The 72,089-nt window shown below is 36.2% G+C and overlaps 1 protein-coding gene, 1 long non-coding RNA gene and 1 other non-coding gene across 4 annotated transcripts; all 3 read left to right on the top strand.

Moving 5' to 3' along the window:
• The first annotated feature begins 25,342 nt into the window (after positions 1–25,342).
• On the top strand, positions 25,343–28,232 carry LOC112771272 (uncharacterized). Of its 2 annotated transcripts, none has more exons than XR_003186950.3 (4): positions 25,343–26,015; positions 26,102–26,268; positions 27,332–27,449; positions 28,036–28,232. It is a non-coding gene; the product is annotated as an uncharacterized lncRNA (long non-coding RNA). The 2 variants fall into 2 exon arrangements; XR_003186949.3 differs by having other exon boundaries at positions 25,368–26,015; positions 27,346–27,449.
• A 13,269-nt stretch (positions 28,233–41,501) lies between these two features.
• LOC112773341 (small nucleolar RNA R71) lies at positions 41,502–41,609 on the top strand. Its single transcript, XR_003187897.1, has one exon. It is a non-coding gene; the product is annotated as a small nucleolar RNA R71 (small nucleolar RNA).
• A 16,124-nt stretch (positions 41,610–57,733) lies between these two features.
• LOC112770007 (zinc finger BED domain-containing protein RICESLEEPER 2-like) lies at positions 57,734–68,826 on the top strand. Its single transcript, XM_025814442.1, has 4 exons — positions 57,734–57,922; positions 64,944–65,100; positions 65,308–65,354; positions 67,261–68,826. The coding sequence occupies exons 1-4, from the start codon at positions 57,734–57,736 to the stop codon at positions 68,824–68,826; spliced, it is 1,959 nt and encodes a 652-aa protein (XP_025670227.1).
• Positions 68,827–72,089: the final 3,263 nt, after the last annotated feature.

The following is a 72,089-nucleotide window of genomic DNA, read 5'->3' as shown; positions in this document are numbered from 1 at the left end:
CTCTCCGTCACATTCGTATCCAGACCTACACAAGAAGCAATGCCATAGGACCATCCATGTCCTTGCAATCATATCTCGATGTCTGACATAATGATCGATACATGTGCGCAAGGAAAGCAGAACCCCAACTAAACTTAAGAATTTGAGAAAAGTCACGAAGCAACGGCAAATACTTCCAGTGCACAAAGATTCCAGACTTGTAACTAAATAACATCGTATCAAATAGACACATTATGTGACATTTCACATAAATTTCCTTACTTACTTGATCAGTCAAATATTAGTGCCACTTTGGTAACGACCCAACTCCCAGTATGCCATGGTCATACACGAAGCCAAGTGTTACCAACTTGTTCTTCCTAATTATCACACTCAACCGTCTAGATAAATGGAACTTCCTTTCGTGTAAGTTAAGTCAAAGGTATGGCTATCTGTGAAAACCCTTTGATGAACCTCCGGTAATATCCAGCAAGTCCGAGAAAACTCCGAACTTCTGTAACGATCGTAGGTGGTTCCCATTGCACTACTGCTTAGAAGGATTCACTGCAATTCCTCCATGTGATATAACATGTCCCAAAAATGCAACCTTTTCTGTCCAAAACTCGCACTTTGATAGTTTAGCATATAACTTTCGAGTCTTTAGTATCTGCAATACAGTCCTTAGGTATTCTTCATGCTCCTTTTCTGTCTTTGAGTAGATAAGGATGTCGTCTATGAAAACCACTACGAACTGATCAAGGTACGGACGGAAAATACGATTCATGTAATCCATGAAAATTGCAGGAGCATTAGTTAGTATAAACGACATAACCGTATACTCATAGTGACCATATCGAGTTCTAAATGCAGTCTTCGGTATATTTGACTCTTTCACTCGAATCTGGTGATAGCCCGATCGCAAATCAATCTTCGAGAACACAGTTGCACCTTTCAACTGATCCATTAAATCATCTATCTGTGGAAGTGGATACTTGTTCTTGATAGTGACTTTATTTAGCTGTTGGTAATCTACGCAAAGTCTCATTCCACCGTCTTTCTTCTTTACCAGTAATACTGGAGCTCCCCAAGGTGATGCACTGGGATGAATAAATTTCTTTCCAAGTAGCTCATCCAACTGCTTCTTCAACTCTGCAAGTTCCAGTGGTGACACCCAGTACGGTGCTATAGAAATTGGTCCGGTTCTAGGTACTAGTTCAATGATGAATTTTATCTCTCGCTGAGGAGGAAACTCAGGTATGTCATCTGGGAAAACATCAGGAAATTCCTTCACCACTTGGATTCGTTTTAAGCTTAGTTCACTATCATTCGAGCTAGCCGCTAACAGAACGTACCCCTCACAATCACTCCCGTCTAAGGTAAATCTTACAGAATTCATATATAAAGTATGGTACAGAAATGGTTTAATATCTAAACTATCAAATGGAATAACAGCAGTTCTTTCAAAGCAATCAAAGAAAACATGATACTTAGATAACCAATCTAATCCTAGAATAACTTCTAAACCATATAGAGGCAAACAGATTAGATCATGTATAAAAGTTCTGTTCCTAATAGTGAATGGTACTTGCAGGCACACTAAACTGGTCAAAGCATTTCGGGATGCAGGTGTATGGGCAATTAGATCAAAGTTCAACTTAGAGAAATCTAGTCCTAACTTACGAGAAACAGTTAAAGAAATAAAGGAATGCGATGCAATCGAATCATACAGTACAGTTAGAAACCGATTCTTGACATAACACTGACTTTGGATCAGGGCGTCTGATTGCATAGCATCATTAGCAGTCATAGCAAACACTCGACCTTGTTGCTGGGTTTGCACTGGATTCCGAGCGGATATCTTCGGGCATTCCTTAGCAAAATGGCCAGTTCCTCCACAATTATAGCAATTGAATGTTCCAAACAAGCACGGCTTATTACCATGATCCTTCCCACATCGCTTACATATAGTGTTCACCTGCGCCTATTGAGGTCGTTTACCATTATCCTACCTTGGTCTACCTCTGTTTCCACCCGTAGAGCGGGCAGGAACGTTACCATCCTGTGGATTTCTTCACTGTGGCACACCAGGTGTCTTGAAATTTATCCTTCGTGGTTGCCAATTATAACTATTGTAGTTCCTTGGTGGAAATCCTTGACGACTTGCTTTAGATGCAGTTACCTTCTTAGCACATTCTTCCACTAACTTACACTTATTAACCAGCTCAGCAAAATTTTGTATTTCTAATGGAACTACCGAACTCATTAGATCCTCACGAAGGCCCCCTTCGAACTTCAAGCACTTTTATTCTTCAAAGTCAGCAGGATTCCCTTGACAGATCTTGGAGAAACGGGACAAGTCATCAAACTTACGGGCATATTCTGCAACAGTTGTGTTACCCTGTTTCAGTTGCATAAGTTCCATTTCCTTAGCGTCACGAGCTGCCCTCGGAAAATACTTCTTATAAAATTCATCCTTAAAAGTATCCCAAGGAATATCGCCTTCATCCTGTTGCAATAATCGCTGTATTCCCTGCCACCAATACGCAGCTTCTCCTTCCAGCATATAAGTAACGAACTCCACGTGTTGACCTTCCGGAACATGTTGCGCTCGCAGTGATCGTTCGATACCTCGAAACCAGTTATCATCGTCGGTCGCAACGAGTGTGCCATTAAACTTAGGCGGTTTAACCTTCAGAAAGGTCGCAAGGGTCATAGTTCTTTCAAGATGCCCCAAGTTATTCTCATCATTCCCACTATCTTCTCCATATTCATTCTCATTCCCGTTTCTCACTCCAAGACGTTTAACAGCCCTAGCCGCTACTACCGCAGCCTCACACACTGCTTCAGCCACATTGTTCATGGTAGCCATAAACGTTTCCTGTTCCCTCTCGTGGTTAACATTAGGAATTCCTTCCCGTACGCCTCGTCTCTCTGAACCCATCATGGTCCTATTCACACCAAACAATCATTATTAAGGTGATCAGTCTTAACACTTCAAGTCAAGTGTGAACATTCCCAAAATGAAAACACAGAGAGAATCATGCAACACATATCACATAGATATCCTATAAGCATGAGACACATAGCAGAGTATACAGTGAAGCACAGTCAGTCCACTCCCTAGGCTCTATTGGGAATGAACTGCTCTGATACCAAATTGGAACGACCCAACTCCCAGTATGCCATGGTCATACAAGAAGCCAAGTGTTACCAACTTGTTCTTCCTAATTATTAACTATTACTTAATATAAGAGCCTGTTCCTTGTTAGAACGTTGCTAATTTTACGAGTAACTTTTTTTTAACTTATGTCATTGCGGGTGAAGAGGTAAAATAAACAAGCATAAATTGTAAATAGGAAAATAATCCATAATTATAGAATTTTTATAAAAACCTTAATTTATTTCAAATCCAATTAATTAAAACTGACTTTAATTATCTTTAATAAAATAATTTCTAAAATTAAAAGTGTAAATAAAGATATAATTTGAAATGAGTTCATAATAAGACTTTTCAAAAGTCATGGGTCTTACATTCTATCTACCTTATAAAAAATTTTCTCTTCGAAAATTAAAGTAATACACAAGATAATTCATAGTCTTAGCTCTCTACTTTTTAAATACTTTTTCGAAAAGTAAGAAATCTTAGCGTACATATATATAAATGTTCAATTACTGGATAACCATAAGATTTAAATATAAGGGTAAAGTATGGTGTAAAGCAGAAGATACAAGATAGGCTCGATGCAAAAAGGTTATATGATTTCAAGTCCTTACAAAAACTTGAAAGAACAAAAGAGGGTGCAAGTTAAGATAGGCGTTCACAAAGAAAAGCTATAGTTAATGTAGAAAAAGGCTACAAAGTAGGCTAGTATTAAAACAACGGATATAACGTTCGCTCACAAATCTCGTAGTCACGTCAGAAGTTTAACTTCTCAACTCTATCAATCACTTCACAACCCCATAACCGGTCACAAACCTCTTTTGTGAGAAACGAAACTCCCACAACTTCTTATAACGTTGGACACTTACCGCTTCACCTTCCATATATCCACAAACCACGTCTTAAAGAACTAACGCATCGCATTACTATACCTAAAGGTCACACGTGACATTAAAAAAATTCTCGAATTTATTTAGAAGGATACAAGACTTTGAAAAAGAAGGACAGACGACAAAGATAATCTCCACAAGAGTTTTGAAAGAGCTGATGAAACTACAAGTAAATAAGGATGTACAATCGATGAAGAGTGCTGGGAAGAAAATCAGTTTAACAACCTTAAGAATGACTCTCGAATCAGAGATAACCGATAGGGACAATAAAAGAAAAGCAAGGCAGTAGTTTGAAACAAAATCAAGCTGAGTCAAAAAGTATAAAATCACAGAAGAAGATTAACTAAAACCAGTGATGATGCTCACAAGGTTTAATACATTTACTGGGAAGGTACAATGATTAAAAACAGAAATTTATTTTTGAAAAACATGGCTTGTGCATACACATAGGGGTTGTGCATACGCACGCACCAGTAGAGTTTTCTCAGCTTGTGCGTACACATGATGTTGTGCGTATGCACAACTTGAAACATCCGCATTGTTCTATGTGTGGGCACACAAACCAAAATTTCAAATTTTCTGCAACATCACAGAATTCAGATTTTTGACCCCAACTTCCATGTTCGTAACTTTGTCTACAAAATTCAAATTTTCACAAAATCTATACCGTTTTAAAGCTTTTTAAGTTGTCTTTAATTTGAGACTAATTTCATTCAATTTCAAAACCCGAGACTCGAGTTATGATATGTCAAAGTTGGTCAACAATTTGTTTTTACCAAAAATCTTTAAACTTTAAATTTATCACATTTCTCATCCAAAACCATTTCAATCAAATTTTAACCATACCAAAACAACCCAAAAATTCATAAAAGAAACTTTTAGGAAAATTTTTGAAATACACACATTTTTAGAGATATAAAGAAGTGCATGATAAATTCAAAACAACTTTATCAAAATTTAAAGAATGGTTTCAGTTACAATCAAGCAAGAGAAAATTTAATTTGAAATTTCTTCAAAGAGAATTTGGTGCACGAAGTTTTGATTCACACTTTTCACAACTCCGCACAACTAACCAGCAAGTGCACTGGGTCGTCCAAGTAATACCTTACTTGAGTAAGGGTCGATCCCACAGAGACTGTCGGCTTGAAGCAAGCTATGGTCATCTTGTAAATCTCAGTCAGGCGAATTCAAATGGTTATGATGTTCTGATAATTAAATGATAAATAAAACATAAAATAAAATAAAGTTACTTATGTAATTCATTGGTGAGAATTTCAGATAAGCATTTGGAGATGCTTTGTTGCTTTTGAACCTTTGCTTTCCTATTGCCTTCTTCCAACCATGTGTGCTCCCTTCCATGGCAAGCTGTATGATCCTCTCGGATGAAAAATACCAGGTACGATCTCTGCACGGCTAATCAACTGTCGGATTGCTCGTCTCAGATGAAAAATACCATGTACAGCTACCGCACGGCTAATCATCTGTCGGTTCCTGCTAGCGTCGGAATAGGACCCTTGTCCTTTTTCACACTGTCACTGCGCCCAACATTCACAGGTTTGAAGCTCGTCACAGTCATTCCTTCCCAGATCCTACTCGGAATACCACAGACAAGGTTTAGACTTTCTGGATCCCAGGAATGCTGCTAATTGGTTCTAACCTATACCACGAAAATACTAATCTCACGGACTCGGTCTGCGTATTAGATACCCGAGAGAATATACTCCGACTGTCGTCCAATGACTACGTTGAACATCATGTAGACCGCTTGTGGTTGTCAGGCACGCGGATCTTGGCTAAGCGAGTAACGAAGATAGTGGGTGATTGTCACAGGTTATCCCTTCATTTTGACTTAACTGAATTAAGTACGAGTGTATATCTTGAAGAAGAAGTAAGCGTGAATTGAAAGAAAAATAAAAGTACTTGCATTAATTCATGAAGAACGGCAGAGCTCCACACCTTAATCTATGGGGTGTAGAAACTCCACCGTAGAAAATACATAAGTGAAAATAGTCTAGACATGGCCGTAAGGCCAGCCTCCAAAGGAAGTTCCAAGATGTAAAAAGTTACATAAGATCAAAATATGGTCAAAAGACCTAAAATAAATCTCTAAAAGTAGTTTTTATACTAAACTAGTAACCTAGGGTTACAGAAAATGAGTAACTAAGTACAAATAGTGCAGAAATCTACTTCCGGAGCCCACTTGGTGTGTGCTTGGGCTGAGCATTGAAGCTTTAACGTGCATAGGCTGTTTTTGGAGTTAAACGCTAGCTTGGGTGCCAGTTTGGGCGTTTAACTCCAATTCTGGTGCCAGTTTGGGCGTTTTACGCCAGGAAGTTTTAGGCTGGCTTTGGACGCTAGTTTGGGCTATCAAATCTCGAGAAAAGAATAGACTATTACATATTGATGGAAAGCCCAAGATGTCTACTTTCTAACGCAATTAAGAGCGCGCCAATTGGATATCTGTAGCTCCAGAAAATCCACTTTGAGTGCAGGAGGGTCAGAATCTAACATCATCTGCAGTCCTTTTTCAGCCCCTGAACTCAGATTTTTCCTCAGGTCCCTCAATTTCAGCTAGAAAATACCTGAAATCACAAAAAAACACAAAAACTCATAGTAAAGTCTAAAAATGTTATTTTTGAATAAAAACTAATAAAAATATAATAAAAAGTGACTAAAACATACTAAAAACTATGTAAAAATAATGTCAAAAAGGGTATAAATTATCCGCTCATCATAACACCAAACTTAAATTGTTGCTTGACCCCAAGCAACTAATAAAAAATAGGATAAAAAAAGAGAAAATACAATAAATCTCAAATATCAATGAAGCTCATTTCCAATTAGATGAGCGGGGCTAGTGGCTTTTTGCTTTTGAACAGTTTTGGCATCTCACTTTATCCTTTGAAGTTCAGAATGATTGGCATATATAGGAACTCAGAATTCAGATAGTGTTATTGATTCTCCTAGTTCAGTATGTTGATTCTTGAACACAGCTACTTTATGAGTCTTGGCCGTGACCCTAAGCATTTTGTTTTCCAGCATTACCACCGGATACATAAATGCCACAGACACATAACTGGGTGAACCTTTTTAGATTGTGACTCAGCTTTGCTAAAGTCCCCAGTTAGAGGTGTCCAGAGCTCTTAAGCACACTCTTTTTACTTTGGACCATGACTTTAACCGCTCAGTCTCAAGCTTTTCACTTGACACCTTCACGCCACAAGCACATGGTTAGGAACAGCTTGGTTTAGCCGCTTAGGCCAGGATTTTATTCCTTTGGGCCCTCCTATCCATTAATGCTCAAAGCCTTGAATCCTTTTTACAATTACCTTTTGGTTTAAAGGGCTATTGGATTTTTCTGCTTGCTTTTTTTTTTCTTTATTATTCTTTCGCCATTTTTTCTTTTTTTTTTTGCAAGCTTTGTTCTTCATTGCTTTTTCTTGCTTCAAGAATCAATTTTATGATCTTTCAGATTATCAACAACATTTCTCCTTTTTTATTATTCTTTCAAGAGCCAACAATTTTAACATTCATAAACAATAATATAAAAAATATGCACTGTTCAAGCATTCATTTAGAAAACAAAAAGTATTGCCACCACATCAAAATAATTAGATTATTTTCAAGATATAATTCAAAATTCATGTACTTCTTTTTCTTTTTCAGAAAACATTTTTCATTTAAGAAAGGTGAAGGATTCATAGGACATTCATAGCTTTAAGACATAGACACTAAACACTAATGATCATGTAATAAAGACACAAACATGGATAAAACATGAAGCATAAAAATCGAAAAACAGAAAAATAAGAGCAAGAAAATTAAAGAACGGGTCCACCTTAGTGATGGCGGCTAGTTCTTCCTCTTATCCTATGGAGTGCTTGACCTCCTCTATGTCTCTTTCTTGCCTTTGTTGCTCCTTTCTCATGGCCTTTTGGTCCTCTCTGATTTCATGGAAGATGATGGAGTGCTCTTGGTGCTCCATTCTTAGTTGCTCCATGTTAGAACTCAAATCTCCTAAAGAGGTGTTGAGTTGCTCCCAATAGTTATGTGGAGGAAAGTGCATCCCTTGAGGTATCTCAGGGATTTTATGATGAGGAATTTCCTCATGCTCATGTTGAGGTCCCTGAGTGGGCTCTCTTATTTGCTCCATCCTCTTCTTAGTGATGGGCTTTTGAGATGAATTTCTCCATCTCCCATGACTCGGAGGTGGAAGCAATTTCCTTCTCTTTCCTCTTTCTAGAGGTTTCTTCGGCCTTAAGTTCCATTAATGGTTATGAAAAAATAAAAAGCAGAGCTTTTTCCATCCAAACTTAAAATGTTTGCTCATCTTCGAGCAAAAGAAGAAATAAAGGAGGAGAAGAAGAAGAAATGGAGGAGATGGAGGGGTGTGTTGGGTTCGGCCAAGGGGGGATAAGTGTGTATGATGTGTAAAAATGAGGGTGGTAAGGAGGAGTATTTATAGGGAAGAGAGAGAGGGAATTCGGTTATGAAGGGGTGGGTTTGGGAGGGAAATAGTTTGAATTTGAATGGTGAGGTAGGTGGGGTTTTATGATGGATGGATGTGAGTGGTGAAGAGAGTATGGAGAAGAGGGTAGGATTTGATAGGTGAATGGTATTTAGGAAAGAGGTATTGATGGGATTGATCAAGGGTATTTGGGGAAGAGTGTTATGGGTAGGTGTGAAGAGGAGAGAAGAAGAGGTGGGGTAGGTGGGGATCCTGTGGGGTCCACAGATCCTGAGGTGTCAAGGAAAGTAGACATCCAGGACTTTCCAGCAATATATAATAGTCCATACTTTGTTTGAGGATAGACGATGTAAACTGGCGTTCAACGCCAGTTCCATGTTGCATCCTGGCATTAAACACCAGAAAAAGGTTACAAGTTGGAGTTAAACGCCAGAAACAGGTTACAACCTGGCATTTAACTCTAGAAACAGCCTAGGCACGTGTAAAGCTCAAGTCTCAGCCCCAGCACACACCAAGTGGGCCCCAGAAGTGGATTTCTGCACTATCTATCTTAGTTTACTCATTTTCTGTAAACCTATGTTACTAGTTTAGTATTTAAACAACTTTTAGAGATTTATTTTGTACCTCATGATATTTTTAGATCTGAACTTTGTACTCTTTGACGGCATGAGTCTCTAAACTCCATTGTTGGGGGTGAGGAGCTCTGCTGTGTCTCGATGAATTAATGCAATTATTTCTGTTTTCTATTCAAACACGCTTGTTTCTATCTAAGATGTTCATTCGCACTTCAATATGATGGATGTGATGATCCGTGACATTCATCACCGTTCTCAACCTATGAACACGTGACTAACAACCACCTCCATTTTACCTTCGATTGAATGAGTATCTCTTGGATTCCTTTATCAGAATCTTTGTGGTATAAGCTAGAATCCATTTGCAGCATTCTTGAGAATCCGGAAAGTCTAAACCTTGTCTGTGGTATTCCGAGTAGGATTCAGGGATTGAATGACTGTGACAAGCTTCAAACTCACAAGGGTTGAGCGTAGTGACAGACGCAAAAAGGATCAATGGATCCTATTCCAGCATGAGTAAGAACCGACAGATGATTAGCCGTTCGGTGACAGCGCACCTGGACCATTTTCACTGAGAGGACGGATGGTAGCCATTGACAACGGTGATCCACCAACACACAGCTTGCCATAGGAGGAACCTTGCGTGCGTGAAGAAGAAGACAGGGGGAAAGCCGGGATTCAGAAGACAAAGCATCTCTAAAACTCCAACATATTCTCCATTATTGCATAACAAGTATTTAATTCTTGCTCTTTTGTTTTTTTCGCAATCCAAACTAATAGTTATAATTGATTTCCTGACTAAGAAATACAAAATAACCATAGCTTCCTTCAAGCCAACAATCTCCGTGGGATCGACCCTTACTCACGTAAGGTATTACTTGGACGACCCAGTGCACTTGCTGGTTAGTGGTACGAGTTGTGAAAAGTGTGAATTACGATTCGTGCACCAAGTTTTTGGCGCCGTTGCCGGGGATTGTTCGAGTTTGGACAACTGACGGTTTATTTTGTTGCTTAGATTAGGAAAAATTTTTCATTTTAGTTTAGAGTCTTCTATTATTGTTTTTGGTTGAAATTTCTTTTTTAATCCTTATTTTCCCTTTTTAAATTTTTCGAAAATTTTATAAACTGATAATTGAGTTTTTCTGTTTGAGTTTAGTTTCATATTTTAAGTTTGGTGTCAATTGCATGTTTTTATTTTCTTTTAAATTTTCGAATTTGTGTTCATTGTTCTTTCTTAATCTTCAAGTTGTTCTTGTTTGTTTTCCTTGTTTGATCTTTGGTTTTTCTTGTTTTGTGTCTTTTCTTGTTTTTCTTGTGCTTTTTCAAATTTTTAGTTTTCAAAAAAAAATATTTTATACATTAAATACTTTTATTAAAACACTTTAAATTTATAATTCAATTGGCTAGAGCGTTGTGTTTATGTTCTTGGTAATTGGGAATTTTTCTTTTAAAACTTTTTCCAAAAAAATAATTTTTCTTTGATTAAATCTCATGTCAAACTTTTAAGTTTGGTGTTCTCTTGTTATTTTTTTTATTTTCGAAAACTTATTTTTAGTTTTCTAAAAGTTTTAAGTTTGGTGTTCTTTTTATATTCTTTGGAGTCTTCAAAGTGTTCTTGAGGCTTCTTTGTGTTTTGATCTTAAAATTTTTAAGTTTGGTGTTCTTTGGTGTTTTTCCTCCAAATTTTCGAAAATAATGAGCATTAGATATAAAAATTTTAAGTCTTGTGTCATTTTATTGTTTTTCTCTTTTCTCATTAATTTCAAAAATATCTTTTCTCTTTATTCTAAATTTAATTTTCGAAAATTACTCTTAAAAATTCAGATTTTTATTTTAAAATCAAATCCTTTCAAAATTCAAAATCTTTTTCAAAAATCATATCCAGAGTTTTTCAAATCTTTTCAATTAAGCAATTATTTTCATTTTCAAATTTATTTTTCCCTTGGTTTTCGAAATTTACATTTTAATTTCTAATTATTTTATTTTATTTTATCTTATTATTTTTATTTATCTTAATAATTTGGTTTGTTCTACTTCAATAAAATAAAAACAAAAATATATCTTCTTTGCAATTCACATCAATTTCATTTTATCCATCATGGATCTAAGTGGAAATGAACAGTCCAGAAGGACTCTGGGATCATATGCTAATCCCACTACTGCTGCATATGAGAGTAGTATCTGTATACCCCCATCAAAGCAGGCAGTTTTGAGCTAAATCCTCAGCTCATTGTCATGGTGCAGCAAAACTGCCAGTATTCCGGTCTTCCACAGGAAGAACCTACTGAGTTTCTGGCACAATTCTTACAAATTGCTGACACAGTACGTGACAAGGAGGTAGATTAGGATGTATACAGACTGTTACTGTTTTCGTTTGCTGTAAAAGATCAAGCTAAAAGGTGGTTAAATAACCAACCCACAGCAAGCATAAGGACATGGAAACAGTTATCAGACAAATTCTTGAATCAATATTTTCCTCCAAAAAGGATGACACAACTAAGGCTGGACATCCAAGGCTTTAAACAAGAGGATGACGAATCCCTTTATAATGCCTGGGAGAGGTACAGAGGGATGCTAAGGAAATGCACCTCTGAAATGTTTTCAGAGTGGGTACAATTAGACATCTTCTACTATGGGCTTACAGAAGGAGCTCTGATGTCCTTAGACCACTCAGCTAGTGGATCTATACATATGAAGAAAACTATTGAAGAGGCTCAAGAGCTTATTGATATAGTTGCCAGAAATCAGCATCTGTACATAAGCAGTGAGTCCTCCATAAACGAAGAAGCCAAAGCAGTGTCTACTGAACTTGGTCCTCTAGAACAAGTTGCTGAACTCAATCAACAATTGTGTTTTCTAACAAAACAGCTAGCAGAATTCAAGGAGATGCTACAAGACACTAAAAATGCTAATAAAAATATGGAGGCACAATTGAATCAGACAAAACAGCAGTTATCAAAGCAAATAACAGAAGAGTGCCAGGCAGTTCAATTAAGAAGTGGAAAAACATTAAATACCTCACTTCAGAGCAGCAGAAAGCCAAGAAAAGAACAACTGACAGAGGATGAGCAAAAAATTATCCAAAATCCCTCTGAGGATAGTAAGGGCCCAGAGAGGAACAACTCTGGCGTTCAAACGGCAGAAAAGGATGCAAGGTTGGCATTAAACGCCCAACCCACGCGCAGTTCTGGCGTTCAAACGCCAAGAACAGGCAAGGAGCTGGCGTCAAACGCCCAATGGAAGCTCAGTTTTGGCGTTCAAATGCCAGAAACAGGTAAGAAGCTGGCATCCAATGCCAATCAAGCTTCTAACCCTGGCATTCAAATGCCAGTGAGGGATCAGACACACACAAGTGCTGATAACAACCCTTCTAAAATGGCTTCTGCAACCACTTCTGTAGGAAATAAACCTGCAGTAACCAAGGTTGAGGAATACAAAGCCAATATACCTTATCCTTAAAAACTCTGCCAAGAGGAGCAGGATAAGCAATTTGCTCGCTTTGCAGACTACCTCAGGACTCTTGAAATAAAGATTCTGTTTGCAGAGGCACTTGAGCAAATACCCTCTTATGCCAAGTTCATGAAAGAGATATTGAGTCATAAGAAGGATTGGAGAGAAACTGAAAAAGTTCTCCTCACTGAAGAATGCAGTGCAGTCATTCTGAAAAGCTTCCCAGAAAAGCTTAAAGATCCCGGGAGCTTTATGATACCATGCATATTAGAGGGTGATTGTACCAAGACAGCTTTATGTGACCTTGGGGCAAGTATCAACCTAATACCTGCATCCACTATCAGAAAGCTTGGTTTAACTGAAGAAGTCAAACCAACCAGGATATGTCTCCAACTTGCTGATGGCTCCATTAAATACCCATCAGGCGTGATTGAAGACATGATTGTCAGAGTTGGGCCATTCGCCTTTCCCACTGACTTTGTAGTGCTGGAAATGGAGGAGCACAAGAGTGCTACTCTCATTCTAGGAAGACCTTTCCTAGCAACTGGACAAACTCTCATTGATGTCCAAAGGGGGAAGTAACCTTGAGGGTCAATGATGATGAGTTCAAGTTAAATGCTGTCAAGGCCATGCAGCACCCAGACACACCAAAAGACTGCATGAAAGTTGATCTTATTGACTCTTTGGTAGAGGAAATCAACATGGCTGAGAGTCTAGAATCAGAGCTGGAAGACATCTTTAAAGTTGTTCAGCCTGATCTGGAGGATTCAGAGGAATTGAAAGAGCCTCTGGAAATTTCTCAGGAAGAGGAAAAACCTCCGATACCCGAGCTCAAACCATTACCACCATCCCTGAAATATGTATTTTTGGGAGAAGGTGACACTTTTCCAGTGATCATAAGCTCTGCTTTAAATCCACATGAAGAGGAAGTACTACTTCAAGTGCTAAGGACACACAAGACAGCTCTTGGGTGGTCCATAAGTGACCTTAAGGGCATAAGCCCAACTAGATGCATGCACAAGATCCTATTGGAGGATGATGCTAAGCCAGTGGTTCAACCACAGAGGCGGTTAAATCTAGCCATGAAGGAAGTGGTGCAGAAAAAGGTCACCAACACTACAAGAAAAAAGGCCTATGGCCACGCTTTTTTCTTGCCACGCTTCAAAAGCGTGGCCAAAAGTGGTCAATGGCCACGCTTTTATGAGGGTGGCAATAGATTAGAGATTTGGCCACTTTTTTTATTGCCATGCTTCAAAAGCATGGCGAAAAGTATCAACGGCCACGCTTTTGTATGGGTGGCAATTGGTTAGAGAAACGGCCACGCTTTTTTTTGCCACGCTTCAAAAGCGTGGCCATAGAGAGAAACAAGGACGTTTTGAAAGCGTGGCGACAGGGTTTCATTACGGCCACGCTTACAAAGCGTGGCCATATCCTAGTATGCTTTTGGCACGCTTTAAAAGCGTGGCCAAAAGGTTCTTTTCTGCCACGCTTCAAAAGCGTGGCTTTAGAGCAAAACAGTGACATTTTAAAAGCGTGGCGAGAGGGGCTCCAACCCATTGACCCTAACCCGGCCCCTGACCCGGCTCCCAACCCGGCCCCAACCCGGTCCCCAACCCAAAGATACTAACCCTAATCACTCGAAACCCTAAGCCTGGAAGAGCGCCTCCCATTAGTCTTAGCCCTGAACTCTTCACCCTTCGCACTTCGCCCTGAACCCTTCGCCCTTCGCCCTTCGCCCTTCACCTTTCGCCCTTCGCCCTTAGCCTTCGTCACTCGAAACCGCTTATCGAATCCGCTCATCGCACTACTAATCTTCGTCACTCGCCCTTAGCCCTTCACCCTTCTTCATCTTGTTAATTTTCATCTTCGTCTTCCGCTCATCGAATCCGCTCATCGCACTGTCTCCTACCTCGGTGACCTTATGGCCTCCTTCAGTTCAAAGATGTCCGTACTCTCCCTCTCTCTTTCATAAACCCTTCCTCACTTCAATTCTCTCTTTGATCGCCGTTTCGTTTACTAGCTTTTGATAATTAGGTTTTTCATTACTTTCCTTCGTTTTTTATTGTTATTTCAAAGATGATTTGTGTGTGCTTGTTGATCTGAGGAAGCTGTAGTTCCTGTTTGAGAATGACTTCTGCTTCACTCTCATCGTGCTTAATTCGCTTATCTCTCACTTGATTCCTTTTAACTTATTCTGTCATTTTCGTGAGACTCGGTAGATTACTGGATTTCAGTATCCTGCTAGGCTTCTTTAATTATAGCTAATTAAGTGGCGAACATAGTCTTTGTGAATAAATTTTTTTACTTCAGAATTCGTTAGCAACTGGAATGTAGGTATCGATCATAGTTTTTACATAAAGGTTGAACAGTTTGTGTGTGTGTGTGTGTGTGTGATCAAGTTAAAAGGATTTTGCAGAATAGTTAGGGTAAAATTTGCTATCGTAGATAGCAGTGAATCAAGTAATCGTGTTTTTAAGTTTCTCTAAATTGAAGCATAATTTGTTCTTTTGAATCTTTTCTTTCAGCTCAATGCAGAGAAGAGCCCTTTTCAGCGGACTTATGCGACTCAGGTGTGTTTGTTTGCTGCTTTCTTAAGCCACTGCTTCTTGAAAACGCTTTGTTTGTGGTGAATGTTGATGAAAAAAGAAAAAATAATAAAGGAGAAATTGTTAATCCCAATAGTTGTTTAAAAAGATGTTATTAATTATGGCCTATTGAACTGGCATTCTCTTCATTGCCATTTGGCTTCTCTACAAAACTCTTTGGACATGAATTAGCAATCACCTAACCTAAGCCAACCATTCATTAAGTACTGCTGTGACTTTATGTTGAAAGTTTGATCGTATTGTTTTGATTATCAAGCAAAGGATCGAAGTATTGATTATATGTTTTGGGATTTGTCGAGATAACTATTTGTGCTTAATTATTTGTCACCGAGGTATGATCCACGTTTTCTCATAGGTTTCTTATGCATAATTACTTGAGAAGCTGTCACGTTGATCTGAATGTGTTCGAATTGGCTTACTTTTGGTTTGAAACATCTTATATATTGAAATAGCCTTCTATCAAAAGTTTTGAAAGTATTAAAAACTGTTATTTCTCTCTAGTCTCTAGATAATTTATTGTGCCAAACATGCTAATATATTCTTCTTTTCCTGTGCAATATTCAGGCTGCAACTAAAGTTCTTGCTCGACAGTTGGTAAGGCTTACGCAGCAGATCGCTAACCTTCAAGGTAGTCGAGCTCAGATGAGAGGCATAGCAACTCACACACAGGTAAAGAACAAGAATTCAGAATAAGAAAAAGTTGTATGGACAAGTAAATTTAACTAGTTCTTGAACAAGTAAGGACAATTATGCTATTATAATTGTTTTATTTTGGCAAATGAACTTAAATACTTAATACTGAGGCAAGTTGAATGTTTAAATATGATTTTTCCATCCAATAGTTTGTAACTAGGTTATGTTAGAGCTGGAGGAAGTTTAAAAGAATGACTATACTTTTAGTATTCAACAGCACAAGATTAAACAAATACATGGGACAATAATAGAATATCAAACATTGGCTGAGGGAACATGAATGATGTATGACGTTTTCATTGATGCTATAAATCAGATTTATTTATTGAACAATAAGTTGTTTGTTTGATATCAAATTTAAAGGAGATTTTGAGAATCCTTGTGCAGATTAGTGGATATATGTAGCAAAATTAAATCTGATTGTTAGAATGCTTTTTATGTTACAAAAATTAAGTTTGATGTCAAATCTGATTGTTAGAAAAATTAGTGGGCTGAAGTTTACTGCATCATCCATTTTTCATTTGTAGTTGTTCATTTGTGTTTTTTATTTTGCAGGGCACAAGTCAAAACAATTTACCTTGCAATGATACATGAAATTTTTATATCTTGGCATGAAGTACAAGAAGACTTTGATTAGGAATTCTAATTCATGTATTAGGAAATTTCATGAGAAGTTATGACTTTCACTTTTGGTATTTTGAAGAAGACTTTGATTAGGAATTCTAATTCATATATTAGGAATTCATGAGTAGTTATGATTTTCACTTTTGGTATTTTGTTAGTGTATGTTGTTATGTGATCACACACTTATTTTGGTGACAATTTTATGAAAGTTGGATTACTTGATTATTGGTCATTGACTAAATTATAAAATTATCTATGAATTCATGTAAGGTTTTATTTATGAAGATTAAAAAGGAAACTAGGTTACTGACCATCTTTTTTGCCACGCTTTAAAAACGTGGCCATATGGCCATATCTCTGTCTATTGCCGCGCTTAGAAAGCGCGGCTGTATCTAAGCTTTTTCGCCACGCTTTTCAAGCGTGGCCATACCTCTTCTACTACCACGCTTTCGCCACGCTTTACACGCATGGCCGTACCTCCCCTTTTGCCACGCTTTAAAAGCGTGGCCTTATCTCCTGTTTTTGCCACGCTTTACAAGCGTGGGCATATCTGCTCTTGTTGCCACGCTTTCAAAGCGTGGCCATATCTGGTCTACTGCCACGCTTGAAAAGCGTGGCCAGATCTGCCCTATTGCCACGCTTTTACAGTGTGACCATATCTCTACCTATCGCCACGCTTTAAAAGCGTGGCCGTATTTCTCACCTACAGCCACGCTTTTACAAGTGGCAGTTTGTAAAAAAGCGTGGCAATAGGCTGCAAAAAGCGTGGCGGTAGCACAAAAAGCGTGGCGAAAAGCTATCGCCACCCTTTTTTCAGCTTTTCGCCACGCTTTAAAAGCGTGGCAAAAGACGTGTTTTCTTGTAGTGCAAGTTACTGGAGGCTGGGATTATTTATCCTATTTCTGATAGCCCCTGGGTGAGCCTGTCCAAGTTGTCCCCAAAAAGGGAGGCATGACAGTGGTTCATAATGAAAAAGATGAACTGGTTCCTACAAGAACAATTACAGGGTGGCGCATGTGTATTGACTATAGAAGGCTCAATACAGCCACCAGAAAGGATCATTTTCCTTTACCATTCATAGACCAGATGCTAGAAAGACTAGCAGGTCATGATTATTACTGCTTTTTGGATGGCTATTCAGGCTACAACTAAATTGCAGTAGATCCCCAGGATCAAGAGAAAACAGCATTCACATGTCCATCTAGAGTATTTTCCTACAGAAGGATGCCATTTGGGCTGTGTAATGCACCTGCAACCTTTCAGAGATACATGCTCTCTATTTTCTCTGATATGGTGGAAAATTTTCTGGAAGTTTTCATGGATGACTTCTCAGTATATGGAGACTCATTCAGCTCCTGTCTTGATCACCTGACACTGGTTCTGAAAAGATGCCAAGAGACTAACCTGGTTTTAAACTGGGAAAAATGTCATTTTATGGTGACTGAAGGGATTGTCCTTGGGCACAAGATTTCGAACAAGGGAATAGAGGTGGATCAAGCTAAGGTAGAGGTAATTGAAAAATTACCACCACCTGCTAATGTTAAGGTAATCAGAAGCTTTCTGGGGCATGCAGGATTCTATAGGAGATTTATAAAGGATTTTTCAAAATTGCAAAACCTCTGAGCAACCTTCAAGCTGTTGACACGCCATTTGTGTTTGACATAGAGTGCCTGCAGGCGTTTGAAACCCTGAAAGCTAAGCTGGTCACAGCACCAGTTATTTTTGCACCAGACTGGACATTACCATTCGAATTAATGTGTGATGCCAGTGACATGCCATTGGTGCAGTATTGGGGCAGAGGCATGACAAGCTTCTGCATGTCATTTATTATGTTAGCCATGTTTTAAATGATGCCTTGAAAAATTACACAACTACAGAAAAAGAATTGCTTGTAGTGGTTTATGCCATTGACAAGTTTAGATCATACTTAGTAGGATCAAAAGTGATTGTGTACACTGACCATGCTGCTCTTAAATATCTACTCACAAAGCAGGATTCAAAACCCAGGCTCATAAGATGGTTGTTGCTTCTGCAAGAGTTTGATATAGAAATAAGAGACAGAAAAGGGACAGAGAACCAAGTGGCTGATCATCTGTCCCGGATAGAGCCAGTAGAAGGGGCGTCCTTCCCTCTATTGAGATCTCTGAAACCTTTCCTGATGAGCATTTGTTCGCCATTTAGGAAATGCCATGGTTTACAGACATTGCAAACTATAAAGCTGCAAGGTTCATACCCAAGGAGTACAGCAGGCAACAAAAGAAAAAATTAATCACTGATGCAAAGTACTACTTGTGGGATGAACCCTATCTCTTTAAGAGATGTGCAGACGGAATAATCCGAAGGTGTGTACCTAGAGAAAAAGCACAGAAGATCTTATGGCATTGCCATGGGTCACAATATGGAGGCCATTTTGGAGGTGAGCGAACAGCCACCAAGGTCCTTCAATGTGGCTTCTACTGGCCTACCCTCTATAGAGATTCCCGAGAGTTTGTACGTAACTGTGACAGTTGCCAGAGAGCTGGTAATCTGCCTCATGGTTACGCCATGCCTCAACAAGGAATCTTGGAGATTGAGTTGTTTGATGTATGGGGTATTGACTTCATGGGGCCTTTCCCACCATCATACTCAAACACTTATATTCTGGTTGCAGTCGACTATGTATCCAAATGGGTAGAGGCCATTGCCACACCCACTAATGATACTAAGACAGTGCTGAAGTTCCTCCAGAAACATATCTTCAGCAGGTTTGGTGTCCCTAGAGCACTGATTAGTGATGGGGCACTCACTTCTGCAACAAACAGCTTTACTCTGCTATGGTCCGGTATGGAATTAGCCAAAAGGTGGCAACTCAATATCATCCACAGACAAATGGGCAAGCTGAAGTCTCTAATAGAGAACTAAAAAGAATCCTGGAACGGACTATAAGTACCCGTAGAAAGGATTGGGCGAGAAGCTTGGATGATGCTCTGTGGGCTTACAGAACAGCATTCAAAACTCCTATAGGGACCTCTCCATACCAACTTGTGTATGGTAAGGCCTGTCATCTTTCCGTGGAACTGGAGCATAAGGCCTACTGGGCAACCAGATTCCTAAACTTCGATGCCAATTTAGCCGGAGAAAAAAGATTACTCCAGCTGAATGAGCTAGAGGAATTCAGACCCACTGCTTTTGAAAATGCCAAGCTTTACAAAGAAAAAGCAAAAAGGTGGCATGACTGATGAGCGGATAATTTATACGCTTTTTGACATTATTTTTGGTATGTTTTTAGTAGGATCTAGTTAATTTTAGGGATGTTTTCATTAGTTTTTATGTTAAATTCACATTTCTGGACTTTACTATGAGTTTGTGTGTTTTTCTGTGATTTCAGGTATTTTCTGGCTGAAATTGAGGGACTTGAGCAAAAATCAGATTCAGAGGTTGAAGAAGGACTGCTGATGCTGTTGAATTCTGACCACCCTGCACTCAAAGTAAATTTTCCGGAGCTACAGAACTTGAAATGGCGCGCTTCCAATTGCGTTGGAAAGTAAACATCCAGGGCTTTCCAGCAATATATAATAGTCCATACTTTGCTCGAGGATAGATGACATAAACTGGCGTTCAACGCCAGCTCTCTGCCCAATTCTGGAGTTCAGTGCCAGAAATGGATTAAGAACCAAAGTTGAACGCCAGAAATGGATCAAAACCTGGCGTTCAACTCCACAAATGGCCTCTGCACGTGGAAAGTTAAAGCTCAGCCCAAGCACACACCAAGTGGTCCCCGGAAGTGGATTTATGCATCAATTACTTACTTCTGTAAACCCTAGTAGCTAGTTTATTATAAATAGGACCTTTTACTATTGTATTAGACATCCTGGATTGTATTTTGATCCTGTGATCACGTTTTGGGGGCTGCCCTCTCGGCCATGCCTGGACCTTTCACTTATGTATTTTCAACGGTAGAGTTTCTACACTCCATAGATTAAGGTGTGGAGCTCTGCTGTTCCTCAAAGATTAATGCAAAGTACTACTGTTTTCTATTCAATTCAACTTATTCCACTTCTAAGATATTCATTCGCACTTCAACCTGAATGTGATGAACGTGACAATCATAATCATTCCCTATGAACGCGTGCCTGACAACCACTCCCGTTCTACCTTCGATTGAATGAGTATCTCTTAGATTACTAATATAGGGGACCGAGTTCGAGATATTGGGATCTTCGTGGTATAAGCTAGATTGATGGCGGCATTCATGAGAATCCGGAAAGTCTAAACCTTGTTTGTGGTATTCCGAGTAGGATTCAATGATTGAATGACTGTGACGAACTTCAAACTCGCGATTGCTGGGCGTAGTGACAGACGCAAAAGGATAGTAAATCCTATTCCAGCATGATCGAGAACCGACATATGAATAGCCGTGCCGTGACAGGGTGCGTTGACCACTTTCACTGAGAGGATAGGATGTAACCATTGACAAGGGTGATGCCTCAAGATGATTAACCGTGCCGTGACAGGGCATTTGGATCATTTTCCCGAGAGAAGATCGAAAGTAGCCATTGACAATGGTGATGCATTACATAAAGCCAGCCATGGAAAGGAGTAAGACTGATTGGATGAAGATAGCAGGAAAGCAAAGGTTCAGAGGAACGAAAGCATCTCTATTCGCTTATCTGAAATTCTCACCAATGATTTACATAAGTATTTCTATCCCTATTTTATTAATTATTTTCGAAAATCCCATTACTATTTTATATCCACCTGACTGAGATTTACAAGGTGACCATAGCTTGCTTCATACCAACAATCTCCGTGGGTTTCGACCCTTACTCACGTAAGGTATTACTTGGACGACCCAGTGCACTTGCTGGTTAGTTGTGCGAAGTTGTGAACCATGGTATTGGCATCATATTTTTGGCGCCATTACCAGGGAAAGAAAGAGCAATGAATTTTACATAATTAAAGTGTAATCACAATTTCTGCGCACCAAGTTTTTGGCGCCGTTGCCGGGGATTGTTCGAGTTTGGACAACTAACGGTTCATCCTGTTGCTCAGATTAGGTAGTTTTCTTCTAATTTTGTTTTCAAAAAGTTTTCAAAAATCTTTCAAAACAATTTTTCCTTTGTTTTCGAAAAAAAAATTTTAAAATAAAAATGTTTTCAAAAATTTTATAATTTTATTCAAAATTTTTAAGAATGAATTCTAGTGTTTCATGAAGCATGTGAAGCCTGGCTGGCTGTAAAGCCATGTCCAAATTCATTTGGACTAAGGCTTCCAATTTGTTATCAAGAGCAAGCTAGTTGGTGCTAATCCACCTACTACTGTTCATGATCTACCTGTTACATGCTAAAGCTTGGCTGGCTATTAAGCCATGCCTGACCCTTTGATTGGAGCTTTAGACTAAAGAGCAAGATTCCTGGAATTCATATTAAAAATTTTGGAATCCTTATTTTTCTTTTTCAAAAAGATTTTCGAAAAAAAAATTAAAGAAAATACAAAAAAAATCATAAAATCATAAAAATCAAAAATATTTTTGTGTTTCTTGTTTGAGTCTTGAGTCATGTTATAAGTTTGGTGTCAATTGCATGTGCATCTTGCATTTTTTCGAAAATTTTCATGCATTTATAGTGTTCTTCATGATCTTCAAGTTGTTCTTGGTAAGTCTTCTTGTTTGATCTTTGCATTTGCATGTTTTGTGTCTTTTCTTGTTTTTCATATGCATTCTTGAATTCTTAGTGCCTAAGCATTAAAGATTTCTAAGTTTGGTGTCATGCATGTTTTCTTTGCATTAAAAATTTTTTCAAAATTGTGTTCTTGATGTTCATCATGATCTTCATAGTGTTCTTGGTGTTCATCTTGACATTCATAGCATTCTTGCATGCATTCATTGTTTTGATCCATAACTTTCATGCATTGCATCATTTTTCTTGTTTTACTCTCTCATCATTAAAAATTCAAAAATCAAAAAATTATCTTCCCCTTTTTCTCTCATCAAATTCAAAAATTTGGATTGACTTTTTCAAAAATTTTTAAAATCAAGTTGTTTCTTATGAGTCAAATCAAATCTTCAATTTGAAAATCTTATCTTTTTCAAAATCTTTTTCAAATATCAAATCTTTTTCAAATTTCTTAGTTATTTTCGAAAATTCCAAAAATATTTTTCAAAAATCTTTTTCTTATTTTTATATCAAATTTTCGAAAATAACATAATCAATTAATGTTTTGATTCAAAAATTTCAAGTTTGTTACTTACTTGTTAAGAAAGATTCAAACTTTAAGTTCTAGAATCATATCTTGTGATTTCTTATGAATCAAGTCATTAATTGTGATTTTAAAAATCAAATCTTTTTCAAAATTAATTTCAATCATATCTTTTCATATCTTCTTATCATATCTTTTTCAAAAATTTGATTTCAAAATATCTTTTCTAACTTCCTAACTTCTTATCTTTTCAAAATTTGTTTCAACTAACTAACTAACTTTTTGTTTGTTTCTTATCTTTTTCAAAACTACCTAACTAACTCTCTCTCTCTCTAATTTTCTAAAATATCTTCCCCCTTTTTCAAAATTTCCTTTTAATTAACTAATTATTTTAATTTTTTATTTTAATTTTCGAAAACTACTAACCTTTTTCAAAAACTATTTTCGAAAATCACTAACCCTTTTTCAAAAATTATTTTTGAAAATTCACTTCCCTCTCTCATCTTATTCTATTTTATTTATTCATCTACTAACATCTCCTCATCTCACATCTCTGCTCTCCTCACCCTTGTGTTTCTTTCCTTACATTACATTCTTTGTCACCTTCCTTCCTTCCACTAACAATAAGGAACCTCATTACTGTGATATAGAGGATTCCTCTTCTTTTCTTTTTCTCTTCTCTTTCTTATGAGCAGGGACAAAGAAAAAGGCATTCTTGTTGAAGCTGATCCAGAACCTGAAAGGACTCTGAAGAGAAAACTAAGAGAAGCTAAATTACAACAATCCAGAGACAACCTTATTGAAAATTTCGAACAAGTAAAGGAGATGGCAGCCGAACCCAACAACAATAATGCAAGGAGAATGCTTGGTGACTTTACTGCACCTAATTCCAATTTACATGGAAGAAGCATCTCCATTCCTGCCATTGGAGCAAACAACTTTGAGCTGAAACCTCAGCTAGTTTCTCTGATGCAGCAGAACTGCAAGTTTCATGGACTTCCATCTGAAGATCCTTTTCAGTTCTTAACTGAATTCTTGCAAATCTGTGATACTGTTAAGACTAATAGAGTTGATCCTGAAGTCTATAGGCTCATGCTTTTCCCTTTTGCTGTAAGAGACAGAGCTAGAATATGGTTGGACTCTCAACCCAAAGACAGCCTGAACTCTTGGGATAAGCTGGTCACGGCTTTCTTAGCCAAGTTCTTTCCTCCTCAAAAGCTAAGCAAGCTTAGAGCGGATGTTCAAACCTTCAGACAGAAAGAAGGTGAATCCCTTTATGAAGCTTGGGAAAGATACAAGCAGCTGACCAAAAAGTGTCCTTCTGACATGCACTACAACATTTTGGGTCTATGGCCACGGTTTTTTTGGTCACGGTAAAAAACCGTGACCATAGACCCTCTATGGTCACGGTTTTTCAGCGTGACCAAAAAAAAAAAAGCTATGGTCACGATTTTTTTGGAAAGGGTGACCATAGAGTATCTATGGTCACGGTTTTTTTAAAAAAGGGTGGCCTAAAAGGGTCTATGGTCACGGTTTTGAGGGGTGACCTAAAGGGGTCTATGGTCACGGTTTTTTACAGTGACTATAAAGGGTCTATGGTCACGGTTTTTTAAAAAAGAGTAACCTAAAAGGATCTATGGTCACGGTTTTGGAGTGTGACCTAAATGGGTCTATGGTCACGGTTTTGGGGGGTGGCCTAAAAGGGTCTATGGTCACGGTTTTGGGGGTGACCTAAAAGGGTCTATGGTCACGGTTTTTTACAGTGACCAAAAAAGGTCTATGGTCACGGTTTTTAAAAAAAGGGTGACCTAAAAGGGTCTATGGTCACGGTTTTGGGGGTGACCTAAAGGGGTCTATGGTCACGGTTTTGGGGGTGGCCTCAAAGGGTCTATGGTCACGGTTTTGGGGGTGACCTAAAGGTGTCTATGGTCACGGTTTTTTACAGTGACCTAAAAGGGTCTATGGTCACGGTTTTTCGGAAGGGTGACCTAAAAAGGTCTATGGTCACGGTTTTGGGGGGTGACCTAAAGGGGTCTATGGTCACGGTTTTGGGGGGTGACCTAAAAGAGTCTATGGTCACGGTTTTAGGAGGTGACCTAAAGGGGTCTATGATCACGATTTTTTTATATATTTTTATAATTTTAAATATTTTATATATTTGAAATTTAAAAATTTTAATAATTAAAATTTAATAAAAATTTTATGTGATTTACTTTAAAATATTAAAATTTTAAATCTAATTTTATAAATAAAAATTAAGTTAAATATTATTAATTTTAAATTAAAAATTATTTAAACTTAATAATTATTAAGTTTTGTACTTTTTTAAAAAAAAAAAGAAAAAACAAACAAACGTCAAAAACCCTAAAACTAAATTATTTATAATTTATTTTATTTATTCCATAATATATTTTCGAACATTTTGTATATTAATTGAGTATTTTTTATTAGTGATTTAAAATTTTAATAATTAAAAAATAATAAATATTTTATCTGCTTTAATTTAAATAATTAAATTTTAAAATTTTATTTTATGATTTAAAAAAAATTAATTTAGTTATTTTTAATTATTAAATTAAAATATTTATTTAAAAATAAATTTATAAATTAATAATTAATATAATATTTTTATAAATATTAATGTTTGACTAAAATTAATTTTTAATTTACCCTACTCCTCCTAAATTTTATTAAAATTACCTCAATACTCAATACTCAATAATGTCAATCCTAACCCTAATTTTAAAACACACATAAAACTTTAATCTCCACTGCCACTTACCATCGCCACATCGCTTCCCCTTTCTTCTAACATACCAACACACAGCAACAGAAATTAGAAGCAAGAAAAAAAAGGGAGAGATCGATCCTAGAGTGAGGCTGCGATGGGGAAGAGAGAAGAGAGGAGGGGGAACTGCTGCCGCACCGCCACCGCGTCTTGATGCCGCCGTCGTCTTCTCGGTGGAGCCGTGCGCGAGAGAGGAAGGTCGAAAGAGAGATAGTGATTCGAGAGAGAAGAGGAAGCAGCGCTGTCACCTAGCCGCCTTGCCTCCTTACTGCAGCCGAGTCACCCATTCCCGTCGCTGTTCCGGCGCCGTGGAGCCATCGCCGCCATCATCGCGAGCTGCACATCATCGCCGTTAGATCCACGTCGCGTCGCCGTGGCCGGAGCTTCTGCCACCACCGAGGAAGCTCGCGAAGGGAGAGAAGGAACCGCGAGCTAGAGGAGCCGTTGTCGTTGCCGTTGTTGCCCTGCCGCTGCCACCGTGACCGCGGGTGGAGTCCGCCGTCGAGCTGTGTGCCGCTGATGGTGGTGAACCAAACGTTGCCCTTGATGCTGGAGAAGAACACCGGAGTTGCTGTTCTGGTTCCGATTCCTCCATTTTTGAAACTGTAACCCTCTCATCCTTGTTCTGCTTCAAACTTGTTCCTCTGCCATGTTCTTGTTCTAATCATAGTCACATATATTCTTATTTTAGTTCCGCCACTTTGCTTCTAAATTTCTGTTACAACTAGTATTGGTGTCGATGCTGTTTTGGGACTGTTGTAGCTGTTGCTGGTTCTGTGTGAGCTTACTGCTGCTGCGAGATAGGTAAAAAAGGAATTTGTGGCAGTTATAGATTTCTTCGAGTTCCAGTTAATTAAGGTAGGGGATTTATTTTAAAATTAACTGTTTAAATTCATGAATGCCAATGAAGTTTAGTGAGTAACTGCAAATAATTTGTGAATGTTTTGTGTGATTAATCGATAAAAATCAACTTGGTTTTGTTGTTATGAGTGATTAATTGGCGAAATTAAGCTCTGTTTGAGGTTGTAAAAAAATGTGATTGGTGTGGTATTGAGACTGATTTTGACTTGAGGTTGTGATTTGTGAATAATGATTTAATTGTTTGAAAGTGATTAATTGCTCGAATTCTTGGTTATGCTGACTTCTTGATTTAGTTGTGGAATTGAGATTTATTTGGATATTGTTGAAAACTTGTTTGAGAATCATTGGTTACTGGATATGTTAATTTAATTTGACTGGATAATATTGTGTTGAGTGTTGAATTGATCTAGGCTTGTGCTGGGTCTGAAATTATTGTAATGATGGTTTGATTGTAACTGTTTTCTGAATAGAGAATGAGTGCTTGTTGTAAATTTTGGTTATATTATCAATAAATTTGGTCACTAAATTGAATGGGTTGAGAACCTTGCTATTCTGATTGTTGTTGAGAAGAAGTTTAGTGAATTGTGGAGATTGAGGTTGATGAACCAAAAAATTTGGTCAATTGTGAAAAAGAAGTTTAGTGAATTGTGAAGACTTTAATAGTAAGCTGTTATACTTAGGGTGAGGTTTTCTTTTTTGTTTTCCTCTCATTCTTTGTTCTCCCTTTTGGATTAAAAAATACTCCGGAAACATGTTTGTATTGAGACTTTTATGCTGAATATCTGTTTGCGCTCTGCTAAGATTTGGTTTATGATGCAGTTGATTATGCAATTTTAAGATTTCAGTAGTGTCTAGTCTTTCGGTTTATAGGACTTTCAGATTTGAAATTGTAAGCGGTGGTTTCTTTCTCCCTAATTATTGTGTTGATTTTCCAACTATATGATGCATGATCATTTCTTTATAAGTATGGCACCAAGACTGTCTTATGACAACTCATAAGGGACAATGGTTGTCATTTCCATGTCCCTCTTTAATTCGCTTGTCTTACTATTTGATTTAGATATCTCATTGCAGGTTGTTAGTCCAGAGCTTACCTTCTATAATACATCAAAAGATGTAGGTGAATTATTAAACCTGTCAAACAAACTCCTACTTGCACAGTTGGATGCATTTTGCAGGTGAACTCCTCTTCTGTTAATTGCATACATATTTTATTACTAACATTCCTTCTACTTTGACCATTTTGGAACATCGGGTGTGTTTATGAAAGCTGAAAGATTAAACTTATTTCACTAATTTTTTGGTATAAGTTTTCTTTTATATAGTAATTTATGTGATAATTAATTGTTGTTTGGACAATATAGCTGAAAAATTTAAAACAATCCCTTTGGCTGTGTGTGGTTCCAGATGTGGTCAATAAATTTAACAAAGATTGGTTATATTATCAATAAATTTAAAGTCTTCACTAAATTTGATGAACAAAGATTGGTTATATTATCAATAAATTTGGTCACTAAATTAAAGTCTTCATGCAGACTTTCTTTTTCATTTTTCTGTTGGGATAATTTAATTACTTTCATACAATTGGGTTCTAAGTTCTTGTATCTTGATGGAGATAAACTATGTAGGGAATGCTTTTTTCTTTTATCTTTTTCTTTTCGTTTCTTTTAGGATTAGTATTTGTTAATTGATTATTTTGTTTTCCTACTCTCGAATGTTCTTTACCTTCTCTTGAAATTTGTTTTGGCTTTGTTTTGTGTACAGGATAATTTTTTCGTACTGGTAAAGACAACAGGAGTTGACTAGTTTCTGCGGCACCGTTTATAACAACTTCGAATATTCTTTACTTTTTAATAAGAGACTTTATCCGATATTACATGTAATGGATAAATTGCACCTTATTTTGATTAGTGTTGTAATGGATATTTATTTTTTAATAAAATTTTTATGATTTAGATTTATTGAATTTCTCATTCTTAGATTTATTTTGTGATTATCATCATTTTGGGATGTGATTATGTTTTTAAAAAAATTAGATTTCATAAAACAAAATAGGCTATGGTCACCATTTAAAAATAGGGTGACCATAGATAAGCTATGGTCACGGCGAAAAACCGTGACCATAGATAAGGCTATGGTCACGGTTTTAAAGAGGGGTGACCATAGATAAGCTATGGCTATGGTGAAAACCGTGACCATAGATAAGGCTATGGTCACGGTTTTAAAGTGGGGTGACTATAGAGGCTATGGTCACGGCGAAAAACCGTGACCATAGATAAGGCTATGGTCACGGTTTAAGAAGGGGTGACCATAGGGGCAATGGTCACGGTGAAAACCGTGACCATAGCTAAGGCTATGGTCACGGTTTTAGAGGGGGTGACCATAGAGGCTATGGTCACGGCCAAAACCGTGACCATAGATAAGGCTATGGTCACGGTTTTAGAGAGGGGTGACCATAGAGGCTATGGTCACGGTCAAAATCGTGACCATAGATAAGGCTATGGTTACGGTTTTAAGGAGGGGTGACTATAGAAGCTATGGTCACGGTCAAAACTGTGACCATAGATAAGGCTATGGTCACGGTTTTTACGCGTGACCATAGATTAACCTATGGTCACGGTGAAAAAATGTGGCCTAAAGTATTAGATTTTGAAAATTGAAACCGTGACCATAGAAACCGTGACCATAGATAAAAAAACCGTGACCATAGACCTATGGCCACGAGAGAATAGGCCACGGTAAAAAACCGTGACCATAGGTCTAAAACTGTGACCATAGATCTATGGTCACCCTTTTTACTAGCTATGGTCACGGTTTTTTACCGTGACCATAGGCCTTTTTTTTTGTAGTGATGCTTTCAGAATGGACCATCCTGGATATATTCTATGATGGTTTATCTGAGCTATCAAAGATGTCATTGGATACTTCTGCAGGTGGATCCATTCACCTAAAGAAAACGCCTGCAGAAGCTCAAGAACTCATTGACATGGTTGCTAATAACCAGTTCATGTACACTTCTGAGAGGAATCCTGTGAGTAATGGGACGCCTATGAAGAAGGGAGTTCTTGAAGTTGATACTCTGAATGCCATATTGGCTCAGAATAAAATATTGACTCAGCAAGTCAATATGATTTCTCAGAGTCTGAATGGAATGTAAGCTGCATCCAACAGTACTCAAGAGGCATCTTCTAAGGAAGAAGCTTATGATCCTGAGAACCCTGCAATAGTAGAGTTAAAATACATGGGTGAACCATATGGAAACACTTATAATCCATCATGGAGAAATCATCCAAATCTCTCATAGAAGGATCAAAGGCCTCAACAAGGCTTTAATAATGGTGGAAGAAATAGGTTTAACAATAGTAAACCTTTTCCATCATCCGCTCAGCAACAGATAGAGAACTCTGAACAAAACACCTCTAATTTAGCAAACTTAGTCTCTGATCTATCCAAGGCCACTGTAAGTTTCATGAATAAAAGAAGGTCTTCCATTAGAAATTTAGAAGCACAAGTGGGCCAGCTGAGTAAAAGGATCACTGAAATCCCTCCTAGTACTCTCCCAAGCAATACAGAAGAGAATCCAAAAGGAGAGTGCAAGGCCATTGATATAAGCACCATGGCCGAACCTGTAAGGGAAGGAGAGGACGTGAATCCCAAGAAGGAAAACCTCCTGGGACGTCCAGTGATCAATAAGGAGCTTCCCTCTGAGGAACCAAAGTACTCTGAGGCTCATCTAGAGACCATAGAGATTCCATTGAACCTCCTTATGCCATTCATGAGCTCTGATGAGTATTCCTCTTCTGAAGAGAATGAGGATGTTACTGAAGAGCAAGCTGCCAAGTTCCTTGGTGCAATCATGAAGCTAAATGCCAAATTATTTGGTATTGAAACTTGGGAAGATGAACCTCCCTTGTTCACCAATGAACTAAGTGATCTGGATCAATTGACATTGCCTCAGAAGAGACAGGATCCTGGAAAGTTCATAATACCTTGTACCATAGGCACCATGATCTTTAAGGCTCTGTGTGACCTTGGTTCAGGGATAAACCTCATGCCCCTCTTTGTAATAGAAAAATTGGGAATCTATGGGGTGTAAGCTGCTAAAATCTCATTAGAGATGTCAGATAATTCAAGAAAACAGGCTTATGGACAAGTAGAGGACGTGTTACTAAAGGTTGAAGGCCTTTACATCCCTGCTGATTTCATAGTCCTGGATACTGGAAAGGAAGAGGATGAATCCATCATCCTAGGAAGACCTTTCCTGGCCACAGCAAGAGCTGTGATTGATGTGGACAGAGGAGAATTGATCCTTCAATTAAATAAGGACAACCTTGTGTTTACAACTCAAGGATCTCTCTCTGTATCCATGGAGAGGAAGCAAAAAAAGCTTCTCTCAAAGCAGAGTCAACCAAAACCTCCATATCCAAACTCTAAGTTTGGTGTTGGGAGGTCTCAACAAGGCTCTGCACATCTGTGAGGCTCCATGAGAGCCCACTGTCAAGCTATTGACATTAAAAAAGCGCTTGTTGGGAGGCAACCCAATTTTTATTTATCTAACTATATTTTTCTTAGTTATATGTCTTTATAGGTTCATGATCATGTGGAGTCACAAAAAAAATACAAAAATTAAAAACGGAATCAAAAACAGCAGAAGAAAAATCACACCCTGGAGGAAGCATCTGCCTGGCGTTCAACGCCAGAACAGAGCATGGTTCTGGCGCTGAACACCCAAAATGGGTAGTATCTGGGCGCTGAACGCCCAAAATGGGTATCATCTGGGCGCTGAACGCCAGAATTGCATCCTGGAGAAGAGCTGGCGCTGAATGCCCAGAACAAGCATGGTTCTGGCGTTCAACACTAAAAATGGGCAACAAATGGGCATTGAACACCCAAAATGAGCACCAACCTGGCGCTGAACGCCCAGAGTTGTGTGCAAGGGCATTTTGCATGCCTAAATTGGTGCAGGGATGTAAATGCCTTGACACCTCAAGATCTGTGGACCTCACAAGATCATCTCAGGATCTGTGGACCCCATAGGATCCCCACCTTCCTTCCTCATAATCCTAGTTTTTTCCACCTCTTCTTCTTCATCTATTCCTTCTTCTTTTGCTCGAGGGTGAGCAACATTCTAAGTTCGGTGTGGTAAAACAATTATGTAAAGGATCTATAGCTCAGTGGTAGAACATGTGGCTGCAAATCAAGAGATCCCTGAGACACCTCAGGGGATGCACTTCCCTCCACATAAATATTGGGAGCAAATCAACACCTCCCTAGGAGAATTAAGTTCCAACATGGGACAACTAAGGGTGGAACATCAAGAGCACTCCATCATCCTTCATGAAATAAGAGAAGATCAAAAAAGCAATGAGGGAGGAGCAACAAAGACAAGGAAGAGACATAGAAGAGCTCAAGGACATCATTGGTTCCTCAAGAAGGAAACGCCACCATCACTAAGGTGGATTCATTCCTTGTTCTTATTTCTTCTGTTTTTCGTTTTCTATGTTATGTGCTTATCTATGTTTGTGTCTTCATTACATGATCATTAGTAGTTAGTAACTATGTCTTAAAGTTATGAATGTCCTATGAATCCATCACCTCTCTTAAATGAAAAATGTTTTAATTCAAAAGAACAAGAAGTACATGAGTTTCGAATTTATCCTTGAACTTAGTTTAATTATATTGATGTGGTGACAATGCTTCTTGTTTTCTGAATGAATTCTTGAACAGTGCATATGTCTTTTGAAGTTGTTGTTTAAGAATGTTAAATATGTTGGCTCTTGAAAGAATGATGACTAGGAGACATGTTATTTGATAATCTGAAAAATCATAAAAATGATTCTTAAAGCAAGAAAAAGCAGCAAAGAACAAAGCTTGCAGAAAAAAAAAATAGGCGAAAAAAAATATAGAAAGAAAAAGAAAAAGCAAGCAGAAAAAGCCAAAGCTCTTAAAACCAAGAGGCAAGAGCAAAAAGCCAATAACCCTTAAAACCAAAAGGCAAGGGCAAATAAAAAGGATCCCAAGGCTTTGAGCATCAGTGGATAGGAGGGCCCAAAAGGAATAAAATCCTGGTCTAAGCGGCTAAACCAAGCTGTCCCTAACTATGTGCTTGTGGCGTGTAGGTGTCCAGTGAAAACTTGAGACTGAGCGGTTAAATTCAAGGTCCAAAGCAAAAAAAGAGTGTGCTTAAGAACCCTGGACACCTCTAATTGGGGACTTTAGCAAAGCTGAGTCACAATCTGAAAAGGTTTACCCAATTATGTGTCTGTGGCATTTATGTATCCGGTGGTAATACTGGAAAACAAAGTGCTTAGGGCCACGGCCAAGACTTATAAAATAGCTGTGTTCAAGAATCATCATACTGAACTAGGAGAATCAATAACACTATCTGAACTCTGAGTTCCTATAGATGCCAATCATTCTGAACCTCAATGGATAAAGTGAGATGCCAAAACTATTCAAGAGGCAAAAAGCTATAAATCCCGCTCATTTGATTGGAGCTATGTTTCATTGATAGTTTGGAATTTATAGTATATTCTCTTCTTTTTATCCTATTTGGTTTTCAGTTGCTTGGAGACAAGCAACAATTTAAGTTTGGTGTTGTGATGAGCGGATAATTTATACGCGTTTTGACATTGTTTTTAGTATGTTTTTAGTAGGATCTAGTTACTTTTAGGAATGTTTTCATTAGTTTTTATGTTAAATTCACATTTCTGGACTTTACTATGAGTTTGTGTGTTTTTCTATGATTTTAGGTATTTTCTGGCTGAAATTGAGGGACCTGAGCAAAAATCAGATTCAGAGGTTGAAGAAGGACTGCTGATGCTGTTGGATTCTGACCTCCCTGCACTCAAAGTGGATTTTCCGGAGCTACAGAACTCGAAATGGCGTGCTTCCAATTGCGTTGGAAAGTAGACCTCCAGGGCTTTCCAAAAATATATAATAGTCCATACTTTGCTCGAGGATAGACGACGTCAACTGGCGTTCAACGCCAGCTCTCTGCCCAATTCTGGAGTTCAGCGCCAGAAATGGATCAAGAACCAGAGTTGAACGCCAGAAATGGATCAAAACCTGGCGTTCAACTCCACAAATGGCCTCTGCACGTAGAAAGTTAAAGCTCAGCCCAAGCACACACCAAGTGGGCCCCGAAAGTGGATTTATGCATCAATTACTTACTTCTGTAAACCCTAGTAGCTAGTTTATTATAAATAGGACCTTTTACTATTGTATTAGACATCCTGGATTGTATTTTGATCCTGTGATCACGTTTTGGGGGCTGCCCTCTCGGCCATGCCTGGACCTTTCACTTATGTATTTTCAACGGTAGAGTTTCTACACTCCATAGATTAAGGTGTGGAGCTCTGCTGTTCCTTAAAGATTAATGCAAAGTACTACTGTTTTCTATTCAATTCAACTTATTCCACTTCTAAGATATTCATTCGCACTTCAACCTGAATGTGATGAATGTGACAATCATCATCATTCCCTATGAACGCGTGCCTGACAACCACTCGCGTTCTACCTTCGATTGAATGAGTATCTCTTAGATTACTAATACAGGGGACCGAGTTCGAGATATTGGGATCTTCGTGGTATAAGCTAGATTGATGGCGGCATTCATGAGAATCCGGAAAGTCTAAACCTTGTCTGTGGTATTCCGAGTAGGATTCAATGATTGAATGACTGTGACGAGCTTCAAACTCGCGATTGCTGGGCGTAGTGACAGACGCAAAAGGATAGTAAATCCTATTCCAGCATGATCGAGAACCGACATATGAATAGCCGTGCCGTGACAGGGTGCGTTGACCACTTTCACTGAGAGGATAGGATGTAACCATTGACAAGGGTGATGCCTCAAGACGATTAGCCGTGCCGTGACAGGGCATTTGGATCATTTTCCCGAGAGAAGATCGAAAGTAGCCATTGACAATGGTGATGCATTACATAAAGCCAGCCATGGAAAGGAGTAAGACTGATTGGATGAAGATAGCAGGAAAGCAAAGGTTCAGAGGAACGAAAGCATCTCTATTCGCTTATCTGAAATTCTCACCAATGATTTACATAAGTATTTTTATCCCTATTTTATTAATTATTTTCGAAAACCCCATTACTATTTTATATCCACCTGACTGAGATTTACAAGGTGACCATAGCTTGCTTCATACCAACAATCTCCGTGGGATTCGACCCTTACTCACATAAGGTATTACTTGGACGACCCAGTGCACTTGCTGGTTAGTTGTGCGAAGTTGTGAACCATGGTATTGGCATCATGTTTTTGGCGCCATTACCAGGGAAAGAAAGAGCAATGAATTTTACATAATTAAAGTGTAATCACAATTTCTGCGCACCAATGACAGAAAGCTATCATCTAGAGTCTTTGAACCAGGATAGAAGGTTCTGCTGTTTAACTCTAGACTCAGGCTATTCCCTGGGAAACTGAAATCCCGGTGGAGGGACCATATGTGATTACAAGTGTGTCACCATATGGCTATGTGGAGCTTCAAGACTTCGATTCTAATAAGAAGTTCATTGTTAATGGACAGAGAATCAAGCATTATCTTGAAGGCAATGTTGAGCAAGAGTGCTCAAGGCTGAGGCTAGATTAAAAGCTCAGCAAGGTCCAGCTAAAGACAATAAAGAGGCGCTTGCTGGGAGGCAACCAAGTCATTAGCAAAACTTTTTCTTATTTATTTTTTTTATTATTATTATACAAGTTTAATATAAATAATCTTCAAGGTAAAGAATCAATTGCATAATTTCACAGGGTTGCAGAAGGATTCAGAATACAAAACAGCAAAAAGAAGCTCACTAGTGCGAAAAAAAAAGCCAGTAAGAGCTGTTTTGGGCGTTCAATGCCCAAAAGGAGCATCTATTGGGTGTTTAACGCCAGTAGAGATAGCCATCTGGGCGTTAAACACCAGAAAGAAGCAGCTTCTGGGCGTTTAACGCCAGATTTACAGCATCCTGGGCGTTTAGAAAAACGCCCAGTGACAAAGGAGTTTCTGGCGTTTAACGCCAGCTAGAAGCAACAGCTGGACGTTAAACGCCCAGACCAAGCACCAACTGGGCGTTAAACGCCCAAAACATGTAACAGTTGGGCATTTGACGCCAGGATTGTGGGGAGTAGGTAATTTCATTTTCACTTCAAATTTTTTCCATTTTTCCTGTTTCAATGCATGATTTCTTGCATAAACATATTACAAATCCTAATTTTTTCAAATCCTTTTTCAAAAATATCAAATGTATCTTAACTCTAAACATAAACCTTTTTTTTAAATCCCCTTCAACTTCTTTTCAAATCTTTTTCAAAACAAACCTATCTCTTTTCCTTCTCAAATTTTTTCAACTCATCAATATCTTTTTCAAAACATAGCTATCTGTTTAAAATATCTTTCACATTATTCATATCTTTTAAATTTTAAAGTGCATCATGTTCCTATCATACTCATCTTTTACAAATCATATCTTTTATCATATCTTCTTCAAAATTTTCGAAAACCCACCCCCTTCCCTTTAAATCCTAGTTCGGCCTCCCCCCTACCACCTTCACAATTCGATCTTGGCTCTCCTAATATCCCTTCTCTTTACTTTCTTTTGCTTGAGGACAAGCAAACCTCTAAGTTTGGTGTGTCTATCCGTGATCACTAAGCCAATACCCACTAAGATCATGGCTCCTAAGGGAAAACAAACCAACTTAAGAGGCAAGAAAGAGAATATTCCAAAACCACTTTGGAATCAAGGAAGTTCTTAACCAAAGAACGTTCAGACCATTACTACAAAATAATGGGTCTAAGGTCAGTGATCCCGGAAGTTAAATTCGATCTGAAAGAAGACGAATATCCGGAGATCCAAGAGCAAATTCGAAACAGAAGCTGGGAAGTCCTAGCTAATCCTGAAACAAAGGTGGGAAGAAACATGGTTCAGGAATTCTACGCAAATCTGTGGCAGACAGACAGGCAGAAAATAGTGGGAACCGCATTCTATGACTATAGAACTCTGGTCAGAGGGAAGATTGTTCACACCCACCCTGACAAAATAAGGGAGATCTTCAAGTTGCCTCAACTGAAAGATGACCCAGACTCCTTTAATAGGAGAATGATGAGACCAAACCTGAGCTTGGACAAAATCCTAGAGGACATATGCCTCCCTGGAGCCAAATGGACAACCAACACAAAGGGTGCCCCAAACCAACTCAAAAGAGGAATCTCAAACCAGTCGCCAGAGGCTGGCTGGACTTCATTGGGCGCTCTATACTGCCCACTAGCAACCACTCTGAGGTCACCATCAGAAGAGCAGTGATGATTCATTGCATTATGCTGGAAAAAGAAGTGGAAGTTCATCAGCTAATTTCTAGTGAGCTTTATAAAATTGCAAACAAGAACTCCAAAGATGCCAGATTGGCTTATCCAAGCTTGGTGTCTCTGTTATGTAAAGATGCTGGGGTAAAAATGGGACTAGATGAGTATATCCCAGTTGAGCAACCAATCACCAAAAAGTCTATGGAAGGACAACAAGTGCAGGACGACCCCATCAAGAGGAGAGCACAGGAGTTCCTCCCGGAAATCCCTCAAATTGAATACTGGGAGTGCCTAGAAGCATCTGTCACCAAGTTGCAAGAAGTTGTAGATCAACTGAAGGAAGAACAACAAAATCAAAATAGCATGATCTGCAAACTGCTTAGAGAACAAGAAGAGCAAGGGCGTGAACTGAAGGAACTGAAGCGCCAGAAGCTATCTCTTGAAGGGCCAAGCACTCCACAGACTAAAGAGGCATCCACCTCCCAAATTCAAGGTTGTTGAGTTCTAATCTTAACCTTAACTCTGTGATAATTATTCTTATTAGAAATTTACCTTAGAAGTCATATATGAGTAGTAGTAATTAGTATATCTATTTTGATTTTATCTCTAATTAAGCTATAATTTATTTTTCTCATCATCATCAAACATGAATAAAATAGCAGATTTTTAGAATAAGGAGGCAATAATTTTTTTTCGAGTTTTTAATAAGGAAAATTCTAATTATTTATATGTGGTGGCAATGCCTTTTGCCTTCTGAATGAATGCCTGAACAGTGCATGTTTTTGATATTGAATTTTATGAATGTTAAAATTGTTGGCTCCTAAAAGAATGATGAACAAGAGAAATGTTATTGATAATCTAAAAAATCATAAAATTGATTCTTGAAGCAAGAAAAAGCAGTGAATACAAAAGCTTGCGAAAAAAAAAGAGAAGCAAGCAGAAAAAAAGCCAATAGCCCTTAAAACCAAAAGGCAAGGGTAATAAAAAGGGATCCAAAGCTTTGGGCATCAGTGGATAGGAGGGCCTAAAGGAATAAAATCCTAGCCTAAGCGGCTGAACCAAGCTGTCCCTAACCATGTGCTTGTGGCATGCAGGTCCAAGTGAAAAGCTTGAGACTGAGTAGTTAAAGTCGTGATCCAAAGCAAAAGAGTGTGCTTAAGAACTCTGGACACCTCTAATTGGGGACTCTAGCAAATCTAAGTCACAATCTGAAAAGGTTCACCCAGTTATGTGTCTGTGGCATTGATGTATCTGGTGGTAATACTGGAAAACAAAGTGCTTAGGGCCACGGCCAAGACTCATAAAGTAGCTGTGTTCAAGAATCAACATACTAAACTAGGAGAATCAATAATACTATCTGAATTCTGAGTTCCTATGGATGCCAGTCATTCTGAATTTCAAGGGATAAAGTGAGATGCCAAAACTGTTCGGAAGCAAAAAGCTACTAGTCCCGCTCATCTAATTAGAATCTGAGCTTCACTTAAAACTCTGAGATATTATTGCTTCTTGATTTCTTTTTATCCTATTTTATTTGTCTAGTTGCTTGGGGACAAGCAACAGTTTAAGTTTGGTGTTGTGATGAGCGGATATTTTATACGCTTTTTGGGGCTAATTTCATGTAGTTTCTAGTATGTTTTAGTTAGTTTTTAGTATATTTTTATTAGTTTCTAGGAAAAATTCATATTTCTAGACTTTACTATGAGTTTATGTGTTTTTCTGTAATTTCAGGTATTTTCTGGCTGAAATTGAGGGAGCTGAGCAAAAATCTGATTCAGGCTGAAAAAGGACTGCTGATGCTGTTGGATTCTGACCTCCTTGCACTCGAAATGGATTTTTTGGAGCTACAAGAGTCCAATTGGTGCGATCTCAATTGGGTTGGAAAGTAGACATCCAGGGCTTTCCATCAATATATAATAATCTATACTTTGTTCGAGGATAGATGACGTAAACTGGTGTTCAACGCCAGTTCCATGTTGCATTCTGGCGTTAAACGCCAGAAACAGGTTACAAGTTGGAGTTAAACACCAGAAACAGATTACAACCTGGCGTTTAACTCTAGAAACAGCCTAGGCACGTGTAAAGCTCAAGTCTCAGCCCTAGCACACACCAAGTGGGCCCCAGAAGTGGATTTCTGCACTATCTATCTTAGTTTACTCATTTTTTGTAAACCAAGGTTACTAGTTTATTATTTAAACAACTTTTAGATATTTATTTTGTACCTCATGATATTTTTAGATCTAAACTTTGTACTCTTTGACGGCATGAGTCTCTAAACTCCATTTTTGGGGGGTGAGGAGCTCTGCTGTGTCTCGATGAATTAATGCAATTATTTCTGTTTTGTATTCAAACACGCTTGTTTCTATCTAAGATGTTCATTCGCACTTCAATATGATGGATGTGATGATCCATGACATTTATCATCATTCTCAACCTATGAACGCGTGACTGACAACCACCTCCGTTCTACCTTCGATTGAATGAGTATCTCTTGGATTCCTTAATTAGAATCGTCGTGGTATAAGCTAGAATCCATTGGCAGCATTCTTGAGAATCCGGAAAGTCTAAACCTTGTCTGTGGTATTCCGAGTAGGATTCAGGGATTGAATGACTGTGACGAGCTTCAAACTCACAAGGGTTGGGCGTAGTGACAGACGCAAAAAGGATCAATGGATCCTATTCCAGCATGAGTGAGAACCGACAGATGATTAGCCGTGCGGTGATAGCGCACCTGGACCATTTTCACTGAGAGGATGGATGGTAGCCATTGACAACGGTGATCCACCAACACACAGCTTGCCATAGGAGGAACCTTGCGTGCGTGAAGAAGAAGACAGGGGGAAAGCAGAGATTCAGAGGAAAAAGCATCTCCAAAACTCCAATATATTCTCCATTACTGCATAACAAGTATTTAATTCATGCTCTTTTGTTTTTTTCGCAATCCAAACTAATAATTATAATTGATTTCCTGACTAAGAAATACAGAATAACCATAGCTTGCTTCAAGCCGACAATCTCCGTGGGATCGACCGTTACTCACGTAAGGTATTACTTGGACGACCCAGTGCACTTGCTGGTTAGTGGTACGAGTTATGAAAAGTGTGAATTACGATTCGTGCACCAATGCTGTTTTTGATTCCGATTTGATTCTGTAGTTATTTTTATGACTTCACATGATCATCAACCTAAAGAAAATATAAAATAACAATGGAAAGCAAATATATAAATATAATTAATTAACATTGAGTTGCCTCCCAATAAGTGCTTCTTTAATGTCAATAGCTTGATAGTGAGCTCTTAGAGAGCTTCACAGAGACTCAGAGCTTAATGGTGGCCTCCCAACACCAAACTTAGAAGTTGAGTGTGGGGGCTCTGTTTGACTCTGTATTGAAAGAAGCTTTCCATGCTTCCTCTCCATGGTTACAGAAGAAGATCCTTGAGCCTTAAACACAAGGTAGTCCTCATTCAATTGAAGGACTAACTCTCCTCTGTCCACATCAGTCACAGCTTTTGCTGTGGCTAGGAAGGGTCCTCCAAGGATGATAGATTCATCCTCATCATTCCCAGTGTCTAGGATTATGAAATCATCAGGGATGTAAAGGCCTTCAACCTTCACTAAGACATCCTCTACAAGTCCATAAGCCTGTTTTCTTGATTTGTGTGCCAATTCTAGTGAGAATCTAGCAGCTTGTACCTCAAAGATTCCTAGTTTCTCCATTACAGAGAGTGGCATGAGGTTTATTTCTGACCCCAGGTCACACAGAGCCTTCTCAAAGGTCATGGTGCCTATGGTACAAGGTATTAAAAACTTTTCGGGATCCGGTTTCTTCTGAGGTAATTTCAGTTGCCCCAAAGCATTCAGTTCATTGATGAGCAATGGAGGTTCATCCTCCCAAGTCTTATTACCAAATAACTTGGCATTCAGCTTCATGATTTCTCCTAGATATTGAGCAACTTGCTCTTCAATAATATCTTCATCCTCTTCAGAGTAAGAATACTCATCAGAGCTCATGAATAGCAACAGTAAGTTCAGTGGAATCTCCATGGTCTCTGTATGAGACTCATATTCCTTTGGTTCCTCATTAGGGAACTCCTTAGTGGCCAGTGGACGTCCATTGAGGTATTCCTCACTGGAAATCACTACCTTTTCCTCCTCTACAGGTTCGGCCATGTTGGACGTATTGGTGGCCTTGCACTCTCTTTTTGGATTCTCTTCTGTATTGCTTGGGAGAGAACTTGGGGGGAGTTCAGTAACTCTTTTACTCAGCTGACCCACTTGTGCCTCCAAATTTCTAATGGAGGACCTTGTTTCAGTCATGAAACTGTGAGTGGTCTTAGATCAGAGATTATGGTTGCTAAGTCAGAGAGGCTCTGCTTAGAATTCTCTGTCTATTGCTAAGAAGATGATGGAAAAAGTTTGCTATTGCCAAACCTATTTCTCCCACCATTATTATTATTGAAGCCTTGTTGAGGCTTCTGTTGATCCTTCCATGAGAGATTAGGATGATTCCTCCATGAAGAATTGTAAGTGTTTCCATAGGATTCTCCCATGTAATTTACTTCTTCCATTCCAGGATTCTCAAGGTCATAAGCTTCTTCTTCAGAGGAGTCTTCTTTAGTACTGTCGGATGCAGCTTGCATTCCAGTCAGACTCTGAGAAATCATATTGACTTGCTGAGTCAATATTTTATTCTGAGCCAATATGGTATTCAGAGTGTCAATCTCAAGAACTCCTTTCTTCTAAGTCATCCCATTATTCACAAGATTTCTTTTAGAAGTGTACATGAATTGGTTATTTGCAACCATTTCAATGAGTTCCTGGGCTTCTTTAGGCGTCTTCTTCAGATGAAGAGATCCACCAGCAGAGTGGTCCAATGACATCTTAGACAATTCAGACAGACCATCATAGAATATACATAAGATGCTCCATTCTGAAAGCATGTCAGAAGGACACCTTCTGATCAATTGCTTGTATCTTTCCCAAGCTTCATAGAGGGATTCACCTTCCTTCTGTCTGAAGGTTTAGACTTCCACTCTAAGCTTGCTCAACTTTTGAGGTGGAAAGAACTTGGCTAAGAAAGCATTGACCAGCTTTTCCCAAGAGTTCAGGCTTTCTTTAGGTTGTGAGTCTAACCATATCCTAGCTCTGTCTCTTACAGCAAATGGGAAAAGCATAAGTTTGTAGACCTCAGAATTATTGGTCTTAACAGTATCACAGATTTGCAAGAATTCAGCTAAGAACTGATGAGGATCTTCTGATGGAAGTCCATGAAACTTGCAATTATATGCCATTAGAGAAACTAATTGAGGATTAAGCTCAAAATTGTTTGCTCCAATTGCAGGAATTAAGATGCTTCTTCCATAGAAGTCAGAAGATGGTGCAGTAAAGTCACCAAGCATCTTCCTTGCATCTCCACCATTGTTGTTGTTTTCGGCTGCCATGTCTTCTTCTTTTTTAAAAATTTCTGCAAGGTCTTCTCCAGAGAGTTGTGCTTTAGCTTCGCTTAGCTCCCTCTTCAGGGTCCTTTCAGGTTCAGGATCAGCTTCAACAAGAATGTCTTTATCCTTGTTCCTGCTCATATGAAAAAGAAGATAACAGAAAAGAAGAGGAATCCTCTATGTCACAGTATAGAGATTTCTTTATGTGAGTAGAAGAATAGAAGAATGAGGTTAGAGAGGAGAGAGAGGAATAAGAAGAATTCGAACACAGAGAGATGGAGAGGGTTCGAATTTTAAGAAGAGAAGTGTTAGTAAATAAATAAAATAAATAGAAAGAGATAAGAGGGAGAAGAAATTCGAATTTTAATTATAAGAAAAGAAAAATATTTTTGTTTTTATTTTAATTAATAGTTAGAATTCGAAATTATTAAAAGAAATAAAATAAATTAGAATTTAAAACAATTAGTTAATAAAAAAGATTTTTGAAAAAGATGTTAATTATTTTCGAAAATTAGAGAGAGAAATAGTTAGGTAGTTTTGAAAAAGATAAGAAATAATAAACAATCAAACAAAAAAATCAAGTGGTTAATTGAAAAAGATTTAAAAATCAATTTTGAAAAGATAAGAAGTTAGAAAAAGATTTGAAATTAAATTTTGAAAAGATATGATTGAAATTTATTTTGAAAAAGATTTGAAAAGGAAATTAAAAAGATTTTATTTTTGAATTTAAACTTGATGACTTGACTAACAAGAAACTAAAAGATATGATTCTTAGAATTTAAAGATTGAACCTTTCTTACTAGACAAGTAACAACTTGAAATTTTTGAATCAAAACATTAAATGTTAGCAATAAATTCGAAAATATGAAATAAAAATAAGAAAAAGATTTTGAAAATCAATTTTAAAGTTTTCGAAAATATTAAGAAGGGAAATGAAAAAGATTTGAAAAGATAGAATTTTTAAATTGAAATTTTGACTTGACTAATAAGAAATAACTAAATTTTAAAACTTTTTGACTAAATCAACCCAAAATTTCGAAATTTATGAGAAGAATAAAGGAAAGATATTTTTTTTATTTTTGAATTTTTAATGAGGAGAGAGAAAAACATCTAAATGACACATGACATAAAAATTATGAATCAAAACAAGAGAAATATGCAATAACACTTTGAATGTCAAGATGAACACCAAGAACACTTTGAAGATCATGATGAACATCAAGAACATGTTTTTGAAAATTTTGAGAAAAGAAAAACATGCAAGACACCAAACTTAAAAATTTTTAAACTTTAGACACTAAGAATTCAAAAATACATATGAAAAAACAAGAAAAGACACAAAATACGAAAATATAAAGATCAAACAAAGAAAATCCTCAAGAACAACTTGAAGATCATGAAGAACACATGCATGAATTTTCAAAAATTTAAAGAAAAACAAAAAAGATGCAGTTGACATAAAGCTTAAAATCTGACACTAGACTCAAAAAATAAACACAAAATTTTTGGTTTTTATGGTTTTATTGATTTTTTTTTGTATTTTTTGAAAATTATGTTGGAAAAAGAAAATAAAGATATTCAAAATTTTTAATAAGAATTCCAGGATTCCGGTAATGTTAGTCTAAAGGTTTGGTCCAAAAGATTAGACATGGCCAATGGCCAGCCAAGCTTCAGCATACAAATATAGACATGTCCTTTCTACAATGGAAAGTAGAAACCTCGGTCCAAAAGATCAGACATGCCTTAACAGCCAGCCAGGTTCCAACATATTCCATGAATCTCTAGAATTCATTCTTAAAAACTCTGAAGAACACATTTTTAAAATAAATTTTAAAAACTTGGTGCACGGAGTTTTGATTCACACTTTTCACAACCCCGCACAACTAACCAGCAAGTGCACTGGATCATCCAAGTAATACCTTACGTGAGTAAGGGTCGATCCCATGGAGACTGTCGGCTTGAAGCAAGCTATGGTCATCTTGTAAATCTCAGTCAGGTGGATTCAAATGGTTATGATATTCTGATAAATAAAAGATAAATAAAACATAAAATAAAATAAAGTTACTTATGTAATTCATTGGTGAGAATTTCAGATAAGCGTTTGGAGATGCTTTGTTGCTTCTGAACCTCTGCTTTCCTATTGCCTTCTTCCAACCATGCGTGCTCCCTTCCATGGAAAGCTGTATGATCCTCTCGGATGAAAAATACCAGGTAAGATCTCTGCACGGCTAATCAACTGTCGGATTTCTCATCTCGGATGAAAAATATCATGTACAGCTACCGCACAGCTAATCATCTGTCGGTTTCCGCTAGCGTCGGAATAGGACCCTTGTCCTTTTGCACACTGTCACTGCGCCCAACATTCGCAGGTTTGAAGCTCGTCACAGTCATCCCTTCCCAGATCCTACTCGGAATACCACAGACAAGGTTTAGACTTTCCAAATCCTAGGAATGCTACCAATTGGTTCTAACCTATATCACGAAGATACTAATCTCACGGACTCAGTCCGTGTATTAGATACCCAAGAGAATATACTTCGGCTGTCGTCTAATGACTACGTTGAACATCATGTAGACCGCTTGTGGTTGTCAGGCACGCGGATCTTGGCTAAGCGAGTAACGAAGATAGTGGGTGATTGTCACAGGTCACCCCTTCATTTTGACTTAACTGAATTAAGTACGAGAGTATATCTTGGAGAAGAAGTAGGCATGAATTGAAAGAAAAACAATAGTACTTGCATTAATTCATGAAGAACAGCAGAGCTCCACACCTTAATCTATGGGGTGTAGAAACTCCACCGTAGAAAATACATAAGTGAAAATAGTCTAGGCATGGCCATGAGGCCAGCCTCCAAAGGAGGTTCCAAGATGTAAAAAGTTACATATGATCAAAAGATGGTCAAAAGACCTAACATAAATCTCTAAAAGTAGTTTTTATACTAAACTAGTAACCTAGGGTTACAGAAAATGAGTAACTGAGTGCAGATAGTGCAGAAATCCACTTTCGGGGCCCACTTGGTGTGTGCTTGCGCTGAGCATTGAAGCTTTAATGTGCATAGGCTGTTTTTGGAGTTAAACGCCAGCTTGGGTGCCAGTTTGGGCGTTTAACTCCAATTCTGGTGCCAGTTTGGGCGTTTTACGCCAGGAAGTTTTATGCTGGCTTTGGTCACCACTTTGGGCCATCAAATCTCGAGCAAAGCATAGACTATTATATATTTCTGGAAAGCCCAAGATGTCTACTTTCCAACGCAATTAAGAGCACACCAATTAAATATCTGTAGCTTCAGAAAATCTACTTCGAGTGCAGGAGGGTCATAATCCAACAGCATTTGCAGTCCTTTTTCAGCCTTTGAATCAGATTTTTGCTCAGGTCCCTCAATTTCAGCCAGAAAATACCTGAAATCACAGAAAAATACACAAACTCATAGTAAAGTCTAGAAATGTGATTTTTGAATAAAAACTAATAAAAATATAATAAAAAGTGACTAAAACATACTAAAAACTATGTAAAAATAATGCCAAAAAGGGTATAAATTATCCGCTCATCCGAATTCAAAACTTCTTCAAAAAGGTTCAAAACAAAACTCCAAGAGTATACTTGAAATCACCACCTCACAAGAATCATTCAAGAAGATTAAGATACGCTAAAAAGGAATTCAACTCATCAATAGCAAACTCGCAAGGAGGACTCTTCGACTAAAGAACTCTAGTAAAAACAATAAGAGGATAAACGATGCATTAAATTGGAACAAAATCAAGCTAACTCAGATAAGAATGAGATTCACAAGAGAAGGTAAACTAAGATTAATGATAATGATCACAAGATGTAAAAGAATAATTAAAAACAAAATTAAGTATAACATCCATAGAAATGAAAAGTTTAAGAAGGAATTGGTCCGTTCTTAAAAAAAAAGATATGAGTCCAATATTTTCAAAAGAACAATAATTGCATAAGTAATGTGTTATGCTAAACCAAATCCAAATTAAAATAATTTAGGTGAAGTTTGTCAAACGAAGTTCAACTGGAATAAAGGCGAAAATCCTTTCTTTCAAAATTTTTTTAGAAATACCTAAGTACATAATCAAGTAAAGATATGCATAGAAACTGTAGTAAAGTTGTTAGAAAATAAAGTTGTATTTAAAGTAAGTATATCCCTGTAAAGCAGTAAAAGAACAGGCGATGTATTAGAAATAAATAGTTTTTTTTAAAACTGTATAAGGAATTTTCAAAGTTTTATATAGAGAAGTGTATATCGACTCAAAAGCGATTTTATAAAAATTTGAAAAATGGTTTTAAATACAATCAAATAAGGGAAAAACAATCACAATTTCTTTAAAAAAATGGACTCGGAATAAGAACTTAAAAATATACTGCATCAAAATAAGTTCAAAGTTATGTCAAAGAATACCTGAATCAAGAAGAAGAGTTTAAACAGAGAAAGATAGACACACAAAGAATTTCAAACAGGCATATGCAATTAGGATCAAACAAAAATGCATATGAACAGAGGAATAGAGTTAGAAAAATCAAACTACTATCTAAAAGAAAAGGCAACAAGAACTTCATGATAGGCTAGAAAAGAACAAGTCACATGACTCCAACAGAATTCAAGACACATAACTGAGTAACCTCGAAAAATAGTTTCTAACAATTCCCAAAACCCACGACTCGCGTTATCTATAACTTGTATATCGTTTATGACTACCCATTAGTACTTCCATATACATAATCCACTAGTTTTAAGCCGGCCAAACTTAATACCAGGAAGTATGCAATGCAAGGCTAACAACATTAATCAATAGACCGTCATGTGCATAAAGCTCTAATTCTCATTATTCAAACAAGAATACTATATGATAGACGCTCAGAGTATGCAATTAAAGCATAGTCAGTCCATTCCTCAGGCTCTACAGGAAAGACTGCTCTGATACCACAAATGTAACATCCTCACTATTAGAATTTCATGCTTTCGGCTGTGCTACTCTGATAGCTTGGATATTACGACGACCCTAAACATATTTAATACTAAAATAGGAGCCTGTTTAAAACTTAAAACTGCGTAACCTTTCAAAAACACTTTTCATTGAATATATATATATATATATATATATATATATATATATATATATATATATATATATATATATATATATATATATATATCATACAGTCCAAATACAATACTTTAAAATTATATATATACATCACGATAACTTATAAACATACATATCACAAATTCCTATCCCTCTTACAAAATTGGTAAAGATAAAGGCAAGGGAAAATAATAATAACTAAGATAATACAAAAATATCGAATAAACTGAAAATGAAATAAACTCTTCTAAAACTTAGCCACCCAAATCCTGAAAAGGAAAAACCTGTAGGGGAGTGAGAACATCGTCCTCGCTGGTTCTTACTATAGGGTTACAGAAATTGCTATAATAAGATACAAATAAGACTTTTGAACTACATTGATCATTTCTCGTCTTATGTGCCTTTTCAACAACCAAAGGTTCACATTAAAAAATCCAAAAATCCTTTTTAAAAGAGAACTTAGTTAATTCCTCAAAGTCCAAAACCTTTTTCCTTTCTTGAAAAAATCTTAAAAGTTTTCCTAGACAGTATGAATGACCAACCTATTCCAAGCATAAGTTCTTTAATTCTATGCTGAACCAGTTTGATTTTTCATATAGGACTAGACCTCAAACATACCAATCACAGCCTCAGGCCCATCCAAAAATAAACACAGCCCCCGACCAAAACAACTCAATCATCAACCAATTCATCACAAACCAACCAATCATACACAATCACAATTAATATAGTTCAAGCACAATCAAGAGCAATTACAACAAGTATAACAGTTAGCAGTTAACATAAGTATTCACATAGACAAACTAATTCCAATATGCACACCCAAATAATATCACATAAATGCAAATGATGAATGTATGTCCTACTGACTGTGATATCACATTGTCGGTTTAACTACCAACCTGACACATTTCCATGGGGATGTCACTTTTGGTTACCTTTATAAAAAGTGGTACCCTCCCCAGGGTTATGGTGCCCGACCACATTCCCAGAGATATAGTGCTCGGCTAACTCATATAACCGAAAGATTGTTCAGCGTACGTGATTAATCACCGTATTACGCTTACTCCCAGAGATATAGTGCTCGGCTCACTTTTCGTAAGATATAGTGCTCGGATACTTTATAGAATACATATGTACCAGTCAAAAACAGAAAATTATTTTAAAAACAGTTCAATTGTCACTGGTCATATTCTCATCTCGTCCCCAATCTCAACATATATTCATCATTCAATCATAGGTTACCAAAACAGTCTCAAAATATAATCAAACTCATCATTGGCCCATTCACTTTCAAATAACAAACGTATTCAAGAACTACTTTTTCTCAAATCAATTTTCTTTCAAAACAGAGCCACTTTTTGTAACATCTTTCCAAAACTCCCAAACGACTTCAAAACCATGCCAAGTTCAAAATCTCTTCTGAAAGACTCAAAATCATTCATTCTAAATCAGGATTTAGTCTTAAATTTCTCAGCAGAGTCTCAAGACTTTAGGGGAGAATAAACTAACTCATTTCCTTAAATGCATTGAAAATCTCTAAAACCTTAGCTTTTTTATTTGAATAAATAAAAATAAGTAAATAGAATTTAAACAAAACCAAGTCATGTATCCAAATATTCTGAACTAATTTCAAAATCAACTTACTTAAACCAAAACCAAATAATTTGAACCAAAACCAATTCTTAATTTCATTCTTAAATCTGAAGTGTTTTCCAAAGACTCGGGAATTGTTTTAGTTTTGCTAAATCAAAATTTCAAAGAATACTTCAAACTTTTCCTAAAATGTCATAAAGTGAAATTAGTCAATCGAAATTCATGTTTCCCTTAAATCCACTTAAACTCCTCCAATTTTTCTGATTTAATCAATTTTCAAAACATAAGTATTTTCATCTTAAATAAATTGCGTTAAAAATATAATAACTTTCCTATTAAATAAGTTCAAACATAATTCATTTATAATAATTCAATTCAAGGCATAATTCATTATTTTTAAAATAACGTTTCAAACAAAGTCTCGAATTTTATAGAAATTTTAGCAGCACCTCCCCTTAAACTTGGACTTTGCCACTCTTTTTGGGTCCCAACCAAACCAATCATCAACCCTTTTCAACGGTTCAAAACCAAATCAGTTTTCAATAAAACAAAATTCAGAATTTCAAACTATCAAAATCATTTCAAATCAAACCAATCAGAAATCCCCAATTTAACAAAATCAGAGAAAATTCCAAGCAATTTAGCGGCGAACGCTAAACTGGTTTAGCGGCAACCCCAGCAGCCATCCCAAGCGATAGCGGTGACAAGAACTCTGGCGATGGCGATTGTAACAAACATGTAGTGACGATAAAGCTCCCAAAAACTCAAAAGAACGTAAACCAAACTCAAAACCCTTACCGACAGTGGGTTTCAGTGGCAGCAAAGGCTCGGCCAGAAGCTTTGGCAGCGGTGGATCTAGTGGCGGTTCAGACGAAGATAGAGCTAGTGACACGAACGGCTACTAGGCGTGGCAAATGGACTGGTTTCGGCCCTCCCTTCCTTGCGAGCTTCTCTCCTCTGCTTCACCCATGGACGAGGGCGATGCTGGTCCCCTCAGCGACAACGACGGTGCGAACAGCTTTAGCAGCAGCGACGGACTTTATAGCGAGGACGACGACGGCGACAGGGACCCCGCGAAGACGACGATGGAAGCGAGGCAGCAGCGGTTCGTGAGGATGGCGCGAGCTCCTCCCTCTTCCATCGGCTCTCTCGGATTTTCTCTCTTTCTCTGTCAACAGCGGTGGTGGCGACGGTGGCAGCGACACCCACCGCGCCCCCTCCCTGTTCTTCCCCCTTCTCCCTATCCTGCGGCTCCCCTCTCCTTTCTTTCTTTCTTTCTTTCTTTCTTTCTTTCTTTCTTTCTTTCTTTCTCTCTCTAACGTGGCGACATGGGGGCTAAGGTTTCTTTGGGTAGGTAAAAAAATTGTGTTAATTAGGGTTAGAGTTTCAATTTGAAAATTCTGGGTTTAATTTGAAATCTAATTAAATCCTTAAAATTACTTTAAATATTATTTATTGTATCAAAATACTAATTAGTTTTCAATCAAATACTCTAACTGAAAATATAAGATTATATAATTAATTTCTATTATTCCTAAAATTTAAAGTATTGAATTATAAAAATATAAAGTATTTAAATTAAATCATATAAAATTCTTATTATTTGACAATTACTAACTTTATACTTTAAATATAGAAAATAACTCAATAATTATAAAATTAAATAAAATTCTATTTTAAATAACTAAACCTCATTATTTTTAAATTTTTAGGACTTTAAATTATAAATAAAAAAATAATTCATAATAATAGAATTTTTATAAAAATCTTAATTTATTTTAAATTTTATTAATTAAAACTGTCTTTAATTATTTTTAATAAAATAATTTTTAAAACTAAAACTATAAATAAAGATATAATTTAAAATTAATTTTTAATAAGACTTTTTAAAAGCTTTAGATCTTACCAAATACCACGTGTCCATGTGGGTCTGGTGCATGGCCAGTATCGCTTGCAACTTGGTAACCTGTGAAGTGCGCGAAAGAAAAAAAGTGACACCCATGCATGCTGTGTGGCTATCCCCCATCACCAGAGCTTCTAAAAAATCAACTTATTCCTTCTCGTTGTAGCCGAGTAGATAGAAGAGTATTAGTGAGCTTAGTAGTCGTGTGTGAGTTTTAGTCCTAGAAAGAAAAAGACTTCTTCTTTCTCGTTGCAGCCAGTAGATGGAAGAGTATTAGTAAGCTTAGTAGTAGTAGTAGGAGGGTTGTGTGAGTTTTGTTTCTCGAAAGAAAGAATGATAAAGTGAAAACTCTAATATATATTTTCTTTATAATAATATTAAAAGTGTGCGAAGTTATTAGGATTTGATGTATGTTTTAAATAAATAAAAAATGATACCAGATTTAACTTTATCAAAAAAATATGCATATTATACAATTTTTCGATATGTAAGTTATTATCTTATTAAATTATTTATATCGATATGTTTGTTTTATTATTTTGTTATTTTTTGTTTGAATAGTTAATATTACTGTTATTTTAAATATTAAGGTAAATTATTAGTACTAATATTAATATTATTAGAATGATATCTTCGTACATATCCTAAATATTAACATTATTAGGTAATATGTATACTTTAAGAAAAAAAAGTACGTTAATGGCTTTTTAATTTTTTTTATTGTTAATGATATCTATACTAATATTGTACGTGTAATAAACATTATATATTATTATAAGTTTTAAAAATTATGACATTAGTATTAATATAATGAATATTGCACATTATTCAATATGTTAAAACAATATTATATGTTAATATTCATATTTCTGATTATGATAAATTATTATCGAATATCCAAGTTATTTTATATATATATATATATATATATATATATATATATATATATATATATATATATATATATATATATATAATATATATATTAACATTAAAGTATGTTATACATTAATGTTAATAAATTATATTTATTTTAATTATTCGTGCTAAAGATACATAAATATATTATTAATGAATATAGTATTAACCTAAGATTAATGCTAATAACATATATAATTAAGATTAAGATTAATGGAATATATATTTTACTGAAGATATATATATATTTTAAATAATATATATCTATGTTATTTAAAATATATAAAGTATTTTTAGTTATAACCATAGTTTTAATACCTTTTTTGTCTGTCTTTTTCATGTTGATTCATATTTAGGCAATAAGAGTTTTAAAATTGAAAAAATTAGTTCTACCACAACGATATAGTTATTTAGTGACTAATGCATTACAAAAAATCGATTTCTATTACGTATTTAAAATAAGAAGAATAAAATATAAATCATCTCTAATAATGACATTAATAAATAAATGGTGATTCGAGAGACATACTTTTCATCTTCCAATGGATGAATGTACAATCACACCGAAAGATGTGGCACACATCTATGGTCTCCTGGCCGACGGTTGTGCTGTAAATAGAAGAACGAACAATAGTTTTACCCACTTAGTTGATGAATATGTGGCCAATTTTGAGATATTTTCAGGCAAAAATGATCATGTATTTAGTACGATCAAGATGTCATGGATCAGACAAATCCGTGATGCGAAGGCGTTGGTCACTCCAGAGTCTGTGCAACAAAATACCGATTGGATACAACATCATAGCAACTGAATTGCAACGTGGAATGTGGACCGACGCCATTATACCATTGATGACTTTTAGGTAGATTCTTATTCACCTACAGTTGAATACATAAGTTGGTATAAAAGAGAGTTTGATGATCATTTGATCATATGTGACAAAGTTTGGGTCGACTTGTTTGCTACACAACAACCACACCCGCCACATCAACAACCACCCCTGCCACAACAACGACCACCACCATGACAACGACCACCACCACAGTCACACTATCCGCCCCTACCACTACCACCACAATATCCACCATACTACCCACCACAATACTCATTGCAGTATCCATCTCCACCACTATACTATCAACCACACTATCCACTACAGAAAATACCTCACTACAACAAATTCGGGCTGAGGTAGCCCTTTAAAAACATTGTCTGTAATAAGAAAAAGTGTTGCCTTTTATCAAAGGCAACACTTTCTGACAAAACGCAACGCTTTTTGGGGGGTTGGCTATACAGCCGTTACCTTTGGTCTAAGGAAACGTTTTTGTGTATCAAAGGGAACCCTTTTTGTGACAACCTTCAAAAAACGTTGCTTTTTCTACAAAAAAAGCAACTCCATGAAAGAGTTGCCTTAGAGTACCCAAACACAACGCTTTGGATAAGACTTTATGGCAATACTTTTTACGAGTTGTATTTTCTAATACATAAAGCAACACTTATTCAAATTTTTTTAAGATGCCTTTTCATATATCTAAAACAACACTTGTTCAGATTTTTCTTAAGTTACTTTTTTCATAAACTTAAACCAACACTTACCTAAATTTTTCTGTATTGCCTTTTCATATATCTAAAGCAAAATTTATCTAAATTTATTTGGAATTGTCTTTTTAAAAGGATATATAGCACACTTTAATAAAATTTAATTATTTAAACTAAATTTAATAAATAGAAAGAAAAAATACACTAATAAACTAATATATTGCATATATATTTAAATTAAAAAGTTGTTTCAAATCCAACTATGTAAATTTTAATTACATATACTTGCAATTGCCAATTTAAATCAAAATACACATGACTAAACCAAAAAAATACATGTTTTCTCATGAACTTCAACAAAAAACAAAAAAAAACAAAAAACAAAAAATGCCTAATTTCATCATCTTCTGTTCTCTTCGTCAGTTCTTCCATAATGCGGATGTATGTCAGGGTTGATCTCCATAGTCTTCTTACTAGATATGTAGTCAGTCATGTCGTTATCTCTCAAGGCCTGTGCCTTCATAATCCTCTCCATGTTTGCAGTCCAACCATACTCACCAGTGACCAAACAACAAGTAACCTATTAAGCTAAACATCTTCGTATCATATAAAATACCAATCAAAGAATAAAACCATATTCAATACTAAAGAAAACAAATATATAGTGTAAACGTAACACAATATAAGGACCAAACAAGTTAAAGCATAATCATCATTCTCAATCTGAATAGGTTAATAACATTCATCAACAACCAAATTATCATAAAACGTAAAGACAATAAAAGGATGAATAAAAAATTAAAATATACCAGAGAAAGGTCAGAAATAGCATCTTTCAATATAAGTTTTTTTTCCAATGTAATGTGGTGACCCTCATCATGTGCAACTGTATTTATCTGCAAGTAAATAAATTTTTTAAGGGCTTCAATATATTAGGAAGTAACCACCACTCTTTTGATTACCTACTTAAGAATCTTACCTTTGATACCCTCAGCTGCCATAATGTACACAAACATGGCATTCATGCCAATCCATTTCAAAGGCATGAACCATAGTTTCAAGCTCCAAATATCAACATGCAATGCAATAATCCAATGTACAAGATTTATCTATCACTATCATGATACAATGGCAACTAGAACTTTCATAGTATATAATAATATCATTGTATAGAAGGCTAAAAATACTAATATTGCTGCTCCAGATGTTTATCAAATATAGCATAGTGTATACCATTTCTTATTCAAAGGAATGGCTGCGGCGCACAAAGAAGTAACATGTGAGTAGTTAGAATATATAGTAAAGATATTCTAGCTGAACACTTAGTTAATTAGAGTTCACCATTAGTGAAGTGAAGAATAAGACCCGAAGTAAGAAGAGATAAACCCAGGAGAACTTGAAATTCAACATAAAATCAATCAAGCCAGCCCAAACGAATTGAAATTCTAGACCTAAGAATCATAATAGCATGCTTAATTACCTATGAACTAAGATAAATGCTCATAATAGAATCCTAATTTTAATTTAAATTAACCTATTCAGCAAAAACTAGTTTGACTAAATAAAATTACTAAGAATTAAACCCTAACTAAACTGTAATGAATTAAAATGGAGAATATCAAAATGAGATTTTGCAAAAACTTGAAAACTGAAGAATAGAGAAATAAGAAGGCAGGGGAGAGGAGGTTGCAGCTGCGCTATAGTGTCGCCGGAGTAATAGAGCAGTGGAGGGGTGGTCACCGGAACGCGTTAGAGCTCGCCAATGGAACAGGGTTTGCTACGGTTTTGTAGTCTCTAGTTCGCAAAGAGGAGGAGGCGAGAAAAGAGAAGAAAAGAAACACCATGAATATAGATATTAAAAAATTGCAGGCTCGCAGAAATATTAGTTCGAAAACGTAAGATGCATGTGATTACAGATGATAACTTCAAAGAACTAGGACATATACTTTAATAAATATCGAGAGCTCTAATATACGAACTACTTTAAAATCCTGCAATCGAAAAGTAACATAATCTAACAAACAAGGACCTGCAGAGAATAATCTCTAAAAAAAACATTATTATTCAGTGTTTCCACCTTTCTCAATTTAAGGTGGAGGAAAACAATCAAATTCATAAAGACTATAAGAGCAACTTTGCTTAATAATGCATCACTAAATGCTACTATAAAGTATAGACAAGCTAAAGTGCATGAATTCAATTCTTACTGAAAACCATAGCATGGATTAAGCACATAACAACAATCAAAATATCATCAAATGGATTCAATATAACTCAACTAAACAACTATATCTGAAAGTGAGAACTGTTAATGCAGCATCCAAAGCGAAAATAAGAAGCACCTGTCCAGTTTTTGCTTCCTGCTCTCCAACAACCAAGATGTAGTTCTACTATGCTAGCTGAGCCTCTGGCACCTGTAGCATGGCATAACTTTCAATTAAGATATTTATTTGGCTAAGAGATTAGTCATAACAAACTCAACACATTAACTTCTTTTGAATCTTCCATTTTGTCACCTTCTTTTGAATCTTCCTATCTGTTAAATCAGCATCAACATGAAACCCATGATATAACAGCTTTATGTATTACTAAAATTCAGTACATTCAGAACATTCCCATGGCGGAAATTCAGAATAAATGCATTTAATTCCATTTTCATACTAAAATTCAGAACATTCCCAATCTTTATTCAGAATCAATGTATTCAGAAATTCCGTTCCATAGTAAAAATCAGAAGCTTCTTACCAAGATGCAAAGGAGGAGGAAGGGGGTCACAGCTGCATGTAGTGTTGTCAGAGCTTGCGAAGAGGAGGAGGCGAGATAGGGGAAGAAGAGGAAGAACGAGAGGCGTTTCTCAAAGGTGACCGCGTACGTGGAGCCGAGACAGGAGGAGGAGAAGCCATGGAGCAGCGTGCGTGGAGATGATGACCGCAAAGGAGAGCACTACGCCGACGCCCTTGGAAGAGAGCACCGTGCCGACGCCCCTGGAAAAGAGCACCGCAACACGCCGATGCCTATGAAAGGGAGCACCGTGCCGTCGCCGGTTGGGGTGGACAGCACCGCGAACAAGACCAGAAGTCATACAAGAATGAGACCTGCTGCCGTTTGTGTCGCTGTGTGGGTTGATTAGGAAAGTTAGGGCTTATGGTGGGTGCTGGGTAGTGATGAACTGAAGCAATAGTAGAAATGATCTAAGGAAACTAAAGGTCTTTTCTTTTTTTTCTATGTTATTTGATTGGAAAATAATTATTGGAGGGAATATGATGAAAAGTTTCCCTCTAAAATTTTTAGCTATGAATGATTTTAGGCAACTTTTTATAAAAGTTATTTATTTAATTTTTTTGATAACCTTTATAAAATGTTGTATTTTTATTTAAAAATGTTGTCTTAAATATTTTATATTGTAATATTTTTTAAGTGTTGCTTTATATATTAAAGACAACAATTTTTGTGGGTGGCAAAAAAATTTGTTATCTTTGCCTTACTCAAAGGCAACTCTTAAAAAATGTTGTATTTTTCTATCTAAGGTAACTTTTATTAAATGTTGCTTCAAATAAGGGTTACCTTAGACAAAAAATGTTGTAGTGCCTACACCACCTCAGATCCATCAACAACAATGGCAATAACAAGAAGGGAATGCTGGAGTCTTGCCACATTGATGACAAGTAATGCTCAGCAACAATGACCACAGAATAATGAGAAATCACATGCAAGTTCCGTTTGGAGTCAATCAGTTCCTGGTCCTAAGTCACTAGATGCTCGTGCTCATCATTTTCTTAGCAATGCTGGGCAATCTACTACGTGAATGTCTATGAATTTCAGAGGTAGTTTCTCTGACGGTGGCTTTGAATACATGTGTGAGAGGGTTGACACATGCCTGACTGAACAAGCCTAGCAAATGTGGGAAAAAAAAACATGTAGCGATTCGAACAAAGACATGAGGAGGGATCCGAGGACACAAGCATGGGTGACAACGACAATGGCCATGATCATCATGACTCCCCAAGTGGTAGTGCTGGTGGCAACTGCTAATGTAGTAGTGGGCATGATAGAGCATATTTTCTCTGGACTATGTAGCATTGTTGGATAAGCTCAGTCCATCACATTTCATGAAAATACTTAAATGGGGAATGGAGTTTGTAACTGGCGAACCAAGTTAGTTAGGGAAAAAGAAAAAAATGAACTTCATGTAATTTTCAGTGTAGCATAGTCTTAGGTAGCAACTATCATGTGTATGCTGTGATGTAAAATTCTTATGCATTCTGAACTCCTTCGTACCAATGGACATATGTATTTCCTGATTTAATTTTCAGTAATTAATATTTCGACTTGTACTATGAATGCAACTTTCTTAATTTGAAAATGGTGCAATTAACTTCAATCGTCGTGTTTTTTAATACATTACATGAGATGTCATTACAATACAAATATATTGGAAAAAGGTAGAAAAAAAATTAAAGTAAGAACCAACAACTTAATGTTAATATGTTACAACAATAACAGTCTAATCACAACCACAGCAATGCATGACACACAAAGACAACACCTGAAGGCTGAATTAATCATATAATCTCTACAAATATATTGATCCTCAGAACACAACAACATAACTACCTATGTAACAGGACCTACACCAGCTGAACTCGACCCGGCACGATGAGGGCATCGACTGCGACTATGTCCCTCACTCCCACAAACTTTGCATCGTTGCGGACCACGTATCTGGCAAGAATCCATTTCGTTCAAATATCGGGCAGATTTGGGTCAATCTTTATCGCCTCGCCTGAGTGCAGAATTAGGGATCAACCGTGGCCCGGTGTCAGCAGGCCATGTGCTCAGATTTCCAACTGGTATAAACTCAGTCTGGTAAACTCTACGAATTTTATCCATCTTGTAGACGTCTGATAAACCGCTATTTTACGGTTTATCTTGCACTTAATTTAGTGGATTTTATCCATTATTCTCACACTTATTCATAGAAATCACATGTTTTATATTTTCCTTCCTGATTTTGTGTTATGATTAAAAACATGCTTCTCTGGCCTTAAATTTGCAAGCTTTAATCCTCTCTTATTACCATTCGATGCCGTGATATGTGTGTTAAGTATTTTTAGGGTTTACCGGATAAGAATGGCTTAGAGGATGGAAAGGAAGCTTGCAAAAGTGGAAGGAATACAAGAAATTGAAGGAATTGCTAAGCTGTCAAGCCTGACCTCTTCGTACTAAATCGATCATAACTTGAGCTACAGAGGTCCAAATCAGACGGTTTCAGTTGCATTGGAAAGCTAACATCCGGAGCTTCGAAATGATATCATCACGCATATGCGTGGATGGTGCAGCAGACAAGCGACACGTACGCGTGACATGCGCCACGTGCAGAAATTACAGAAAGCACTGGGGGCGATTTCTGGGCTTTTTTTGGGCCAGTTCCAAGCCCAGAAAAACATAGATTAGAGGCTGTAGAGTGGTGGAATCATTCATTCACTTCTCATTAATTCATTAACACAACTTTCATTCACATAATTTTAGATTTTGAAGATGTAGTTTTATAGAGAGGGAGACTCTCTCCTCTCTCTAGGTTTTAGGGTTCCTTTTAGTTCTTCTCAATTTCAGATTTCTATCTTAGTTTAATTAGTTTCTCTTCTACTTTTATTTGTCTTAGCATTCTAGTTTATTTATTTTCCTTATTGATTATTCTATGTTGCCAATTTAGTTTATGGATTCTTATGTTAGATTTGATTTTTCATTTAATGCAATTTGAGGTATTTCATATTTATGATTGTTTTCTTCAATTTATGTTATTGATGCTTTCAATTGGTTGTTTGGATATATATTTTCATTTATTTTTTTTATTTCGTATTTTTTTCTTATTTTTTCTTATTAATTTTTCATAACCAATAGCAAGAACAATTCCTTGCAATTCCTTTGAGACTAGTAAAGAACTTCACAAATGAAATCTCGTTGCGAGTATAGCTTCTAAACCAACAAATAATTCTTTCATGCAAAAAAATTGTTTGTCACAAGTAGCAAACCCCTAAAATAATAACCGAAGTATTCAAACATCGGGTCGTCTCTCAAAGGAATTGCATAGAAGTGTTCTTGCTATTGGTTATGAATTGTATATCTTTGGGGTTTTGGAATAAGGAGCAAGAAAAGTAAATGACAAGAAAGTAAACTAATAGCTAAGAAGCTCTTGGCAAGGTATGAGAACTAGAAGTCCTATCCTCATTATCTTCCTCAATTGTGACATCGATTGTCCATTGCTCCCACTTAGTCAACCTCTAGCTATGAAGAAAAGTCAAGTGGATGAATCAATTTGATTCCTCAAGTCCTAGTCAACTCCTAAGGAAAAACTAGAGTTAGTGGAATTCAAATCAACTAGCAACTTTCAACTATCAATCAACAAAAGAGTTTGATAACTCAAGAGTCTCCAATTACTCAACCAAAGCCAAGAGGAGAAAAATCTACTTTAGCATCCTTCCAAACATTTTATCAAACACTTGGAAGGCACAACATAAAAGCATAGAAAAGCAATAAGAGATAATAAAATCCAAACAACCAATTGAAAGCATCAATAACATAAATTAAAGAAAGCAATCATAAATATGAAATACCTCAAATTGCATTAAATAGAAAATCAAATATAATATAAGAATCCATAAACTAAATTGGCAACATAGAATAATCAACAAGGGAAATAAATAAACTAGAATGCTAAGACAAATAAAAGTAGAAGAGAAACTAATTAAACTAAGATAGAAATCTGAAAATGAGAAGAACTAAAAGGAACCCTAAAACCTAGAGAGAGGAGAGAGTCTCCCTCTCTAGAAAACTACATCTCCAAAACCTAAAATTATGTGAATGAAAGTTGTGTTAATGAATTACTAAGAAGTGAATGAATGATTCCCCCACTCTGCAGCCTCTAATCTGTGTTTTCTGTGCTTGGAACTGGGCCCAAAAGGAACCCAGAAATCACCCCCAGTGCTTTCTGCAATTTTTGCATGTGGCGCATGTCACGCGTACGCATCGCTTGTCTGCCGCACCATCCACGCCTACGCATGATGCACCAGTACGCGTCCTTAAATGCTAGACAACTATAGCAAATTTTATATCATTTCAAAGCCGCAGATGTTAGCTTTCCAACACAACTGGAACCGTCTCATTTGGACCTCTGTATCTCAAGTTATGATCGATTTAGTACGAAGAGGTCAAGCTTCAGCAATTCCTTCAATTTCTTGTATTCCTTACACTTTTGCATGCTTCCTTTCCATCTTCTAAGCCATTCTTGCCCTGTAAATCCTGAAAACACTTAACACACATATCACGGCATCGAATGGTAATAAGAGAGGATTAAAGCTAGCAAATTTAAGGCCAGAGAAGCATGTTTTCAATCATAGCAAAAAATCAGGAAGGAAAATGTAAAACATGCGATTTCTATGAATAAGTGTGAGAATAAATCATAAAATCCACTAAATTAAGCACAAGATAAACCGTAAAATAGTGGTTTATCAATCTCCCCACACTTAAACATTAGCATGTCCTCATGCTAAGCTCAAGAGAACTAAAAGAGTGAAGGCAAAATGGTAGGATGTATGAAATGCAACCTATCTGTATGAATGCAGCTAAATGCAAAAGGCTTTTACCTACTTGGTGAAAAGTAAATAAACTTTTCAAGAACAAATATAAATTGGTGTTCACTAATTCAAATCATAAAAATGAAGTACAAATAGACTTGCAGAAGAAAATAGCTCATAAAAGCCGGGAACAAAGAATCGAGCATCGAATCCTCACTGGAAGTGTATACACTCTAATCACTCATGTATTTAAGGTTTGATTCTCTCAATTCTCTACTAACCTTGCTTTCTAACATTTGCTCTTCTTCTACCAATCAACAAATAATTTGATGCACAAATACACATATCAAGAGGTCTTTTAAGGTGTTGTAATGGGGTTAGGGTCAAGGTAGGATTGTATTTGGTCAAGTGGACTAAAACCTGAATCCTTAATTAACTTAAACTTTCCACCTAACTTAAGCCAATCCATGTAATCAGAATATAAAATCTAACTATCCATTAACTATGTTTTGCCACATATTCATGCATCTCAATTTGAGTACAACTCATATGCATTGCTAACACCATTTACTTTGGGGCATTTTGTCCCCTTTTTATTATTTGCTCTTTTTTTTTCTTTTCTTTTCTTTTTCTCTCTTTTTTTTCTTTTATTTTTCTTTTGTTTTTCTCAATGCATATGATTAAATTATTGAATGCAAGAATATATGCTCAACTATTGTTTTGCATATTTTCACAAGAATATACAACACCCAATTCTCAAACCAAATGTTTCTAAACCCAACTTTCTCACACTTAAATCATGAACACTCTCACTAGTCTAAGCTAACCAATGATTCAAATTAAGGACATTATTGTTTTTCGCTTAAAGTTAGTTATGAGCTAGAGTAAAGAATAAATGGGATAAGTAGGCTCAACATTGGTTTACAAAGGATAATAAAAAGGTTAAGGCCATATGGGTATGTAAGCTTAGTGAAACAAGGCCTCAATCATATAAGTGCATGCATACATCAAACAATGGATATATAGAATTAAGCAAGACAAAGATCATAATTATAGAGAGAACAACATACACAAAAAATAAAATATTGGTTGATAAAATACAACCAATCGAATAGGCTCAAAATCTCACTGGTTTTGTATGTTCAAGCTCTAAACCATGTTCCAATGTAATATTTTTCCAAACAAGTTCAATACAAAAATTTTAATTCAAATTAGTGAAATACCTAAAATAGTTTCTTGAAAAGAAAATCATTACTTCAACCAAGTAGTGGTAAAATATGCACAAAGTCTAACTATAATGCAATCAAACATGAAAATGCAACAACTAACTACAAAAAAAAGAGTAAGAATTGGTGTTGAAAAGGAAGTAACTAACCCATGGAAGTCGGTATTGACCGTCCTTGGTGCATGCAGAGATGTGCAAGTGGACGGGTGGCTCCAACTGATGCTTTTTCTCCAAAGAATGTGCGCCAGGCACTTATCTGTCGCTCCATTTAGAAGTGTTCCGTTTTCCTTCTTGGTGGCCATCCTGAAAGAAGAGGAAAAAGGAAGAAGAATAACCCACGAATAAAGATATGAAAAGAAATAAAATATATGTGGGCTATTGCCAAACAATACGGTTCTCAACCACATGGTAGCTACAACATGCAAGTGAGGGAACAATGGAAGTACATGGCATGTCAACTAAATAGCAAACAAATTAAGAAGCACCTAAAATAATGCAGGAAATATGCAACAGTAAGAAAATTTTAACACCAATTAAAGTAGCACATTTTGAAAAGAAAATAAAAACATGCACAAAATTAAAATACAATGAATGAAAGTATGCAAATGCAATGAGGAAAATAAGTGAAAGAGAATAAGGAGGAGAAGAAAGTAAGAAAGGAGGAGGAGAGAATAAGAAAGGAGAAAAAAGGAGAGGAATGGAATCTGCGACACGTACGCGTGGATGAAAAATCGGCGCAAGAAAGCGTTTTGAACAGAGAGTTGCGCGGAAAGGAGGTTGATGTCGTGCGTCTAGCACGACGAGATGTCAAACTTGCCATTCGAGATGCTAGTTGGGACAACATAAAAAAACATGACGACATGAAAGGCGAGTCACCTGGAAGTTACCACAACCGCAGACACTGTGTCTAAGGTCAACCATGTATTCACTCCATTAGGCATTGACGAACCTTGAAAACTTTATTGCATCTATCAAATTGATGCACATGTATGTTCTCTAATGGATGTAAATTTTCCGGCGACTTTGTAATGACAAATTTTGATAAGGCATGTCCATCATTGATGCATTATTGAGGCTCCATGCTCTTCAGGATAAATAGCTCATTCAAGCGGTAAAACGTTGCCCTTATCAATGACATCACAAGGAGGTTGCACGTACCCTTCAACACAGAGTTTATGCAGTCAACCAGATTGATTGTCATATAATCCCAGTGATGCCCTTCATCGAAAGTCATAACCCACTATCGATGATCAATCTTGTCACACCATTGAGTATATGCCTCTCTCTACTTCCGTATTCGCTAGTACAACTCGGTGTATTATTGTTCTGTCTTTGATCACCCTACATAGAAATTTGTTTCAAGATAATACAACTCGTTACTAATTTAAAAAGTATACAACAAATAAAAATTCAACAAAGAACAACTTTATATAAAAAAAACCTATTTTACCCATATTTACAATGAGTTTTTGCAAGTATAGTGCCTTAAATCTTCATAAGAAGTTCGATGTGATATTCCTGATACAAAAAAGATGAAATGCCTTCGGAGGACTCCACGCACAGTTACATCTAGCCATTGTTGCGCTAATAGAGTCATGTCGATCAGAAACAATACCAACACCATCCTTCCTAACGACATTCCTCCATAGATTATTTAGAAAAGAATGTCGTGTTCGCAGTCTCTCCTTCAATGATGGAAAAAGCAAGTGCCATGATATTTTGGTTAACATCTTAAGAAACAGCAACCAAAAGAGCTCCTTTGTATTTTCCTTGCAGATGTGTACCATCAAGCTGCACAAGTGGTTTGTAGTGTCGGAATGCTCTATTGCATGGATGGAAACTCCAAAATACTCGACTCATTATTTTGGCGCCTTTCTCCACCTCAAATCCATGATATGTTGGTACAGTATCCACCTGAACTATAGATCTTTGGCTCTGAGCACACATTTTCATACAACATGCCGGCGAACACTCATAAAAAACTTTCCAACCACAAAAAATTTTTGCAATTGACTTTTGCTTTGCCAACCAAACTTTACGATAGCTTATCGTATATTTGAACTTTGATTGAACATCTTCAATGACAAGTCGGACCTTCAAGGATGAGTCGACTTCAACTAGAGGCCTTATAGTATCCGCAATTGTGTCTGAATCCAGTTTCAAATGGTCTTAAGAAATTGTCCCCATAGTACACGTATGACTTCCATTGTATCGCTTAATTTTTCAACAACACTTTTGCTGAATCAAACTAGCCCGAATCAGCCAATCACAACCTCTACCATATTGTAGTCATTTCGCATAAAACATTAAAGGCTCAGACTCGTGGACCCTGTAGTCGACCCTTTTAGAAAGAGTATAATTCCTAATTGCCATGACCATAGTCTCTCTAGAACAAAATTCTATTCCAATAGCAAATTCACTATTTTGCACAAAGGAAACACCTCCAAAAAGGAATAACAACTTCAAAGTTCTAAAAAGTATATCTCATAGTGTTTAACGTCTTAAACTCAAAATAAAATTAAAATGTCACTGATTTGTAGTCATTTTGATTCATGAACTTACAATATCAAGCAAAATAATGAAACTTATTTGTTTCTTTTTTTTTTGTGTGCAAAAGAATCTTATTAACAACAATTGTAAAGACATGTGAAATCTTGAAACATTGAAATAATCAACATTCTTAAAAAAAACTATTTAACCAAAATTCTTTAAAAATGATAAAGCCACATATACTTAGGTTTGCAAGCTCAGGATATTATAGTGCGTGCATAGCGTTGAAGTCTAGAGCATGCATAAAAAATGGCACACCAAAGGAATGTTGGTTGCTACTAGGGGTGTTCAAAAAATAACCAAAATGTGGTTAATCGGTTAAAAAACCATAACCACATTTTGGTTAACCAGTTTAATAAAACAATTTAAAAACCATATCCATTTTTTTTAGAATTGGTTAACTAAAACCAAATTTAAAAAAACCAGTTTTTAACCGGTTAACCAAAACCAAAACCAAATTAAAACTAAAACCTAAATCAAAACCTAATTTCAAATTCACTCTTCGTCTTCGATACTTCGACAAAACCCAATTCTCCAGTCCGCCATCGTCAACAGTTCTCCTCCTCCGCCTCTCGCCGGAGTTCGCTGGTGGCTCGTCGGACCTCTACCTCTTCGAGTCTTCACTTTGATTCGCGACTCTATCTCTCTGCCTCGACCTCCCATTCGCGACTCTGTCTTCACTTTGATTCGCCTGAGTAACTCTCTTTTTCGGTTCTCTTCTTCTTTCGTCGGTGGCTCGCCGGAGCTCATCAATTGAGGTAAACCCCCTCCTTGCCCTTGGTTCTGAGTTCTGAGTTGGATTTGTTATCTGGGTTTTTTTTCTATTTTGTTGATTTGTTCTGTTTTGTTTCTTCATTAGTATACTTCTGACTTCTTCATTTTAATGGATTGAAAATGTGCAGATTTTAAATCTCTCACTATTGAACTCTTCATTTCAATGGATCCTACTGTAAGTTTCTTCTTCATTGTGGTTCACTTTTTGATTTGTTAAAACTTAATTAATTTGTATGAATTGAATGGAGAATTGTTGTTCTAATTATCTGTCTCATTGAATGGAGAATTGTTGTTCTGGCTGCTGCATTATGCTGTGTTTTTGCACCATTAAACTATAAATTGAATGGAGAATTGTTGTTCTAATTATCTATCTCATCATGCATTATTCACTCTATTGCAACTTTACAGCTGCAAATTTCTTCACTGGGCAACAATTTTTATTCTAATCTTAGAAGCATAATAACTAAACTTTTAGCATTCATTTCACAGAACTTGGAATATAATGGTCTTTTCTAATAACAGAAAAAATATTGTATAGAAAGTAGAACTAATGAACTCAAGTTCTTTCAGATATACTAATTTCTTAATCTAAAGTTAATTAGCTCAAAATTCCAACAAATTTTCCATGCTTGTATAAAAAATAATTTGTGATCAGGTTAAGATTTCCATTACTAAATTTTCATCATTTTAGTTTGGTGGGAGACTTTGACACCTTTTGCTAGTGGTCTAGTATTCTAGAAAGTTGAATTCTTGCTGGGTATGATAAGCTACACTTCTATTCATGGGGATAACACTTGATATGCTTTCATTTTTTATCCATTCCTTTTAATATGCTTTCATTTTTAAATATAAATAGGTATTAATCCTTATTGATTAGGTCAGCTATTAGAACATGATTAGGTCAGCTATTAGATTTTAATCCTTATAGGAACAATACAGGTTGCTTCTGTTTTGCTTAATAATGATATACTTTGGATGTGCTTCTAGCAATTGTTTTAGGAAGGATCAGTATTTGTATGCTTAAATCAGTTACTTTGTTGTAATTAAAAGTTCTAATACAAAGTGAAGATAAAACAATTTCCTAGTATTTTATCTTTTTTTATGCGATCATTCTCAATAATTAGTTATATATAAAATCTATCGAAAGCAAAAGCAAGTAATTTTGGTTCCAGACCTCTGTTTTGACTGTTGAACAACTCTATAGTTATATTTAATTGTGTTGGTTCTGTTTTATCTATGGAAAAAAGGCAACAGAGAATGCATTTTTATTTATTTTTCAAATTATTTTATTTGGAGAGATACTTCATTGTATTTTGGTGTGATTTATGACTAATATTTAATTTGTTTAGAGAACAAAAACTGTCTGATTGTGTGTCATAGAAGAAGAATGACTTAATTTTAATATGCAACTGAATGACTGATACATGTCTATAATTTACTATAACTTTTTTAATCCCATAAAATATAGTGGTCAACAAAAGAAGCTTATGTTTTATACTCCTATTCCTGTTTTTATATCAGATTGGAACATTTGATGGCTTAGATTAGAATGTACTAATAAGTAATAATTGCATTGTCATTATTTGGTAGTGCATTCTAATATAATAGCTAAACTAATAAGTAGTACAACATCCATATGGTTTATCTCCTTTGGTAGGAAAGTAACCAGAGTTGCATGTCATCATTTGGTAGTGCGTTCTAATATAATAGCTAAACTAAGCCTTATATTCAGTGGGATCAACTATGTAGATAGCACGATGCCGTTGTACTTTGTTGTACTTTGTATAAAATTATATCTGTGTTTACCTAGTTATATTTAAAAGGAAATGAAAGCAAGCCCAGTTTAATAACAAAAAATATAAACAAAAAAATATAAAAAGGAAATGGAAGAGGGTCATTAATATATATGTTATCCATTAGGCATTAGCACATATATTGTTTATATTGTGAACATCAACATTTTGAACACCCTTGGAATCAGTTTCAAAGTATATGTATATATTGTTTGAACTTGGCTTTGTGCTTGATAACTTTTCTTTGTTGAAGTATTTAATAATTAGATTTTATGGCTTCTTATTCAGAATGAGGTAGCCGATCGTGATATTCCCATGTCAGAGTCTGCAGAGCATTCGGCTTCTACATTACCTCCTCTCCCAACCACATCATCTGAACGCAAAAATCGATCAACAGTTTGGGACCACTTCAAGAGAACATCTGATGATGAAAATAAGGCTCAATGTCAACACTGTTTGAAAGTGATCAAGTGCGGGAATGGAACAAGTGCAATGAGATCACATTTAAAGATTTGCATAAGCAATCCCAGTTCAGATAGAGGCAAACGACAGAAAACAGGCACATCGCCTAGCCTAGAAGCACAAGTGGGTAGGTTTGATGCAGAATATGCCCGGAAAAAATTGATATCAATGTTTGTTCGCGAGGAGCTTCCTTTTCGATTTGTAGAAAGTCAAGGTTTTAAAGAATATTCGGCGGCTCTACAACCAGGATTCAACACTCTTTCACGTATTACATTGGCACGTGACATCTTGATGCTCTATGAAACAAAGAAGGTTCAACTTCAAAAATACTTTTCCAAATACGGAGGAAGAGTTTGTCTTACAACTGATAATTGGAGTTCGTGTCAGAATATGGCGTATATGTGTTTGACTGTTCATTTCATTGATGTGGATTGGAAGTTGCAAAAGAAAATACTAAATTTTTGCCAAGTCACCGGCCACACGGGAGAGATTATGGCTCAAAATGTTGAAGCTTGCTTGAATAGCTGGAAGTTGAACAAGATCTTAAGTTTGACAGTTGATAATGCATCGTCTAACGATGTAGGAGTTATGTATTTAAAAAGAAGGCTGATTTCTTGGAAGAGTTCAGTTTTGAATAGAGAGTATCTCCATATGCAGTGTTGTGCTCATATTTTAAACCTGATTGTGAAGGATGGATTGAAGGAGATTGATGATTCGATCGCCAAAATTCGGGATGCTGTGAAGTATGTTAGATCCTCAAATTTAAGATTAACTAGGTTCAAGGCATGTAATGCACAAGAGAATATTCCACATAAGAATCTTGTTTGCATAGATGTTGAAACGCAATGGAACTCTACATACTTAATGTTAGTAGCAGCCTTAAAGCATCAGAAGGCATTTGAGCTATTAGAGATGCAAGACAAAAAATTTGTTGAAGAATTAAACAAGGGAAGAGGGGTACCTTCAATTCAAGATTGGGATTATGCTAAGTCCGTCTTACCATTTTTAGAGATGTTTTACGATGCTACACTTCGCATCTCTGGATCCTCTTATATTACCAGTAACTTGTACATGAAAGAAGTGTTTGCTCTTGGAAGGAGGATTCAACAATATCGTGATGATGATGATTTGAGCATAAGTCTTATGGCAAGTAAGATGAAAGCAAAATACAACAAGTATTGGGGAAATGCAAAAACTATTAACATGTTGTTGTTAATTGCTGTAGTTCTAGATCCTTGCCATAAGTTGGATTATATTGAATGGTGCCTAGTTGATTCTTTTGGTGCGGAAGTGGGCGGTGAATTGAAGACAAAGTTGTCTTCTTGTCTTCATTCACTTTATAATTTATATCAAGGTGTAGAAGAAGGAAACCAAGATGATACCCTCTCCTAACCGAGTGCAAGTGATAAAGCCAAAGACATTTATGATATGGGGTTATATCGCCGATCAACCGGTCACAAATCCAATCTTAAATCTAAGCTTGATCGCTATTTGAATGAAGAATGTGAGCCAGATGATAAGCCTTTGGATATTCTAGGATGGTGGAAGGTTAACTCGAATCGGTTTTCCATCCTAGCAAATATGGCACGGGACATATTGGCTATACCAGTTTCAACAGTGGCTTCTGAGTCTGCTTTTAGTATGGGGGGAAGAATCATTGATCAATATCGTAGCTCATTGACTCCTAAGATGGTAGAAGCTCTTGTATGTACCGAAGATTGGCTTAAAGGAGACTTTTTCTCTTGTCTTGCACCTGAGAATTTCGAAGAGCATGAAAAGGTCGAGCAAGGTAAATTGAATATTAAATGTTTCTTAAATATATCATATGATTTACTTAGAAAATATTTTAGTTTAACTTATAATTATAATTTTTTAAAATTTATAATTATAGTTTTTTTGTATGCAGATTTGATTTTATCAGAGGACATTACTTGTTCAGTGGGTCCAGGTTCAATTGCGCTTGAGGATGATTAGAAAGTCTTGATTGTTTGTTTTATAAGTGGTGAAGAGATTAGACTTACTAAGTTAATTGTTGATGGCGGTAGCTTTCCCTAGATGAGAATTTTGGGTTCTTTTCTTTGATGCTCATTCTTTGCTGCTTCTTTTAGTCTTGCAATGTATGATAAACTTGTCAAAAATTTATGTCCACTAATCTATGATGTTATACACCTTGTCTTGTCCACATTTCCAGCTGTAATTTCTGAATTTAGGTATTGTTTACATTTTCCTTTGTGTATGCACTTTGTGCAAGTTGACCCAGAAATGATTCTCATCATTAATCATGGTAGATTAAACAGGGAATGCTCTTGAGACCATTCTTTTTCTTTTATCACCCTATTAGCCTGCTTTACCAACTATTTTTCTACCCAATATTTAAAGTTTCACTTCCATTATCTTTAGTAGGTGTATGTGATAAGTATTGCCACCAAAAGTTTTGAAAAGTAATTATAATTTATAATGGAAGGAATTTTATTATTTACAAATGTTATTTGTATTATTTAGAAAAAAAATTAATTTTTAGATTAAAAAAATAATTTAAAAGAAAAAAGGTAAAAAATTTGGGTTTTTATTTGTAAAAAAAATTTTTGGTATAAAAACCAATCTTTTAGTGTAAAAATCGGTTTTTTGATATAAAAACTGGTTTTCAGTGTTAAAACCGGTTTTTCTATATAAAAACCAATTTTTCTATATAAAAACCGGTTATTTTTTAAAACCGATTTTTAATTTAATAACCGGTTAAAAACCGGTTTTGAATTTTACTAACCGGTTAATAACTGATTTTATCATATGAAATCAATTTGGTTAATTCACCAATACTATATTTTTGGTTAACTAAAAAACTGGTTTGGTTTTTAGATTAACCAAACCATGAACACCCCTAGTTGCTACCATGTTTATTGAATCATAAACTTCCCTATCAGTACTTTTGTTCTCTCCGTCGCTTCCTCCCAACATGTCATTATTGGCTAAGAACTCTTCTTCACTGTCACTGTTGTTTTGTTCCCAATATATGTTGTCTCCTTCACTTAGCAATGATTCGTTTGCTTCGTTACTAATAGCCAATTGCTCAACTCAACATACAACTCCAAAATCAGCACATGGGCTTGATTATATGTACAAATCATTAACATCTCTAGCATAGTGGCCTCATCAGTCACATTCATTAATTAAATTGTATTGCACCACCGAAAAATAACAGCTGTTGCTTGTATAAAATGTTGCTAACTTTTTTTAAAATATTCCCATGTATGTGTTGCCATATTCCATTTTTTCACTCTGCAAATAACAACGTGCAAGTAACAGTAAAAGAAGTTAGACATCTACAAATAAATTGTATACCCTCAGTTGTATATAGTATAACGTCACCATCAAAATATACCGGTAAACTCACATTAGCTTCCGTTACTCTTACAACAAAATTTTTACATTTATCTAAGGGTTAAGTATTTTTTCATCCCTAATATTTTATTTGGGTCTAAATCAAAATCGTCTCCGACCTTTTTTTCTTATCAATTTCATCCTCAAGGTTAGAAATTATTTTAAAATTATCATTTTCACACAAAACATTAATTTACAGACAATTTTATCCCCATAATTATAATTTAAAGGGTAAAGTACTAAATTGGTCCCTACGTTTGGGCGTAATTCTGTTTTAGTCCTTATGGTTTAAAGTGTCCTATTTAAATCTAAAAAAAATTTATTTAGCATCAATGTAGTCCCACCGTGAGATCAAAGTTAAATAATTAATAAAATATCCTACATAACAGTAGTACAAGACAAAGTTGATAATTTGGAGAATAAGTACAAGCTCTAGAGGTACAAAATTAACCGTGGATGCATCAATACATGTATTTATCATTTTCTTAGTTTTATATAAAATATGTCATTTAAGTTATAAGAAAAATAATAAATAAATGTATTGATGCATCCACAGTTGATTTTGTGCCTCGAAAGCTTGTATTTATTCTCCAAATTATCGACCTTGTTCTTGTACTGCTGTTATTTAAGACATTTAGTTAATTATTTAATTTTGAGCTCACAGTGGGACTAAATTGAAACTAAATGAAACTTTTTTAGATTCAAATAGGACACTTTAAACTTTAAGGACTAAAACAGAATTATGCCCAAACGTAGGAGACTAATTTAGTACTTTACCCTAATTTAAAAAATAACATGTTCACTCTAATCCGTTGTTCTCTTTTTTCAAGTCATTTTCTCTCACTATATTTCCACCATGGAAACATTCATCCTTTTACCTTCTCTTTTACCATAACTCCTCTAACGAAAAAAATAATGATAACCTCAGATCTTTTCACCTGAGAAATGAATGAATCACACAATCACTCATTTTATCCCTTCAACTTTACCTCCTTCTCCATGTACTTATCTTCTTCAATTACGCACCTATGTAGAACAAAATCAAATGCACTCACAAAAAATTGAAAAACGAAAAAGAAGCGGTTTCTATGAATGAATAAAAAAATATAATTTTTAAAACAAAAAAAATAGAAGAAATATGGAAACTCTAACCCTTTTGGAGGAAAAGACATTAAAAATGGTAATGGGTGTGGTGAAACAGTGAGAAAGAAAAAAAGACAAAATCTTTTTTTGGCCAATAAATTTTTGTTGAAGCATTTGCTCATTTACCCAATTCA

Source organism: Arachis hypogaea, chromosome 18, assembly GCF_003086295.3.
Source record: "Arachis hypogaea cultivar Tifrunner chromosome 18, arahy.Tifrunner.gnm2.J5K5, whole genome shotgun sequence".
Taxonomy (NCBI): domain Eukaryota; kingdom Viridiplantae; phylum Streptophyta; class Magnoliopsida; order Fabales; family Fabaceae; genus Arachis; species Arachis hypogaea.
Note: the sequence above shows the minus strand (reverse complement) of the source record. Positions and strands in the feature narration are given on the sequence as shown.

What these genes read in the sequence shown, in the direction of transcription:
- LOC112770007 (XM_025814442.1), top strand. Translation starts at nt 57,734, where the DNA reads ATGTCCCTCACTCCCACAAACTTTGCATCGTTGCGGACCACGTATCTG. An exon ending in ACTGGTATAAACTCAGTCTG is followed by an intron (nt 57,923 to 64,943) that starts GTAAACTCTACG and finishes CCAATTCTCCAG; the next exon opens with TCCGCCATCGTCAACAGTTC. An exon ending in TCATTTCAATGGATCCTACT is followed by an intron (nt 65,355 to 67,260) that starts GTAAGTTTCTTC and finishes CTTCTTATTCAG; the next exon opens with AATGAGGTAGCCGATCGTGA.